Here is a 70,938-nt window from a genome sequence, read left to right as displayed (position 1 = left end):
CCAAAGTAGGGATCAAGGTAGAAAAGCAGTAAGGCAACAGTATAGTGCAGATGTAGAAGTGTAAAATGAAAAAACAACTTAAAACATGAAATGTTAAACAGTCTCACTATGTTTAGTTGCTAAATATAACCAATATAATAAAAACAAGGGCTCCATATAAGTCTGTGCTGTCAGGAATCACTTTTTATGTTGGCCACGGGCAAAATGGCAGGCAAAATCGTATTTGTCTGCGCATTTATGCCCACAGCTGTTGCACTGGAATGGATGTTCATAGCCGTGGCAGCCCATGTGAATAGTGTAGAGGATATTGTCAGAAAAGTGAATATCACAATGTTGGCAATTATACACGACCTGCTGGTCCGGTATAGTCAGGGCAGGGGCGGGTGTGCCCGACTGGCTGTTGCTAACACACGCAGTCAGAGCGTTCATGTTGTTCTCAAAGCCAAGGCTCAGAGCAGGACTACAGTTCTCGTGGCGTGAGGTGGGAGATTCTTTTTTAAGTGATGATATCTGCACTCCATTTGAGCACATTGCAACCTGTTTACTGGAGACATTATGTATTAGGATGGGCTTCTCATCTTTTATTGACTCCCTGTCTGGGGACACGGGAGTCTGAGACTCAGGGTGGAGCTCAGCCAACTGACCGGCTAGTGTAGACACCTGGTCGAGTGGGTTTTTAAAAGTCAAACCATTAGCACTCCTGTTGCGACTTTCCTTCTCATCTACCCTGGGAGCGTTCTTATACTCGCTGCTGTTTAAATGGTGGATTTTGTGAGACAAGTCAGTCAGAAAATCCGATTTTGGCATCATCACAGAGGCCGGGTTGAGATTGATCAGGAGGCGCCGCCCGAACCCCAGCGAAGCTGTCCTCTTCTGCAAAGCGCTCAGCATTCTCTTGTTGGAGAAAGGAGAGCGTGCCACACTGGTGGGGAAAAGCTTGTGGCGGCGTCGCCGATGGTGTGACAGGTTGCTGCGGTCACTGCATCGGAAGGCGCAGAGGTCACACTTGTAGGGCTTCTCTCCTGTGTGTGAGCGCATGTGGGCTTCCAAGTGACGCTCATACGCAGATGCAAATGGGCACAGCTGACAGCGGTGAGGCTTTTCTCCTGGGCAAGGAAATAATTGCAGTTATAACTCTGATATTAACCAGCATATTTTACTGTGATGGTTTGCACAGAGGTAGGGAAGTGTCTATTAGACAAGGTTTAGACAAGGTGAAGCTTTTCAGTATTTCACTTTATCAGCTGTATATTGGGAATATTTACATGGTGGGAACGCTGACCTGTGTGGATGCGGATATGCTCTATTAAGCGAGCCATGCCCTTGTTTGCATAGCTGCAGTAGCTGCATTTATACTTTCCATCGCAGGTCCTCTCCAGGCCATCCATCTGCACATCTGACCCATCCTCCACAGACAGTCTCACCTCCACAGACGGGGGGTCCAGACCATTTTGCTCGCACCTTGGGGCAACTACAAACAAACACAGCATGACTTCAACATATGATTTTTCTTAGAAAACACGTAAATCAGTTGTTTGTATATTAGTGTGCTTCCTTCTCACCGGCTTGAAACGACTCCGCTGTCTCTTTTTCACCACACACGGAGCCTGAAATCATGTTGACATGCTGGGTTTGCTGGGTCAGGTATTCTTGAAATTCCTTTACAAAATCCACGGGCTCGGTCTTTATCTCCTCCATGTTCCTTCTCGTGTGCTGAGCCTGAAGAAAAAGATTCAAATGTGATGGCGATGTACTACAAGTCTGCTTTGGTATTCTGACAGCAGCTAACCTACTGCTGCTAGCGTTCTTAATGACTAGCCTACTGCTTTTAGCAGCAGCGCTAACATTACCTAGATTTAAGCTCTTGTATTTTAAATTTTAACACCCAAATTAAGCACAATCGTTACTGTGGTCCATATTTTGCCGTAACAACTCTAACAAACGCTTTTTCTTCGAGCTAACAGCAGAGTTGGGACAGTTTATCATCTCATGCTGTTACCTGGCGAACATGCGATCGCTTCCGTTTTTTCCTGATATGTTAGCGGCCACCCAAACGCAACTGTTGCCTTCTCTATTATCGGAAAAACATAGCCTATGTTTATTTTCGTATGGGGCTGTCGTTCTCTTTCTCCCTCTCACTCTATCTATAATATATAACTGGTTGTCATTAATATATATTTATATATATATTTATTATATTTTTTAATATGTATAAATCTGACTGCGTGAACCACACGGATCACACACAGAGATCTGAATACGCGCACATGGGTTTCAGTACGCACAAACAGATGGAAACACACGCACATTCTCACAAGTCTTCAACAATGGCCCTATATTTTTGCACAGGACACATATATGACACTGACATAAGTTTGTATATTTCGTTTGATTTCTTAATTTAATAAGTACATACAAAAAGTTAAAAATTCACAACATTAACAGGACAGACAGTGAAGCACTTGCCATTTATGTTTTTTTTCTCCACTCCTGCTCATAACGATAATCCCACAAGGACATGTTAATGATTAATGTATTGCCATTAAAGTCTCCTACATAGTGTAACTTCTCGTGTCTGACTCTTACAGGAGGTCACTGAAGGCAGCAATAGAAATGAGCCCTCTGGTGGACGTACGCTGCTGAACGTTTCATAACAAACATCATGGCTATCCCGTTGGTCAGGATTTTCTCAAAGGTTATACAGAATATTTAGGTCATTATTATTTGCATTTGAAGAGTTTCTGCGCTCATTTGAATATCTTTTCTACGGTATAACCCTTTTTTATCATTGAATTTTGTAACCTCTCTGGCTCTTGCCTACGTGACGTTTTTAGCTAACTGATGCTAATATTTGCTAAAGCTCAAACCTAAGTAGTTTCATCCCAAAATAATTTCAACACTCAATCCTCAAACAGTGGTCAACCGTGCCCGAGATTACTGCGTAATGCTCAGTCACACTGTGTGTTCATTACTAATTATTTTCTAAGCGATGTTACATATTTCTACTGCTGTTTGTTTTTCAGTCTTTCAAACAACTCTCTCGTCCATGGGGGGCATGCCAGGCAGGATGGAGGAGCACTTCCTCCAGATCTGTCCCAGATGTGGCTTCACACCATCCCGCCGAGGTGGTCTCCTCTTTCCCTCCACTTCAGACATACACAGAGGAGGAAGGCATGATGAGGGAAGCAGGTAAGCAGGACCTCTTGTTTCATGTTGTAGTGCACAGCTGGAGACAGGGTTTCTTAAAACGCTAAATATCTGCATTGCTGCTTGACAGTGAAAAAATATGCACAGGAGCGCATCTTCCCACTTGTGTCACAAATGGATGAGAATTCGCAGATGGATAAGGAAGTGATCAAATCCCTCTTTGAACAAGGTGTACGTAACTAATTTAATCGTGAATTAACGTATATGTCATTAAAAGTACGCCAGTGTGTCATTTTTTTCCCTTCTAGTGACTCATTTGATTTTTGCAGCTCATGGGCATTGAGATCGACCCCGAATATGGCGGGACTGGCTCCTCGTTTTTCTCCTCTATTCTGGTCATCGAGGAGCTGGCGAAGGTGGATCCCTCTGTGGCTGTACTATGTGACATCCAGAACACTCTGATCAACACGCTGTTTGTCAAACTCGGTACCCCAGCTCAGAAAGAGAAGTACCTCAATCGACTGTCAACAGACATGGTAAGCAGCTTGATAATCTGGAAGAAATAAAAACAGTGTACATCAATTCAATGTTAATGTTGTCAAGTGCAACTGATTAATGTTTTCTGATCATGCTTTCAATTCTGTTTAGTTTTATTTATTTATTTATTTATTTAGTGCTCACAGCAGCAGTTGAGTAAAGGAGTGGACATGGTCAGCAACAAGACTATTTAATTGAAGTGTTTAAATGATGCTTAATTGCTACTAAGGGGCCTAAAGGGTAATATGAAAATATCTCAGACAGTGATTTTACATTTTAATATTGCCAAGTTTATGTGAGCCCTTATAAATTGTGGTCTCAGTTTTCTGTTCTTAGTTTATACAAGAGAAACCTGGTGTGGTCTTCTGCTGCTCCAGCTCATCTGCTTCAAGAGCACTGAAAGATGCTCTTCTCCAGGACTTGGCCATAACCAATAGTGATTAATTGCCTTTTATCATGAAATAAGCATGGCCTTCCACTGAATAAGACACCTTCGATATGCATTTATGTGTCCCTTTACTGTCACGAATTCTGGCTTTTGAGCTTGTACACTGTTGGTCTTTCTCCTCATTAGTCCAAAGATTTGCTATTTGATTCCAAAAATCATCAAAAAAAAGGAAACATTCTTTGTTTTATCATTCATCATGTGATTTGTGTTCTTTGTACTGGTTTAATCTGCTGTTAAGTCAAAGAGCTTTATTTATATATATACATATATATATGCCGTTCTTTTTTGGAAACCGTATGTGTAATTTCTCTATATTTGTTCCTTGTTTATTTGTATTTTATATTAGTATTTTTGTATTATTTATACCAGATTGGAAGCTTCTGTCTCTCTGAAGCAGAGTCGGGAAGCGATGCTTTTGCTCTGAAGACGCGTGCTGAAAAGCACAAGGACTATTATGTAATCAATGGATCCAAGATGTGGATCAGTAATGCAGAGCATGCTGGTGTTTTCCTGGTAATGGCCAATGTGGATCTCTCTGCTGTGAGTAACTGCTGATGTTTCTATTCTCAGAGTGTGCAGTATTTCTTTTTGAGCCTAGATTTTTAAGGCCCCTCTCAACAGTCGCTTCTGAGCTTATAAGCTAATAACAATATATTGATTGCGTTTTTTTCTTTATCTTGGAAATTACCAAGACATGCTGGATTTTTTTTTATCAAATTCATTTAACAAAAACATCAAGTGAAACTATACTTTATAATACCCACCCTCTATAGGTTCTATTGATGCTTTGTGGTGATTAAATGCGTTCCCCTGTGACAGAAAGGTAAATATAAAGTCATCTTTGTTTGGCAGGGATACAGAGGCATCACCTGCTTCATCGTGGACCGGGACACCGAGGGGCTAGAAATTGGCAAGAAGGAGAACAAGCTTGGACTGCGGGCCTCCTCCACCTGCCCGCTCAACTTTGACAATGTCAAGGTGCGACCATACATCATGTACGTTACCAGAGAAATGCCTGGCAAGTGCGTTAGATAGATTTTTTTTAAACTCTGCTCTCTGTTCTAGGTGCCAGAGAAGAACATTTTAGGAGAGATCGGTCATGGCTATAAGTATGCCATCGGGATGTTGAATGAGGGTAGGATTGGAATAGCAGCACAGGTAAATTAAAACACAAAATCTGCTCTGTTAAAATGTCAAATTCAGCAGGGCGGTGTTCTAACTCTGTGTGTGTTTCAGATGCTTGGATTGGCACAGGGTTGCTTTGATCACACTGTTCCTTACACCAGACAGAGGGTGCAGTTTGGAAAACGTATCTTTGACTTCCAGGTCACGATCCATATTTGGACTTTGGATTTTTTACAACACCTTGTGGTGATAAGGCTTGGTTCAATAAATTCTGATGCTGCTTTTGGTGCTCCTTATATTCCAGGGGATGCAGCACCAAATTGCCCATGTAGCAACACAGATTGAAGCCGCTCGGCTGTTGACGTACAACGCTGCTCGTCTGAAAGAAGCCGGAAGAACTTTCATTAAAGAGGCCTGCATGGCTAAATACTTCAGCGCAGAGGTGAGCTTACTGTTTTTGTGGTAGTACACTGTAGGACAGAATAAGGATATTTTTGGACCTGTTTAGGTATGTTGCCATAACGTTATTTGTGTCATGATTTCATACAACCAATGGTAGAAGAAGTAAAAGTTGTTGCTGAGACTCTCCTGAAGCCATGGCAGTTTTTAGGTTCTGTTACATCCTATCATTTCTGTGATATCTCTGCTGCTGTCTCAGCTAGTAATTATTTTTACAAGTTCAACTCAAAAAGTCTTATTTTCTCTGTCTCTTTTTATAATTTACTTTCTTCAGGTTGCCACCCTTACCACATCAAAGTGCATCGAGTGGATGGGAGGAGTAGGCTTCACTAAAGACTACCCTATTGAAAAATACTACAGAGACTGTAAAATTGGTGAGCCTAACTCGACAAACGTGCTTGGACTCTGGATCACTCTGCAAATATTGGCTTGTGTTTGTATGCTGTTAGTGAGATTGCTGCTTAAATAAGGTGTACTTAGTGTAACTGTGGCTGGAGTCCTACTGTGAAAAGAACGAAACTTGTGAGTGCTACAGGAGGGTCAGGTGTAGATGTTCGTGATTGGAGCAGAGTGGGGCGGAGAGAGAAGGCCCGATAGCAGTGGCTGTAATCGGACTCTGCTGGAATTCTCCAGTCTGACCCCTCAGAGTGCCATTATACCAGCACACAGCCAAGGAAGCTGCCATTTCAAAATGTTACTTTTCCTTTCATCACTGCCACTTTGGCTCCCGAGCTCTCTGGCTGGAGCACCGGCAGACCTAGCTCCACGCTAAGCCTCCTTGTCTCCTGCTAGTGAAAGCGGCGGATGCATGTAGTGTGCAGAGGAGTTTGACAAAATGGACTTTGTTGTGTATGGCAGGAATCTGTGCTAATGCTTTGTTTTCTCTCTTTGTGCAGGTACCATTTATGAGGGCACGACGAATATCCAGCTGTCCACTATGGCCAAGTTCATTGATAAGGAGTACAATGTTTGAAACTCTATGAGCAAAGCCTAAACGATTGTACTCTGCGATGTTACACTCCGCATTTTTCCCCCCAGTGATTATAATGGGATTGATCCAGACCATACTACTATAGATTAGTTCTCGTGCAGCAGCTCATAGTTACTGGTGTTTTGGTTACGTTTCTTCAGGTTTAGAGATAAAGCTGCTCTGGTTTAATGATGTTTATTTTGCTTTTTGTATTCAGTGAGCTTTCCATCGATTCAAATACAATGAGTAACAAACTGTATATCATTTTAAGACCTTTACAACCTTCACCCCACATTTGTTCTAGGATTATTATTAATGTAACAGTAACATAAATGATCCATACATTTGCAATGTGGGAGTTAGTTGTTGAAAGCTGATGATTAGGATTATGTTTTGGTGCCTTCGGAAGATTTGCGATTACTGAGATCAGTGATGTAAAGGTGTGTGTTCTCTCTGTATGATTCTACATCCTTTTAGGAAGTCATCTGTAAAGAATGATCTGTCAGTACTATTAAATGTGAAGTATGCTGTAGTGCAGTGTATGGTTGTTTGTATTTGCTGAGGAGTCCAGGTTAATACCAAGTTCTCTCACTAGATGGCAGCATTTTCCCGAGTGACAGCCGCTCACAGAAGCGGCAGTCAATTATCATGTCTTTTAACAGCTTGTCACCTCTAATGATATTTTATATCAATTTAATTATGCCGGTGCTTCAGATGAAAAGAGCTCGCCTTGCATAATTGACTCATTGATAATTTTGTGGGTGTGACTGATTAAATTTGCACAGGCTACATGTGCTGTGCAAAATAAGGTCTATTGTTTGAACAGCTTTTAAACTTTTAGCCAAGACTTCTTACAAATAATTATGTGGTGATATTTTTTATTACTTTTAAATAATGGAGAGGGAAAAATTAAAACAGACACGGATACTATTTGATGATTTTCATTAGTCACACCGTTTCCTAATACAGAAACTTAATGTTTTTGTAGCAGATAATTTTATATTAAAATTTGCTTTTGCTTCTTATTTCATGTATTTGTATAATACATTTGAAGAGTGAAAGGGACTGAAATGTATTTGCCCTCATAAAAAAATTTAGGATTATGTGTGTGTTTCTAAACGATCAGTATAATTCTTGACACCACCACTGTATCTGTAACAAAAGCTTTGAATTTAAATATGAATTGAGTGTTATTTACTGCTGGGACTTTGCTGATAGAAGTTAGAATCAAACGTGCTAGGCTGCAGTGTAATTGCATACAAACACCTGTTCTTTAAACCTAAATTTCTGTCTTTTTTTAATCACATAAAGATAGAACAGAAAATCAAGCCTGCATTTACATCACTGATTGAGTGTACTTTGTTTGCCCCTCTGATCCACTCTGACTCGTGGACCCTCCCCCCCTCTCTTTAATGAACATAATCTGATGAAAACACAGCTATTTGCTTTTCACTTTGCATCGGCAAAATGCTGCTCAGCTAGCCTCTTTCTCCGCCCCCATCTTTAACACAGCTATGAGACCTCTAATTATGCAAGGATTCAAGTAGCTTTTCACAAAACACAGTGTTGTCCTCTAGAGCTGGAGAGCGCTCCACGAGCTAAAAGGACAGGCTGCATATTTGCAGGTTGAGCAAATTCAATTTGTTTGATTAGTTCTCTGCATTTGCTTCAACTTTGGTTTAAATGGTGCATCTTAAATGTTTTTAGTGTCTCTTTTTTTCTTTGCGTATGCCTATACCAAATAGACACGCAAAATGTTGATATCTCTTCCGTTTTTGGAGATATATGCTCTTAGTCTAAATAGAGATCAGAAAAGCAGTGTACTTATAAATTCATTTTCTTTCCTGGTCTTTCTTTCGTTCATCATACGCACAAATAAAATGTGACCAAACAGCTCTTATACATGTCTCTTCAGGTACACAATTGAAATTTGCTTAATTCAAGTACTAGCACTGTTGTATGTGTGACAGAAACAGGCCTATTGTCATCCTCGCGCATTAAATCACCTGCTGCCCCTGTGGGTTTGTCTGCTTTGGTACTAAGCTGATGTGAAAAGACTTTATCACGATGGTTAAACATTCAATTTGATGTCTGCCTGTAGCGCTTCCTGGCTAATAAAATTACACCGAAGTCAATGCGCTCCGGTGCAGGTGAAACGAACAGCTTTCCTGCCGAACACACGCGCGTCAGGACGCAACAGAATAGTGGCACGCCGAAATCGTGCGTCATAGTGTTCAGCGTCCGCGTTTAATGACAAAAATCATTAAATGACTAAATATTTAACAATTTTCTGAATCTTTTTGTGCGTTAAGAATAATACTTCGCCATTTTGTTATTGTATATCGTAGCTTACATTCGTGCGTAAATCCTATGCGTAATTTGTTTAATAAGGCTAAGTTGCTTGATTTCGCTGGACCATTTAATCAATGGACCATTTATTCAATTTACTGACAGGTAATTGTGGCTCGCGCACACCCCTCATAACCCTGATACATTTTCCTCTTTTATCTAATTGGTTGACAAGTGGGTGCGTACTGCTGAGCCCGAAGCCAAAACTCTCGCGCGGCCTTTTTCTTTGGAGTCCATTCTTGTCAGACCCCCACGCGGTTTCATCTCAAATCCCATTTGCTATTGTACCTGTCCAATAGCAGCGACCGAGCACGCTTTAACTCGGATGGCATTTTTATTTCATCACTACGGTCGGGAGCAAGTCTGACTCAGTGATCTCTGCGCTCTCACGCTGATCATTCTCGTGGGGGGGAAGCTGGGCACAGCTTTACGCGACTTTCTGAGTTTTCCCTCCATCTTATGCGAACTATTTTAGCTCGGACTTTAACGCCAGAGAATCCTTTAGATCTGTTTAATATCTTTTTTCAGCTTTTGATGGTGATCCCTGTCGGACAGTAAACGGTGATGGCAGACTCTGATACTCAAGAGGCTCGCCAACCTGCAAAAGACTCGCCGTTCTCCATAAAGAACCTGCTGAATATTGAAGACAAACCCACGAAGCCAAAAAGCATCCTCAGCTCGCACAAGGGGGTTTTGGAAGGCAGTTTCTTTTCTCGGCTCGGTGATTTGTCTGTTCCTCGATTTGAGCTGCCAGCACAGAGAATTGGACTATCCGCGCAATATCTGGAAAGAGCATCTACCTGGTGGTACCCCTACACGCTTGGAGCACATTTTAGGACTGGAGGTAAATTATTGTTTTGCTTTAGACGAGGGACGTATAGTGTTTTAATATTAATTCACGTTCTTCTATCGGGAAAAGCTGTGGTGTATTCAACATCGTGAATGGATACGTAAATCTTAATAAAAACGTTTTAAATACTTTAAACTCTAAATTAAACTTAATGTATCCCAACAATAAACCAATTACATAAAGGGGAAAATAGAATAGAGGTAGGATAGCTTTCACTGCAGAATTGTTTGTCGTTGAAGAATAGGTTTTAACAAAATAAAATGTTTTTCTCCAGGGTCTGAGAAGGTCAGCTTAAGAGAAGCATCACAGGCACCGGACAGGCGCTCTCCGGATCTCCAGAAAAGTGATCAAGATGCCAAAGATGAAAGCGCCGACGATGACATCGCCCTGGATGAAAGTGACTCGGAGGAGCCAAAGAAAGAAACAGACCAGGAGGACGACTGGAGGAGAAAAAACGACGAGCTGGACTCCGAGAAGAAGCCCTGTCGGAAGAAGAAGACGCGCACCGTGTTTTCCAGAAGTCAGGTCTTTCAGCTGGAGTCCACTTTCGACATTAAGCGCTACCTGAGCAGCTCAGAGAGGGCAGGCCTAGCCGCGTCTCTGCACTTAACCGAGACGCAGGTGAAAATCTGGTTCCAGAACCGGAGGAATAAGTGGAAAAGGCAGCTGGCCGCCGAGCTGGAGGCGGCCAACCTGAGCCATGCGGCGGCACAGAGGATTGTGCGGGTTCCCATACTCTACCACGAGAATGGAGCCCCAGAAACGAGCGGGGGCCCTGCTACAAACTCACCGGGCGGCCAGGCACTCCTGGCTTTCCCCCACCACATGTACTATTCTCACCCAGTCCCACTGCTGAGACCCGTTTAACATTTGTGTCATAAAGCATTGTACATATGTTTTTAAATGAGAGTGATTAACTGAAAAAAAATTGTTTTGTATATTTTGTAGATTGAACGGACACAGTTATTATTATTATTATTATTATTATTATTATTATTATTATTATTATTATTATTATTTGTAATCATGCTTTCTTCTACTAAAGTGTCCTTGAGCAAGACAGGGTCCCTTTTACAGCTCCCACGCGTGTGGGGAACAAAAGTAATGGATTTTCTGGTTATTTTCTTTTTTCTTTTTAATTATTATGATCCATTTTGGGTGCATATATTTGAACGTATTAAGTTGAACAGGGTTGGCTGTCTATATGTAATTTACAGAGATTTGTGTCAGTGTTTGAATGTGGAATTAAATATTTAAATATTTTTCAATATTGTGCAATACTGTTGGCTTTAAATTAGGCTGCCAGCCTTTGTCTCCCATAGGCCTATAGCTCACTTGGTAATAGTCAGGACAATCATGTCATTCTTAAAAGACCCCCCCCCCCCCCCCCCCCCCCCACCACCAAAAAAACAACTGCAGATGATACAGGCATTTGTCTTTTTGACGCAGTGGTTGGCGTAATTTTAAAGCCATGAAAAAGCCAAAAAAGCCTCTGTTTTTTGTGTATGGTTTTCTTCTGATGTTGTTATTGAAATTCTGTATATTATATGGTCTCGCACTCAGTAAAAATTAATTCAAGCAAGAAATGTTTCCTTTTATATAGCCTTGGTGTGTGCAACACGAATGTTTATTCAAGTCATGTCGTTCTTGGTTTCAAACATTTGTGAGGGGTATGTTCGCTTCCTCTAATGCTGATCCGTGTTTTATTTTCGAGCCTATCGAAAATAAAACACGGATCAGCATTAGAGTGGCAACAATATTTATACCGATCACTTAGAAAAATAAACAACTGCATTCTAAATAATAGGAACGTTGGATGAACCAAATGTTGGGTTTCTGTGAAGCATTTAGGCCTCAACGTCAGCTCTTTTCATCATATAATTTTTGCTTTATATAATTAAGAAAAAGTATTGCGGAAAACATGTCCTATAATTAGAAGAAGAAAACTGTCACATATCCACACAAATTAGAATGTACTAGCCTAAATTACAAAATGAATCAGAAAGATTGAGAGCCGGCCTTCTTAATTTTTCATAAAGTCATCACGTTACTATATGCTTTATTTTATTATTCTTTTTTTATTATTTTCCTTATTGAATAGCGCTTGAGAGCAGCTTAAACTAAAATATACCATTACATGTGCCTCAATATGGTTGATTTATGGTGGTTAATTTATGTGGTAAACTCCTAGTCAAACTTCAAAAAGCAAAAGCAAAAAGCCAAAAACAAAAAAATGGACAACAAAAAAAGGCGCATTGTACAGGTGCCTGTTTCAAAATGTGCTCACTTTTCTCTCAGCTTTTCTGCTACCTGTTTATTTAACATATGAGCTATACAACTTCATGATTTTAGAGTAAAACCACAGATAAATGCTTGCATAGATAGATAGATAGATAGATAGATAGATAGATAGATAGATAGATAGATAGATAGATAGATAGATAGATAGATAGATAGATAGATAGATAGATAGATAGATATCAGGCCTATTCATCTTAGAAAGTAGGCTCTAGGAAGAAATACGGCGTAAGACAGAAAAGGGACCCATGTCACGTGTTCTGTATTGAGACAACGGAAATAACCATAGAAATCAGCTCAGCCAATGAAATCGCAGGCGCGAACTTGAACATTTCTTTCAACCAATCAGCGCCTTGTGGACCGTCGGTAGCGAGCTATCCTCACGCAGCCACATTGTGTTCTCGTATATTCATATATTTTTATAGTTAACTAAAAAGGTATAATAATCGCTCTTGGCAAATAAACCAACTGATCACGTCCGAACGACATCTGACTGAAGCGGTAAGTGAAGTGAAACTACTAACATTTGTGCTCGTTGCTTTTGCCCTTTCGAGCTAGCATTAGCTAACACCAGTGGCAAGAGTAGTAGTGGGCTTGGTGTAATTCCTGGATTTAACTGAACAATGAGTCCAGTCAGTGTGGAACAAAAAGTAATGCGGTTATAAAGTCACAAGTAGCGCAGTCATTCAACTGACAGAAAGGCATATAAACATGTATTTTAGTTTATATGGTTGCTAGCTACTATTTGGGGCGGGTATTCTGTCGGTGGGCTGCATTGAAAACAAGCAACAAAGCCTTTAACCAACTGCTGTTAGGCTGTGTTTGCGACCAGGGAATTTATGTAGCTTTATAATGTGTATGAAAACGCATGTTTGGTTTTCACTGAAGCCACTAATAACTTCTAAGTAATAGTAACCCTTTATAAGGGAGTCACTGAAAGACGTGGAAATTCAAAATTTCAAATCTGAAGTGTCATTGGAGCACGTTGTGTTGCAAATCACAATCAGTATAATGACTTCTCCCCATCTTAGGTAAACATGTTTCCAAAAAGTGTGTCTATAAAATAAAGTACTGGAAAAACTTAGAGATTTTAGGGAAACATTTTTATCTTGAATAATACTGGCATTTGTCACAACGATAACAGCAGTCCTGTTCTGTCACAGGCCTTATGATACTTGAAGCTTCTGTAAGGTGACATAATTTCCAATAAGACATTGTAACTAAATATTTATCATTTTCAGCAACAATTTAAGTTTTTTCGCTGCATGTGTATCCACCTGGATCTAGGGTTTATATACGGCATGGTACTTAAAAAAAAGTTCCAACTACACAAATGCAAAATAAAAGAGAGAACATAAATATCCAGCCATCTTTGAAGGTGCGCATTAACAGTGAAGCCTAAAATGAATCTAAAACGGTGATGCAGAAATTGTAAATAAGATAAGATAAGATAGAACTTTATTAATCCCTCGGGTGGGTTCCTCTGGGAAATTCGACTTCCAAAAAAAGCACAGAAAATGTATGTAAAAAGCACATGTATGTATGTATGTATGTATGTAAAAAGCACAAAAAAATGTATAACAAGGAGTAAGAAATGGTATAACTAGTGGTGGTACCACTTATTTTCTCTTACATGTAATTCAGTCCAAAATAAATTAATCGCATATATTGAAATACTAAGTCAATTTTAGCAGTAACAAGACTCACGGTAAAAAATACATGGATGTATGCTTATAAAATGAACTAAATATAGCATCTGTGGTTCTATTTATAGCCTGAAAATGTCAAGTGGAATACATTTGTCACTGAATCACTTTATGTTATTACACAAACTTGTGGCAAGGTTCAATATACAATTGACATCTGCTGTCCTACGTTTATAATAGTTTTTTATTTTGTTTGTTTTTCATAACACAAGTATGGCTTGCTAGATACATCCGGTGTATGTCTAAAATGGACTTGACATCCCTTGTACCAGTTTCAGGTGAACAGGTCATATGATCAAATATGTTGCTACAGTTTTTATGCCACACACGTCTCAAATTTCTAGAAATCCTAAACAAACAACACCTATGTCAACTTCTATCACAACTATACAACTGGAACTATATATATATATATATATATATATATATATATATATATATATATATATGACCTGATCTTTGCTGACTCACTGGGAGGAATCCATGGCTCTACAATTTCAATATGAAGCATTGGGGTGCTAATTTTGGCTATTAAGTTACCAAATATAGCTCCTTGCCCAATAAAGTGTTAAAAATTTCTGTACAGACATTTTTTTCCAAATGAATGAGGAAATGAATAAAATATGTGTTTTGACAGTGTCATAGATGTTCATAGTGGAGCAGTATTTAAAACTGGGCAGTTAGATCGAAATTAACAGCCCAGTTTATAATGTTTGACCTCTGTTGTGTCCTGTTGTGATTCCAGTCTAAATGTCAGTTAGGTTGCATTAAAACACCTTGCAGGGTTGATTACTATTAAAGTTGAAATCGCCTGCTCATTTTTCTCTGCTGCAGATGACAGGCTCAAACGAGTACAAGCTCAATCAGGGACCAGAGGATGGCATCTCTGCTGTCAAGTTCAGTCCCAGCACAGCCCAGTTTCTCCTGGTTTCCTCTTGGGACTGCACTGTCCGTCTCTATGACGTGGGAGGCAACACCATGCGAATGAAGTACCAGCACACGGCTCCAGTTCTGGATTGTGCATTTTATGTAGGTCACATATTTTCTGCTTAGGTTTCTTCTTGTTATGTTATAGCCTTGAAGTCTGGTGTGCTCAAATGATAAACCTTTAACTTTCAGGATCCAACACATTCTTGGAGTGGAGGTTTAGATGCACAGTTAAAAATGCATGATTTGAACACAGACCAAGGTATGTTACTAATCTGGTAGGTGGATTAAAAACTTCCAGTAGTAAAACATATTTGTTGGAATGCTTTCATCTATATTCTGCTGGTTTCTTCTCTTTAAACAGACACAATTGTTGGAACACATGATGCTGCCATTCGTTGTGTAGAGTACTGCCCAGAAGTTAATGTCATGGTAACAGGTAGCTGGGATAGATCAGTTCGACTGTGGGACCCACGAACGCCCTGCAACGCTGGCACCTTTACTCAGCCAGACAAGGTAAAGCAGTAGAGCCACCACTGAGCTTAACCATATTGTTTATAAGATTGTTATATACATGTTTTCAGATCTAAATCACTAGAATTGCTATTAAAGTTTAAAAAAGAAAACATGACATTTTTGGAGATTCATCCTTTTTCAAAGCAACAAAGTATTTTGGATTCTCAGGAGGGCATTACAGGTTTAGCAGTTGTTATTGAGAATGAGTTGATAAGACTATTAATGAAAACAGGAAAATTTTTTGATGGATTTTATTTACATTTTATTTTGGCTTTACTCCTAATACTGGTACACAGTGATGTAGCTATTAATATATTTTCTAGAAAGCTCCCTACATTAGACATTGTAATTGTATTCATTTACTTTCCCATAATGGTTAACAAAGAAAAAGATGTTAAGTTTAATATGTTTGCATGTGGTTAAGTAATGTTGTATGCATATACATTTCATATGATTTTTGGCACTGCTAGTGATGTCGCCATCTTGTCTCATAACTTGTCTTTGTCAAAGGTGTATACCCTCTCTGTGGCTGGAGATAGGCTGATTGTTGGCACAGCAGGACGACGAGTACTGGTGTGGGATTTGAGAAACATGGGATATGTGCAGCAAAGAAGAGAGTCCAGTCTGAAGTATCAGACGCGCTGCATTAGAGCCTTCCCCAACAAACAGGTAGACTATAAAATATGAAGACTGTTAAAACCTGGCTGATAATTTGTTCTTAATAGAACCTGATAATATAGAGTCAAATTTTAACCTCATATTTTCTGTCTTGGCTCCAGGGGTATGTCTTGAGTTCAATTGAGGGACGTGTAGCTGTAGAGTACCTGGACCCAAGCCAGGAAGTTCAGAAGAAGAAATACGCTTTCAAGTGCCACAGGCTGAAGGAAGAAGGAATCGAGCATGTTTATCCTGTCAATGCCATCTCATTTCACAGTGTTCATAACACCTTTGCCACAGGTAAGATTGGCTAGTTAGTACTTGACAAAAGCAGGTATTTGTTTATTCTTAGATCTGTCTTAGCTTATATATGTATATACAAAAAGAGTCAGCTACAGAAAATATCTTAGATTTTTCTCTGACCTTCACCTCTTAACTGCCAAGGTTGCATCCAGAACTCTTGTTAATATAGATCCATATCTCAGCAATAACAAGGCCGAAAACTTTTTGAGGTTGACCTTGAACCTCTCCTTTTACCAGGTGGCTCAGATGGCTTTGTGAACATCTGGGATCCATTCAACAAGAAGCGTTTGTGTCAGTTCCATCGGTATCCAACCAGTATTGCATCACTGGCCTTTAATAATGATGGCACCATGCTTGCAATCGCCGCTTCCTACATGTTTGAGAAAGGAGACATCAGCCACCCAGAGGATGCCATCTTTATCCGCCAGGTCACAGATGCCGAGACAAAGCCCAAGTGAGTCTTCCTCTTGTCTGCTGTGCAAAGTGCTCAGAATGGCAGTTTCATACCGCTGAATCTCTGAGCAGTGCTGTTTACAATGTGCAGGTCGAGCTGCAGCATATGCTGATCTTTATCTCTGTCCATCCACTTTTCAATATCCGATAGTGAAAGATAGATGAGAACTTGAAGTCCTCCTTTCACTTTGTACATCTGTGGCTGTTATAAATATCTACTCAGTGACCAAATAAACATAAACCTTCTATATAGCATGAGGCAGTCCATTAAAGTGGGCCTGTTATAAATACTACCCCTGTTTTGTCAAAGTCAAAAGAATTGAGGTGTTCTTTTGACTTGTTTTTCAATCCAGACCTAAAGTATTTTAAAAGGAATTCTTAATATTTCCCTCTATATCTAATTTGAAATAAATCATAGATTTTATTAGAGTTCATTTTCAGCTTTATTTGAGTAAGCTGAATAGGTACTGGCAGGTAAACATCCATAATAGTCTATAAACATCACAACATACTTTTCAAATACCAGATTGTCTCTTTCACCGTCAGCCATACTTGTCCCTAGAACCTGGTTGCAGAGCTCAACAGTTTCTTGTCATGTGTTTGGTAACCACGACCTGGCATTTTGAGGCTTATCTTTGTGGTGTATATCATAGCCATGACTATACTGGGACTCTGGCCAAAAATCCAAATCTCTTTAAGGTTATCTTTTCCTTCACCTCAGGATGCCTTAAATGTGCTTTTTTTTTTTCATTGGAGCTTTTAGATGTAGAAAGACTGATTGTAATCTCAATAAGCAGATGTTAAAAGTAATTTTAAAGTACCGACTTAATTAAAAGGTGAGTGGCTTTTGTCGAGAACTTCGAAAAGAAGCAATGATACAAAACTGTAGTTACCAAATGGGATATGACTTGTCTCCATGTATCAATTCAGTGATTGCTCAAGTTAATTGAATCTCTTCTTGTGTTTTTTGGTTTACAGGTCAACCTAAGTGCACAGAGGAAGACTTCCCTCTGCCTTTGAAGCCTTTATCACATTGGATTTATCTGCTGGCATCCAGTGTACCATTACTATATCGTTTCCTGTCATTTCTTTCCATTCCCAAACCGCATTTGTAATTTAAGTAACAGTTGTTACATTTTCTGCTCGTTTCTGGTCTGTGTTAAATATTTCATTCTTTTATGTATTTGTCTTGTTCTTTCTCGACTAAAATCATTTTTGTATATACTGTACCTTTTTGACTTTTCTTTCCCCTTGGTCTTTTTGGTATTTTGACATTTTAACAAGGCACAGTTGCAGCTGTTCGTGGATCAGTCTTTCAGTGCTCACAGTTTGATACTTGGAATTTAATAAATGTTCAAATATGACCATCATGAAGTTAATTTATACTTTGTCACATACTACCTGCATGAACAACAGCTGGAGAAATGCTAGGAATGTGTCAAGGCAATAAGGATTGTTCTCTTGATGATGTGTTGAGGGAAAGTGATGATCCACTCATCTTGCTGTGGGCTCCACTTGCCCCCAGACAGTGACCTCTGCTGATAGACATCAGAGGTCTTTGGCCTAAACAAGATCCAGGTTTATTACTGGGGAAAATTGGGAGAAAAAAACAACTAAACTTGATGACCCAGCCTATTTAATCATCCTTTTTTTCATCATCCATTTTTAAGTGTGTGTGTATATACATCTCTCTCCCTCTCTGTCTCTCTCTCTCTCCCCAGATATAGATATATCCCTTAGTAGTGGATTTATGGTAACTTCCAACCTATAAACAATGAGCTAATTCTGCTGTTTTAGCAGATGACAGCAGTGATGTTTCAGAGGGCTAAAACTTTTTAAAAGTGTATTATTATCACTGAATTTATCTATAGACTGTGCCAGTTGTTACACTGATGACAGAATTAGATGCAACACAGGCTTTTGTAATGCAGTATTTGGTAATATACGACTGGCACAGTGCAGCTCTGGAAAAATATAAGCGATGTCTTTTTCCCGCAGATTTTCAATGGCATCTAATGCAGTTTCTGAAACCTTTCAGCCTAAGCATGAGAGAAGATATAGATGTCAGTTATTCTATTTAAGAGATCCTATTTTTTCCCAAATGGTTTTATCTGCTTCTGCAGTATCCTGGAAATGATTAGTCCACTTTGGTGAAATGATGTAACTAATTCCTGTGATTGTCGATAATGAGTCTGTCTTTGACGTTAGATTAGGACTGCAGCTTAATATGAAATGGCATTCATGGAAATAGAGGGAGAATGGGCAGGGGTTTGTTATTATGGGTGTAGTGAATTACCTTGTTTCCTGCCATTTTTGGCTTCTACTAAATTGCGAAATTTAGTGTGTTCATTAAACCCATATTGGATAGGTGTTACACAGGAAAAAGTAATTTAGCAGTCTATTTGAAAGGTGCATTAAGGCGGTTAGTATTTTTCCAACCCTTTTATTAAAAGATGTATTAAGCTCTATAATTTAACAAATTGTTGCAGATAGCTGGATTATCTATCAGCATGTTCTTCCAAATGTCTTTTTTTTTTTAAATTTCCTCTAGCAAATGTTCAGATAACCACATCTGTGGTTGTGTGGCTGGGCTCTGATTTCCAACCACTGAAGTGTTGCAGACACTTTGGCTCTACATGAAACCGTTACATGACAATTAAAATGGGTGATTGTCCTCCAACAGCCTGTCAGGTGCATTTAACCCAACCACAAAGGGCTCTTATGTTCACTCAAGAGGGCGCAGATGACCTTCAGCAGACACCTTATCTCTCAAGACTGGTTTCTAATATTATATCAAGCTGATGATAGCCCTGCGTTGTTCGTGAGCTGGGGAAAAATGGGGAAATCACATGATGCATCAGGAAAATATTGACCACATTCTGGTTTGTCTTACGTTTCATTGTTACTTACTGTAGACCACAAAGACACAAAGTGACACCATGCTATAATGCAGTTTCTTCAAGCTTTTAATTGTGAAATCACAATTTTAAATGATAAAAATTAAACTATGGTAATTTTTAATGAGCATAAATTATATTTCATGCTGGAAGAAAACTGATTACAAGATTTCATAACCATATCAGCACACCTACTATGGTTCAGTGTTCGAGGTTTTACTGACACCCTAACAAAGCCTCCTTTAATACTTTACAGTGCTATGAAAAATGTTTGCCCTCTTCCTGGGCAAACATTTTTTCAGTTATTTTTGCATATTTGTTACACAAATTATCAAACAAATTTTAAAATTACAATAGAGTGATAGTCTGGAGCTGCTTTGATCCTGAAGGAGAATGTCTGGTCATCAGTTTGTGCCCTAAAGCGCAAGCACACCTGGGTTTATGCAGCAGGACAAAGATCCAAAACACACCGGTAAACTCACCTCTGCTCAAAAAACCAAAATGAAGGTTTTGGAGTGGCCTAGTCAAAGTCTAGCCCTAAAACTGAGATGCTTTGGTGTGACCTTAAACAGAAGGTTCACGCTCGAAAACCCTTCAATGGGCTGAATCAAAAAAAAATTGTCAGTAGGTCAGAATTCTTCCACAGTGATGTGAAAGGCTCATTGTCAGTTATCACAAATGCTTGATTGCAGTTTTTGCTGCCAAGAGAGGCACAAGCAGTTATTAGTTTTATGGGGCAATTACTTTTTGGCATGGGTGAGGTAGCTTTGGATAGGTCTTTCCCCTTAATAAATGAAACCATCATTTCAAAATAGCATTTTGCATTCACTCTAGTTATCTTTGTCTAATATTACAATTTATTTGATGATCTCAAACATGTGAAAAACATGCAAAAAAAAAATATGGATGGGGAAAGTACTTTTTCATAGCACTATGCCACCAGCGAGGTTAAAAAGTATTTTATTTTGTAATTTTTCTAAAATATCATTCATACATTTAATTTAATAAAGAAATGTAATCCAATTTTATAATTTTAAAGACCTTATTTTTATAAGGTCTCTAAATATTTTTAAATGATTTAAATAAAGATTTGGACTGCACTGTATTTAACCTAATCTCCAGCGCAAAGCTTATGAGCCAAAATGGAATGTCAAACCAAATATCTGTGACCCCCCCCTTGTCATGCCCAGAGATTTTTAATTTACTATAGTCCAGCTCCCAGAGGAGTGCCCCTGTCCCCTGTCAGCCCTGTAAAAGAGATGGATAGCTGTGAGTGTGACACCTAGCAGTGGGTTACATGGCCTTAAGCTTTATCGCCTAATTACGCTCTAATGTAACTACAATGCTCTTGAGAAGATGTTGTCTCGCCCACCAAAGTTCCTTTAAAAGCCTCCCTGGGGCAGGGGCAGATAGGAGCGAGGCAGGCCACAGCCATGCCCGAGTGAAAGGGTTGGGTTTCGTTCCCCCGAAGTTTGGATGAAGTGGACACAGCATGCTAAATCTGGGGAGGACAAGACCATGATCTTTACTTTGGAGACTGTAGAAACTGAAAGAAATTATACCAGTGTAACAAAATGCTGTTTTAAATTACTGAGCCACTAATGTGTTAATCACACTACCACATCTTATTAGGTTTTACATTTAGACTAACTTCACTATAAAGGGCATCGCATAATAAATGTATTTCTGTGTTTTACACAAACAGCGTAAACAAACTTAAGCATTAATATGTGGAACGTTCGGCTACCAGGTTATCAGTTACACTTGTGTGTATCTTCCATCAATGTAAACTGTCCAAGGCCTCATAAATGGACCATTTGACCACTTATTCTTTAGAAGAGTGGTTAGCAGATGCAGATGGCACATTCAGTGGCAGAAAGTAGCTGTGACTTTTTCATAAAGTAATAAAATGCAGATTTTTTTATAGTTACCTTTGTCAAATATGAACATTTATTTGAAGATTTAAAACATTTAAGTGTGAGAAATATGGAAAAAACTAAGAAATCATGAAAGGGACAAATACTTTATCAAATGTCAAATATAAATCTGGTTTGTCCGGCATCTGGTTTTGAGCAAACACATTTACGTTTGGTGCTAATTAGCAAACGTTAGCATGCAATCAATGTAAATTGGGATACTGTTGTGCATAATAGCATTCCTGGTAATGTTTTATCACTAGCATGGTTTTGTATTTTGTCTGGCGTGTTTTTAGCAATCTATGCCTAAATGAAAGTTCAATCTAAATAATTAAGGTTGGTGATTCAGTGGCAATGCTTTATTGCTCCTGATCATAAAGAACACCTTTTCCATGTACAGGGTGTCATATGTTACCATGACTGGGTTGTTACCCTCCAGGGCGTGAAACCACAAGCACTTAGACATAACTGATCTGTCCTGTAGAGAGACACCCAAGTTCTCTGTCTCACACAACAGACTCCAGAACCTTTTGCATTGTACAGATGATTTGCGGTCAGTTCTGGAGTGACAAGCAGTCTTACTTTAAATACAGGGAGGGCACATCCCCGGGGAACCTTTGAAAAACAGTAAGTAGGTATCCCCATTTAAACTGAAATCAGATTGCAGGTCTTTTCAGGCAAACCTCTTTGTGCACTCTCCATACCTATGAACTCTCTGTGCTGTTTAATGGGTTCATGGCCACAGGGCAGGGGTTACAGTTTGTCCTTCCTGCAATTAGCATTCACGGTTAGCTTAGCAGAACTAATGCACCAAATCTTTGAGGCTCAAGTTTCCTCTGTGCCTCTGGGTGAGTGTGGCCAAGATTTAACTTACTCCTTGTATCCATTTCAACCTGCTTTATTAGAGGTTATTGGCAAAATCCCTTGCAGAATACAATTTCAAGACAGCCATTATCAGACAATTAAGTGTTAGTGTCAAATAGAAGAAGGCACAGCTAAACTTGGGCTTACCATGCAATCATACAGCATAGCTTAAGGTTAAATACTTGCATTTATATTAACACTCAGGTCACAATGGGTGAAAGGAAAAGCCACAGTAGCCAGTGGCCTTCATTTTCAGTTCAAATCAATATAGTCCATTTCCTTTTCACTATCAATCTATATTTGCTTCTTATTTATTTGTCTAAATCCTGCATTATAAGAAAATGAAAACCCTTAGGACTATTATTGCTTTTTGTGTTTGTATATGCCCTGTGACATTTGGGTCAAGACACTGATCACAGGAACATGTATACCAATGCTATTGTCATTGTGGGCCATGAGGATCTCATGGGTCTAGAGTAACATAACTACTTAAATGAAGCTGCTTGGAGCTGTTTTCTGGTATTAGCTTTCTTTGTATTCAATAATATTGACTAGTTTATACAAGGACCTGTGGACGTTTATGTAGGTTGACCATAGTATTGTTTAAAAACTACAAGTTATACTACGATATTTGGCAGTACTGATGCTAAATAATATGCACTCAAATGCCACTTTGTTAGTTACACCTGTTCAATTGTTCAACTGCTCATTATGTCAAAAATCTAATCAGCCAATCCCATGGCAATGACTCAGTGCATTAGGCATGTGAACATGGCCAAACAACCTGCTGAAGTTGAAAACAAGCATCATTAGGGAAAAACTATGATTTAAGAAACTTTGAACATGGCATGGTTGTTGGTGCCAGATGGCCTGGTCTGAGTATTTCAGAAACAGTTGATCTACTGAGATCTTTCCCCTAAACCATCTCCAGGGAATGCCTTGTTGATGCCAGAGGTTAGAGGTATGAAGTATGAAGAAGTATGCAGAAGAGCATCTCTGAACCCAAAGCATGTTATACCTTGAAGCAGCAACCAAATGGAAACCGAGGCTAAAATACACACGGGTTCACCAAATTGGACAACATAACATTCGAAAAAAGTTCTGGTCGAATCATCTCAGAGTTATTTCTTAAACATGAAGAGAGAGCACCGGGATGTGGTGGAACGAAAGATTCGCATCACAGATGTGCAGCCAACAAACCTGCAGCAACTGTTGATGTGATCATACTGCAACATCCCAGATCCCAAGCAGTTCAGTGACAAAAACTGAAGGGAATTTGAACTGTTACTACATCTTTGTTTAAACACAACGACCTATTTTAAACATGTTCTTTGTCCAAAGTTAGCGTCGGTAATTGTTATAGAGAAATACATTTGATTGCCCCTCTGTTTAAGCTCCAACCTGTTACCTAAGCAAGGGGGGAAAAATCGATGTTATTGAATATAAAATACATTTGTCATTTTCTAAGTGCATTTTGTCTGAGTGATTAGTGATTGCGGTGCATTATGCTGCCTAATCAATGAGACAAAAAAGGAGATGCTTTCATAAACAGTTTTTGATTATTGGACATGATAAACTTTTCTGAATTCGGTGAAGTGAAACAGTATGTTGTCCCATCGACTCAAATACAGATTAAGCAAACTAATGTGAACACAGAGATCAATTCATTCATCCAATAATGTTTCTGTGTGTAGAACAGCAATGCACTGAGAAGTCTGGCTCTAATTCATCATTGTCCACACATTATATTATTATTGATGGCTCTTGCCGTGGGCAAGTGCATTTGTTTTTCAGATTTGTGACAGGCGGCAGAATGCTGGATGAAGGTTTATTCTGCAGCTGGGCCAGAAACATCGCACGCGTCTCTCTTATTTCTGTATTGATCGTCATGCCTCCCCATAATCTGGCACCTGACACATTTCACAACATTATGTGGAAGGGGTCAGAGGACAGTGCTAATGAAACTGCATGATGGATGCTGTTATCCGCAGCATTAACCCAGCATTTACTCACACATAACTGTGACTCTGAAGAGCCTGCTGGAATTGTCATAAATAATAAAGAGCTGAGGTGGTCCAGAGGTATGATTGCGACAAAATAAATAAATAAAATAAAGCATATTCAGCATAATAAAGCATATCAGTGTCGAAGTGGTTTACTTGTTTAGGTTACAGTTTTTCAGCAACGTTTAAATGTCCGTGTTTTAATGAAGTAGACTGACTTCCAAGACTAAAATCTCTTTTGTACCCAAATGTTTAAGATAAAAGAGCACAGTGAGCAGATTTGTGTGGAAGTCTTAGGAAGCAGAAAAAAACTTGGAAAAATCACATCGTGTGCGAGCACTGTGAGTGAAATCATAAGAGATCTGTAATACCGGGCGTGAAGTGAGCTGTATGACTGCGAACTCTCTGCTCTGCTCCTCTCCACCACATCCATCCTGCCAGGCTAATGTATCCCTCTCAATAGCCGGGGATAAGGGGAGAAAAGACTGCTTGTGTGAAGCACAAAAAGCCCCACCGTGGCCGCATTCGCAACAGTAATTGGCAAGGAAGCTTTATTTTATTCACTCCTGTATGTCTTTTGTTGTCCTGTAGGTTCGTTCAAGTGTGGTGCTTTTGAAAGTTGTTTCAAAACTGGCTAATTTCTGCAGCCTCCTGTCTCTTCCTGCCTGCATTATTTATTTATTCATAAATACACAACTGTTTGATTATTTCCTCTTTTCTTTTCTTTTTTTTTTCCGGACACTGAAATGTGTTAAAAACTAAACATTAAATTGAACATTTAATAGAATTTCGATGACACTTAATTTCGAACATCCGCAAGAGGCGGGAAAATGTTTAATCTCTTACGAGTCCTGCTGCTTTCACACTCTGAAAGCTTTATTGCTGTTCAGCAAAGTAGTGGTGACAGAATAGGGGTTGGTGGGCATTAGAGGGGCGGCTCGTCTCCTTTTATCATCACATTGTAGTAGTTGTATAAAAGCCTGTAAAATGTAGCTTGCAGTTGTATTTTCACCAAAATTACACTTTATGCTGCAGTAAAATGCATTCAAAGATTTTTCGCTGTGTTACACCAGTACATTATTCTCTTAAGCACTCTTAACCCTCTCATACATCAGTTTTATAAAAATACAGATGCCAAGAAAGTTCTCAGGGGGAATATCTACTATTTGCTTTTGCTGATATTTTTCAGGATTATTCCCAGCTCATGATTTTTTGATTTCCTCATGGATACTGTGCTATACGTGAGTATTTTAAGCATTTACTATTCACACATGCAATAAAATTACATCACAACACTTTAAAGTATAGCAGTGGTTTGCTTGTAAGCCTTTTTCAACCCTCTTGTCACCCACATCTCTGAGCTGTCAGTTCAATCAATGATTCATAACTGATTTACCTCTTTCGATTGTTTCTTTTTTAGTTTTGGGAAGCAGAATTTTGTTCCTTATTCATTTTTCTACATCTTCACAAATCCTGGCCCCATTATTTCTTTAGTATAAAGATTGAAATATGTTTACTGGAGATTAAAATGTGTATCCATTGATTTTTAGCTGCGTGAGTTTATGGATGGATGTAAGCTTTTTGGTCTGTAAGATCCATGACCAAAAAAATCTGGAATAACTGTTGGTACAAAAGTACCAACAGTGCGTTTTTCCTTCCCACTTTCACTTTTAAGTACTTCATCATAGAGCGCTGTCTAATGGTTTCTAATTTTGGAGGGTCTTTCAATGTGCGACTGTTGTCACAACTTGGTGCTACACAAATAAAATTTAATTGAACTAAACTGGTACAAGGTTTTACTTATCTACTATGATATCTTAGTACTAGCACACAGTACTCTGTAATGTTTGTCCATTTCACACATTGGTAATGCTTTTGCAATAATTCGATTAATATTTGTAGGGTTTCTGATCAGTTTTGTTTTTGTGAAATTTCTCAAAATATATGGATTTATTCCCCCACCCCACCCATTGTCATAACACCTTTCCATGAACAGATTGAATTAGCTTTTACACTAATTACACTGAATTTAGCCAAATCCCATGTGGTTGATAACTCAAAAATGGACACATGCCAGATTTAAGTAAGAAAAACAGCATTTTCAAATTTGGGTGACCTGACCTGTTCTGGTGATTGTGTAAGATTTTGCCAGTTTTTTTGAGTTCAGGATACATTAAAGTGTCAAAACCGGGACCAAAATTGCCGCTGTAATTACAGGCAGATAAGAGATGCAGAGTAAAGTCGAGAATTGTTAACTGCTGAATACAAATTCACTGGCAATTTCAGGTATTTTGATGTTCAGAGTGTTTATGTTAGGGCACAACCAGAGCCAGGAGTTATTCCTACCCATTTCCCCACTTACAGTAAACCACAGGGTTATCACGTAGGGTTAGGCTCTGAGTACAACACAATTTCATCTCTAGGGCCCTCTACAGATGAAACAGGCTTGCATCTCAGAAAATATTACAGTTAAAAAGAGTGCATTGACCTGGGTCTGATCAGAACCTTTGAGCTAGTCGAGCTGAAGCAGCAACATCACAGAAGATGTGCCGCTCACATAATGGGGTCAAACTGTTTGTTGGATTTGCGCAGTGCTGACATTCTAGTGGGAAACTGCAGGTGAAAGGGAGTGCAGCAAACATTTTGGAGAGGAAAAACAGTTAAGTCCTCAAGTACTGACTGACCTATGTGAGTACAGTTACTGTGGTGTAGAAACACAATGGTTGTGGCTGAGACAGCGGCTTGTTCGCTGTTATTTGAGAGGGATTAGGCCTTCATCTCTAAGTTGCAAGAGTTCCATGTCTTGTACAAAGAAAATGTCAAACCAGCTACCTGACCTAGCCACCCTTGGGACCATATTGAATGACGAGAGGTCAAAGTTGGACACCTGTAGGTTCAAACGATAGGTTCAATTCATGAATGTTCTGGTTCAATGAGATGTTCAGAACACCCATCCGCAGGTTACCAGACATATTCGTACAGCTACAGCAAGGGACAGCTGTAAATTTACAGCTGATTATGTACTTCCAGATTCACCTAAACTCGATATCCTGGAGAATTTCCATTTTAACAGAACCCTCATTGATTCAGTTTTTTAGAGGAATTACAGCCTGGATCAGTTTACCTTGTTACATTGTCACACTATGTTCTGGTCTGATCTCCATGTCCATTTCCGCTCAGCCTCCCCTCCCAGTCACCACAGCGCTGTCCAACAGACTTTTCTTTGTCCCTGTGGCCAGCCATCCATTCCTAATCTCCAGTCTTTTACTGTGCTGGAGACATGCTGCATGCTTTCAAAGAGCAGGGTAAGCTGTTGATGGATGCCCTCCATCTCACTAATAAGGCTTTGAAGAAACCTTGTGGCCCAGTAGTGACAAATGACTTTGTATATGGGGTTCACTATTACAGATACCTTATAGCTTTAGGGAAGCAATTAGGTACAATATTAAATATAAGTAAAAACATCTACCTAAAAACCCTACTTTTTTTCCAAGTCTTTCAGCAAACCTCACTTTTACTTCTTAAATATTCTAAAAACAGTTTCAAATTATTTATGTCACGACTCCGTCATAGCAAAGTAACAACAGTGGTGACCAACAATCATGAAATAGAGACACTAATATACATTTGTTACGTTTGGATGATTAAGAACATTACGATAGTTTGGACTCTAAAACACCAGAATTTAAACCAAAATGCTGCAGCATAACATCTAAGAACTACAGAGATAGAGCTGCATCGGCTGATTCCAAACCATTCCTGTTATTCTGCTGTATCCTAAGATGATTCAATAACGACACTACAGAAATAAAACAAACAAACAACAACAAAAATAGGACTGAGATGGTTGAGGCCACTTCAGTCCAAAATGGTAAAAATAACTAACTGAACCAACCAATAATCACATCTCTTTATTACAACAACACGTGGTACAAACATTTGATAACACTTGATAACTCAATGACCTAAAAACCCCACACACCAATGAATCAAGCAAGCATGCCTGAATAAATCAACTGAGAAGCATGGTTCAATGTATAATGAAATTACAGTAAAACGTGCATGCACCCACCACTTATCAGATATTTCCTTGAAGTCCTTCCCATACCAGACCATCTGATATTGCAAATATTGTTTGTCAAGTGCTTTGGAGAAAACAGTTCCTGAGGACTATGTAGGTTTAAATATGTATAGGCAATAAATTCATGAAAACACCTATAATTTCAAGCAATGTTGACTCAAACCACAAAACAACCAGTCTCAAAAATGTGCAGCAACCAATGTAAACAACTGAGTGATGGCTTTAAAACTACAGATGATCTACCCCTCAGGTAAACCAGTAAACAGACATTTGAAAAAGCAAGTAGCTTGAGTACAGTGTAATGATGTTTCAGGTAGACATGCCATACAGAAAGATACCATCAACAGAGAGAGCTGTTAGCTAAAGGCACTGATATCCTGTTGGGAATAACTTCATTATGACCACTGCCAGGCCCAGTAAATGCAATTGCTAGCTGTTAGCGCAGCTGTGGAAGCCTGGGCAACTGATGGAAAGTGACTCAGACACAGTTATGAATGGTGCTGGTTGCTGTGCCTGTGTGCTCTTGAATAGTTATCATCTCCTCCGTGCGGTGGAGCATATTAATAAAGCACCTTACAGTTCCACTGTCTAAACAGACCGTAAATAACTTCCGATTAAACCCACAGAGGCAGTTACATCCTCGGCCCTCGACGTGCCAGAGGCCACCGGTTTTTAACCGCCACAATTAACACATTAAACACTTCAGTCCTAAATCGGTGTGACACAATCAGCTTGCATAATGATTAATTAATGGCTAGTGTAAAGTGTGGGCCAGCTCTAGAAATTCAAAACAAGAGAAAGCTAATCGTGCTAATTGTCTGAAACCATCTATATTAACATAATATTGTCACTAAGGAGAATCAGGGAAATTGGCAAATGGGACCTTTTTTCTTTTTCCTTTTTTCCCCGATAAATGCGCACATAAAAACATCTGGAAGTCCTACAATATTGCAAAGTACAATCACTGCATGTTAAAATGCACTCAGTTTTTAAAAAATGCTACACACAAGTAAGCAATTTTTCTTCCCCTTGCTTCTTCAGTGCCATGTTGCGATGGCGATCCTGTTTGTATTATCTCCACACAGTCATATGCTGAGCGTGATGCTGTGAATGGCGTTTGCTGGGATTTTAGCATCTGATTCTTCGCCGCTGATCCTGAAGATCACAGAGGTGTTGGAGGGGATGGTGGTGGTGGCATTCAGGGACTTCCCCAGCCAGCTGTTAGATCCACGCTTATACATTTTAACGGTTACCTGCAAAGTGCCAAAGAGAGAAATAATTAGAAATTTTGTTGGATATTTCTTGGTTTTAGGACCGTGTATACAACCTACGTGGTGGTGGTGGGGTGGGGGGGAGAAAGTCATTCTGCCCGGTGGAAAAAAAGACTTATTTTATTGGTGTAGAAAGTAAACATCTTTGTTTACCTTGAGGTCAACTTTCCCCAGAAGTCTAGATTTGGCAATCTATTATACTTCGTTGGTATTCTAAGGAATAATAGGATAAAAATAAACTATACTTGGGAGGTTTTTTTTAGACATCAAGATGATCTACATGATAACTATATGAATTTGTATAGAGCCGAATCATAAAGTCACTTCCAGATTAATTTAATTTCCAATACCATCTACAACATATAACTCAGAAAGAAAGTCTGTTCCACTGTTGGATTTTAAGTTACTGATGCAGTGAATTGCATTTTGAATGAGGTTTTTCAGCTGTTGTCTTTTAAGCTCTCTATAAAACTGAAGTAGAAGGTACTGGTATATATTTAGATGCATCACACCTGCAACGTACTAAAGTAGTACTTCAGGTAATGATGTTTTTCATGGCTGGAAAATCTACAGTTTCTTTTGTTATCACTGTATCAGTTTATAACAATGTTGAATGAAGGTACTTTCACCTGCTCCTTGTTACAATGGGTGTCTCTGCATATGAGTTTTAACGGCAGATGCCACGACCCAAAAAGGGATTTATGTCTTGCGCTAGAATAAAACCAGCGACTTGGCAATTGAATGTGTAAACCACAACACTATAGAATCAATTTATAATATGTAAACCTTACTAAAATAATTGTAGCGTATGCATATATATCTGTATGCACCCCATCTCCTCCCATCCTTAACTGCTGGGCCAATCTTGAATGAAACCTTGCGCCAACACTGACACGCATACAGCGATTATTACCATCTATGTTTTGTTTTTTTAAAGATGTATTATAATACCGAAATCTGTATCTGACTTACCTCTAAATATGGAATGTGGAATTAGAAATAAAGTTCTTGGATATCACAGACATATAGCTCAACAGATGATGATTAATTATGGTAAAGTAGAAGGCGTTCCTGACGACCACCAAGACTGCATGACCCCATGTAAATTTTAAAATGTTATAAATTGTAAAACTGTATTTTTAATTTGACATTTTTTGTAGTTGTTAATTTTTCATGTATTATATACAGAACAGATTTAAATATAGACGTTCAGTTATTTACTATGAAGTCAGCAGTTTGAGGTTAACTGATCAGTGGGCAGGTACATTTCAGGTAAGATGTGTACAATGTGTATTACAACTGGGATCTTAAATTATTGACCAAACAAAATAATACATGCACTATATTACTATCTTTTTTTAAATTACAGGGTAAAGGCACATGTTTTTCTTTTTTTAGATTATCACAGACAACACCAACATTAAGGCATTTACTTAAACATCAAACTCAAGGTTTACAGGTTGGGTTTTGTGTGTCTTATAACTGAATATATAAATAATACATAATATCAAAGAAATTATAAATTATATAAGAAAAGGTAAAACTAGTAAAATATTTGCCAGTCTGCTAGTTTTGTTCATCAATATAATGCCCGTCTGCATGGCCTAGTCTAGTCTGAATTAGGTCAACTGTTTTACACAGTAAAACAAACCAGATTCTGCTTCTATTGGATGCTAATCCTTCAATACTCCTTAAAACATAGAAACGTTCTTTTCAAGCTTGTTCGAATATTGAGCTCGAACTCTGTTAGAACAGTGATCCAAATGGTAGCCCGAAACAGACTAAATAATAAATTAACCTCGGTCTCACTGTGAATTTTAATTCCCTCCGCATCTTGAATGGAGTCATACCTCTCTTGATTCTATGTAGGTTGTAGGGCATAATACGCTTTAACACTACAAAAACTGCCTGTTATGTTTCGAGCCCGACAATGGAAGCCTTAACTAGATTTAGACATGCAGGTAATTGAACCACATCCATTTCAAAAAGAATGCCTTGCTGCATCTCTTGTTTGGCTGCATTTACCGGGGATAACAGAATATTACAGTGCCTTTTCACAGTTCCATTTTCTTTCACTTTAGCATTAGGCAATTTTTCAATTATTATTTTTTTTTCCATGTACTTTCATCCCCGGCTCTCCATAATGTCTGGGCCTTTTAGTTAATGGTAGCGACAGTCAGAGCCCAGTATATCGGCCCTTGTCCATTTTGCAGGTCATTGTGAAAGCCCAATAGGCCTTTTATTACGCCGACATCAAAAGGCAGATAAGCATTAGAGGTGGGGAAAATACCCTGCACTAGATATGTTCCCTCTTTCCTTTGTCTGCTATTGAAAGTGATCATTTTAATAGTGAAGAGGTTGGTGAGCTTTGGGGCTGATGGAAAGTGCGACACCCCTGACAGCCTACGAATATGAGCAAGTCGATAACACAACATGAGCACACAGTACACCCTCAACACCTGCACACTCTTGCTGCTAACCTAATTATCTACAACAAAGGCCACTGCGATTTCAGACACACATCTTTCCAGCATTTACTTACTTATTACTGTGCATTAAAACAGGGATAAAGATGAAAAAAAGCTAAACAATTGCATCTTATATTGCAGCCTTGGCCAAATGCCATGTGGCTTCTGCTACAATAGCATCAGACACTTCAGAGTGAGTGAGTGTCTATTAATTTGGGATACATGAAAAAATAGCTTAATGACAGCTGGTGGCAGAGAGGCACACAAACCGAGACAAAGACATCAGAAAGGAATTATTCTAACAAATCACAGCGCAGCGCAATAGTTCATAATCAGCAATTAGCTGATTTAATGGAGCCAAAGTTGAGTACTTCCATACTTGTAGTGCACAAGAGGCAGACAATATAAAACCCACACTGAAGCAGGGAAGCTATAAAACCCGCCGCAGAACAATCCTGCAAATTATATTAAGAAACATATTTACAGTAACAACCATGCTAATTTGCTGCCCGTGGTTGCTTTGGAGTATACATAAATCCTGTCTGAGAATGTTAGCGTAGAGATGAATTGTGTCAAATTTAATTTACAGCCATTTAAATTCATCATCGTCCATTTCTGCGGCATCATCCGCCAAACAATAGTTACCAAGTAGGTAAGCTACAGATTTCAAATACAAAAGAGCAAAACAAGTTTCTGTGTGGTCTAGACAAGCTGCCTGCCAGATGTTGCTCAGCACGGACCACGTGCCAGGTACAGGAACTGTCACTGCATGTTATCCCTCAAGTGAATGGGAGGGTGTGTTAAAGAGTAAAAGATCATGCTGTATCTGACTTGCAGCAGAAGGAAAAAAAAGTAAAGTAGCTGCTGATAGAAACCAAAATGTCATTTAAAGTGCAATCTCTATCCGACACTTAAGATGTATTGCAACGTGTCACGGCGACACACTCTCCAATAAGCCAAAACGAACACTTTAAAGTCACTAAAATTAGGTATTGGGTTTTTCTGTGATTTGTTCACAATTGTAAGGGAACCATCGCTACTTCAAGCACCAGCAGGCCAAAATGGTGCATTTCATGGAAAGAACAAGACCCTTGGGGCTAAGGCTGGGTGTCACACAAAGGGCTGAGAGCTCACCTAACGGTGTCTACCCTGATCTCCCTCTCACTTTCAGTGTCGCAGAAGCCATGTGAATGACATCACTCCTCACATTTCAACAAGACAAACTCATTCTTCTTATTTACCGTCTGCTACTAGTCATAAATCCTATGTCTGGTTCACTGTTCACCTTTTAACCTCTTATACTCAACAAGACAACTCATTCTCTGAAAACTTCTCCATGCAAATTGCTGATAGACATCTCCAGTGGTTTCCTTATCTCCCATCTGCAGGGATCTCCACGGTACAGATTCAGAGCTAGTTCTTTTAAAGACCGTTCAGGCATCCTAAATCACTTCTGCTAATAAAACCAACACGAATCAATGATGTTTAATTGTGACTACAGAATTATTTCTGTATAAATGTATTTACTGGTCATTAAGGTCTGACAGGTATGACAAATCCGAGGAACTGTGTAATTGGGTAGGGACATGTCACCACCTGCATGTATTGCCATTCACAAAGTTCAGATTCTTCCCCTGATAAAGTCAAAGAATCCCAGCGGTGTATCAGTCAGCAGAGGCTGTTACCTGGAGCCATGGTGCAGTGTTTCAGGTGAACTCAGAGTGAGCGTAAAGCCACACCAGCTTCAGACGACGGGCTCTTTGTTCCACTTCGTGTCTCACTAGACACGGACAGGGGGGGGGGGAGGACACTGAGTAACACACCTTTGGTGCACCAAACCTCTTTGTCGATGGGCCAAATGTCATGGAAATGGACCAAAAATGGTTTGCAAGGCAATTAGGTAAGCACTGTGTGGTTTGGCTCAGAAGGTGAATATATTAACAATCTGTTGAGTGAGTGACTACCAGCGGTAATTTGATTCAACTCAAGTCATGATCTTGATGATCTGACTCAATGATTTTCCATTAAGACACAAAACAGAATCTGATTAACAATCAGCCAAAAGTGTCGTCCCCCCCCCATAGAAGCGGCTAAATTAAATAAGCCAGCTTTATTCTAATTTAATACATAATAGATTTTGTTTTTACCTGCTAATTTTTTGAGGTTACAAGATATTAAAAAAAAGAAAAAAGAAAAGAAATGTAAACAGCATCCCATATTCTGAGTCCAATCTCTATCTCTACAATACATTCACCCACTGAGTTAAATTCACCTGTTAAACTGCTTATTAATGCAAACAGCTAATCAGCCAGTCACACTACAGCAATGCATTTAAGCGTGTAGACATGGTCAAGATGACCTGCAAATGGTCAAAACGGGCATCAGGAATGGCTGTGTTGATACCAGACATCAGGGGAGAATGGCCAGACTGCCATATAACCACTTGTTACAATCAAAGCACATAGAAGAACATCTCTGATGACACAACATTTAAAACCTCAAAGCTAATGGGTAAGAGTAGCAGAAGACCACAACCTGGTGTCACTCCTATCAGTTAAGGACAGGAAACTGAGGCTACCGTTTGCACAGGCTCACCAAAACTGGGCAGTAGAAGATTGGAAAAATGTTAGTGATGAATGAGTGAACGAAGACGTCAAGAAACGATGGGAAGTGGCAATCACGGACAAGATGCGAGAGTCGAGGCTCCGATGGTACGGCCACGTAGTCCCTAGCGATGAGAACTCCATCGCTAAAACAGCCCAACGATTAGACCGGTAACAGGCCAAGAGGAAGACCAAAAAAAAAGCTCTGGATGGACCGAATCAAAAATGATATGAAGGCTGCGAATGTCACACCAGAAGACGCTCTGGATAGGAAGAAGTGGAGGAAGGCGTGCAAAACACCAGATCCTTCATGAGCGGGACATGAACCGCTAGGAAAGAGAGCTTTGAATAGAGGGCTAGAATTTGGCAAAATGAAAGCATTAGTCCATCTACAATTCAGGCTGACAGTGGCAGTATAATGGGTTGGGGGATATTCTTTTGAGAATACCTTTTTGAGCCCATAGTATCAACTGAGCATCATTTAAATGTCACATCTTACTCGAGTACTGTTGCTGACCCATCTTCTGATGGTTACTTCTTCCATAATGATGATGCACCATGTCACAAACCTCTCCCAAACTAGTTTCTTGAACATTACAGTGAGTTCACTGAAGGGCCTGCACAGTCACCAGACCTTTGTCCAATAGAGCACCTTTGGGATATGGTGGAACAGAAGATTTGCATCATAGTTGTGCAAGCAGAAAAATCTGCAGCTACTGTGTGCTGCTATCATTTCAATATGGATCAAAACATCTGAGGAATGTTTCCAGCACCTTGTTGAATCTATACCATGAAACGTATCAGAGCAAATCAGAGAGCTAGAGACATAAAGTGAATATCAATTAATTTAAACATTTAAATTCTGTATTTTGTTGTTTTTTTTCCTTTCATTTATATGAATCTTGGAATGGCTGTACTGTGATACCAATGTTATCTTGGGTAACGTACTGAATCATATCACGAGTTTCTATTTGACTCCCAACCCTATCCATTAAGATAGAGGTGGTGACATTACTGTCCATGTTAATCACTGTGCTCGTCTGAGGCCACAAAAAGAAATAAATAAATTATATATATTTTTAAAAAATGCCCGGTTAAGTTCCGATTAGATATGACTCCCCTTCCAACCTGCCTCAGCTAACAGGAAGCCATTAGGCTGGGCAATAACCATTTGCATGCAGTCACCCAGCTCTGACTGTATTTCCATCCACATAAGTGCATTTTCTGCGAGAGGTTAAAATATGAATCCCCCTCCTTTTTCTCCTCAATAGGTCTGGTTGTCTGGCTGACTTGAGAGGGCACAATCTATGACTGATTTAATTTGCTCTTTACGAACATCTCTAACAGCATTACCCCCAGAGCATACACTGACTGCCCCCATCTGACTCCATTAACTCCCAAATCAGGTTTAAAGACCATATTGATGCCGTCCGTTATTAAGGGTGATTATCAAAACAACAGACAATGGGCCAAAGTGTCTGTTAACTAGTTTATCCATAATTTCACATAACTGTAACAGATGGCAGGGCTGTCAATTATATACTGTATCTGCAGTGCACAGCAGTCACACACTGTCTGGATATGCAGCATATTAGCATTTACATTAAAAGAATGAGAGTCTGCTCACAAATGGTCAAAGAAAGCCTGAGAACAAAAATAAACTAAATATAAAATACAAATGTATCTATTTGAAAACAAAGGTGAGAACTTGGATCCATCTGGCTTTCAGGTAGAGGCTTGCTGTAATTTAAAAAAAGAAAAGTGACAAAAATTTTTTTTTTAATAATTTAAAAAAATTACAGTTTTTGCCGTTTAAGCCACTTCAGCACCTTTATTCTCCTCAATTAACGAGAATGGCTTTCGAAGCTGTAATTAAGTGCCTCTGCTCCACTCGGCCTCTTCATTATTCATGAATCCCTATTGATCATATCTTAGCACCTATGCTGCGGGGATCACTCTAATATCCTGAATCCATAAAACAAATAACTGAGCCTACAGGGATAAAAATGAACATGTTGGCCAATGACCGCAGAAAAGTTTCTTTTAAATACTAAAACCAGCATTTAATGCCAAATTAGATAATGTCACAGAACTGGGGGAAAAAAAGATATCTATGAAGCTTACATGGTCTTATTAAATGTGCTATGACAAAGGATTGTGCAACAATTCAATAATGGTTTCACAGGTGATCACAGAATCATATAGTAAGGGACATAGCTAATGATTTTCATTTCAAAATACTTTATTTTTGTTGTTGTTTAATTGTAAAACTGCACAAAAAAGGGAAAAAAATTCATTCTAATTCTTTATTTATCTTGCAAAAGAATCAAAGACAGAGTTTCGATCTTCTAATTTTTTAAAATGTACCTATGCAATATTTATTATGCTTTCAATTCAACATTTGAATGTTGAAAATGTTCAAGTGAACATTTTACATAGCTGAACATTCGGATATTTGAACTGAGTGAAGAATCGCCCTGAAATACAGTTCACTGCATGGAACTTCATATTAATGGTGCTAACATATTTAAAAAGAAAATCCTGTTACTGCAACCATATTACAAAACCCTATTAATGCACGCGCTGTATTTTCTAGACAAAGTATACAAATTAACAATATTCTATATATATGCATGCAGTAGAGCAGATATTATTACCCACAGTGCCCTGCAAACCCGGGCTCATTCCACATTCACGGAAATTATTTGCTAATGAATAATAATGGCTTGGAGCTTAATCTTAAACATGTATTCAAATTTAGTGAAACTCAAACTCCACCTGTGTTAAGTAGGAATGTGTAAAACATGAACTCTAACGTTTCATGTTTAACTAAATTAACAAAAGAGCACTTGAAGAGCCCTCTAAAATGACTGGAACTGCATGCTGGGTGATGAATTTGGAGGAAACACATTGAGTCATCTTCAAATTGACAGATGCAGAATCTCTCCACGGGACTCTTCACTGCGGTTCAGTGCTCGAGTGAAAAAATAGATTTTTTTTTCTTTTTTTTTACTAAGTTTAATCACATGCTATTACAAGGCAGCTTTTATCATTGCCTTCCACTGTATAAGTGCCGGTGTCTTCACTAGTTCGTTACAGACACTTGTGATTCTGCAGCACTCTTCTCATGCGTAATTGCATGGTTATTTTTCCTCCGTAGCTTCCTACACGCTCTTTGGCGCGAATTATTTCCAATTCCAGTTTCCTTTCGAGAGCGATCCTCCAATTACAGAAATCTGAACATCATGGTAGTGTCCACATAATTTTCATCTCTGCTGGGGAAATGCAATGCAACCAATAGATCTTTCTTTCTAGAAAAAAAATCAATCTAAAAACTTTTCTTTGAAAACTTTTCCACAATGGAGATATCATCCTACGCACTGCGTCCCTACAGGCTTGTTGGGTACGCAATGAAATAAGTGAGCTATGAATCTGAAATTAGCGCCTAAATTGTAGTCTCAGTGACACAACTTTAAAGTGTGCTTTGTTTAATTTTGCATAACTGAAAAAAAAACTACAGTTGTCTTCTTTCTTCTTTTTTCTTTTAGTGAAACAGATCCTTTGATAAGTGGAGTTATAGCCATGCTCACACAGAACACATAGAATATGGTTTCTAATGATTATCATAAATATTTGAAAGTAAGAGTAATGGGGAAGGCATATATTTACCTCAAAGGGGTGAATGCTGTTTTTTTCACTACAGTAAAAGAAACCCCAAAAGACACAGTGGCTGACAATATTATCTATTTAGACAGCAGAATTTGCAGGCTTTGTAAATGGCCTGCTCCTGGCCTTTTGTGTGCCTCCATTCATTATCACACAAAGCAGTTGATGTCTACCCTCTCTGCCTTTTCTGTGCTAAGCACCAAGTGCACCAGCTGTCCATTACAGGCCCGTGACGCGTGCAGCCTGGGAGATGGCCAAATGGAGAGGAATGTCATGGTGGAGTTAAATTAACAAGCTACATTTGTGTGGAATCTGTAGCTCGTCAGGGAGACGAGATGTATCTCCGGCAACCGAGATCTGATTATTTGTACCATTCTCCGTTAGCCAAGATGTTGTCTGTGAATTTGCAGATTTTCACCTACCGGCTTTGCCTCTATTAATCAGCTAGGAGGGGCTGTGTAGTCAAGTTACGCTCAAAAGAACTTAATTGTTGCTTCACAGCTCTGCAATTAATAGATGCTCTGTATAGGCTGACTGCAAGTCAGAAACTTTTTTTTTTTTTTTTTAAATCAGGGTCTTCTCTTGAATAAACTGCATTATATGAACTGGCCTTATTAGAAGAGGGGACAATATGAAGATGAATATCACAAGTAACCTGCACTTTAAATTATGACATGAATAGATCTTCAGCTCTTTCTTTCTCCTTAACACACACAGACACACACACACACACACACCGTAATTACCCCTCAATCCATACAAATTGAATGAAGCCAGAACCGTGGTCTAAGAATATAGACCATAATTAATAAATTACAGCCACTCCACTCAATCATTCTCCACTTTGGTGCATGTAGACATCCCATTCTCTGCAGAGTAATTGCCTGCGCTCACAGAATACACACCTACTGCCTCCATGGCAGCTTTCTGAATGCATCTGGTGCCACTTCATGCAACCTAACAGATGCCCGAGAGAAATCGTAGGTCATGTTGGAGATCTTCTAGCCTGTGTTTACAAGTTAAAAAAAAAAAAAATCAAAAGCATGCATTATTTGTAGGCTCTGAAAATGGGGGTAGCTATCAGGTTTCTTTGCTGCCCCCCCAAACTTCCCCTGGCAGCTGCTGCACATGAGCAGAGAGCATTTTTTTCTCTCCTAAAGACAAAGTAGGTGACACAGTGAATTAAAAAGGCAAAACCTCCAAATATTAAAGTCGATTTCCCCCGGTGCGGACTGCATCAACACACCTAGAAACCGATCAGAGAAATAAAACCAATTTCACAAAAGCATATTAACCATCTATTCTCCAATTTCCTTTTTTTTGTTTTTAATATGAGGATGAGGTTTGCATCACTGTGCCTCCATTTGCAAATATCTCTTTGAAAATAATATATTTTCTTGTCATGTTTTGTGTCCCCCTGGGCAAGAAAAGAGCCCACTGGAGACTGTCTAATGACTGCTGGGTCATGTATCAAATACACAGCAGCTGGAGGCGAGGGGGGAGAGTACATACAGTCTGGGGTGCTGGGTGGTGGTGGGGGCAAACTAATGCCTGAGCAGGCTTGCATGGACATCGCAGGCTGAGTGTCTGGGTGTTCGAGGGTGGGTGTGAATCTGTAATGGATGCTGAGCTGGGTCGCACTCGCTGGTCTTTAAAGAGGTAACATTTAGTTAACTGACAAGCAGAAAAGAGGCACCACTGCCAAGTGAAAATAATTAAAGGTTCGATCCTGCTTTTTGGAAGAAAAGAAAATGTAACGAAATGACATTTTTTGTGTGTGAATCTAACGTTCTATCATCATTGCAATTTAACTTCTATATAAACCACCTTTTTCGGTCATTGCTCTAGTGACTGCTAAGATTTGCCAATCGCATCCCGAGAGGCAACATTTACCGAGTCTGAATGAAATCTGCTTATTAACCCAAAACATAAAATCAATTTTAATCAGCTCAAATTACTGTGATGCAAACAAAATACCTGCCCTAACGCTTCAATAACACCCAGGGTGTCCATTAAAATGATCTGAGAGAGAAAGAGTGTAGGTGGTCGAACTGGTTTAAAAAAAAAAAAAAAAGAACCAAATTTACATTTTGTGAAAAAAGCATTTGTTTGGAAAATTGGTCAGTACAATTTAAATTAATTTATATCTAAATGCTGAACACTGTACTCAGTTAGACCGCTCTCTGTGGTGTGGTGAAAAAAAACAAAAAAAAAAAACGGTTCACTTTCTTATCTTAATTGCTAAACTGTATCACTTCATCTGTGTTTATACAGTAATTTTCTCATACTTCTAAACAGAAATGATCCTAATTGCATTCAAATAACTGTGAAATTGGTGTCATGTTTTGGGGGTCTTCAGCACAAATCAAACCTGTTTTTCCAGTTACCAGAACAACAGAGGATAATTGATGGAGGCAGTCATAAAGTGCTACTGCCACCTGCTGGTTCATGATGAGCGTGATGCTTCACATTATCATTTGGACAAAGCATTCGATCCCAAGTTACAAATGGCGTTTATGTTTGTGACTGGTTCATCAGAACCACAGTAGTGGACTGACCTGAGGAACGTGTCCCAGCAGGGCCCAAAGCGAGTCAGCAGAAAGGGTCTTGACACTGGAAAACTCGAGGGTGTCCGTCTCCTGGCGGTTGAGAGCGATATACGGGCAGCTCTGGAAGTCTCCTTTTAGCTGCTCGCCACAGTGCAGCCGCACCAAATCCCACGTTCCCACCCTCCTCAGGACGTCTCGCACTGATTCCATCTGCCTGTACGACAGATGACCTGCAGGTCAAGAAAAACACAAGTTTAACTGGCTTTTTATGAGCCTTTGCCAATTTAGTCATAATTATTGCTAAATTTAAGTCAGAAGTTTACAAAACCCCATGAATGTCATGGTAATTTGGGTCGTAAATGATTTCTTTGAACTGTTCTGTTTACAGGTTGGAATAATTGCACAGCATAGATCTTCATAAAACAAGGGGTTCACAATTGTGAATTGATTTTGGATTGCCTCTAATCCACACACGGTCAAAAGTATAAATAAAGGCTAAAATCTATACATACATTTACTTCAACATTTTAATAAGTAGTGCTAAAAATTATACGATGTCTTTTAACTTGACAAGGCCAAGGCCAACTAAGTTTCTCTTTCTCATAAAAAGGATATGTTTGACAGCTCTCGTTGGATTGATCAACACGTAGAACAATGGAGAAGGAACTCAGTGAAGATCTAAGGAGCACTATAAAGTTACAGAAGTTGAGATGGTCTCTTGGAGGGATTGGTAAACTGCAGATTCCAAGACCATCAGCTCAAACAACTGTATGAAAGTACAAGTTATTCAAATGTATGACATCTTTGCCAAATGAGAAGAAAATGGTTACCATGCTCAGGACCAACTCAGGAACCACCAAGCCTGCCATGAATTAGAAATTGCTAGAATGCTAGCATCACTATCCTGTTGGTGGTAGCATCACTCTCTAGGGCTGTTTTGCTGCCAGTGGTAGTCGTGTATTGCACAAAGTGGATGATAGGGCTGTTCGATATAACGATATATATCGGATGACGATATAAAAACGTCTATCTTTAATTTTACGCTATCATTTGTTTCGTGGTGTCTCAAAATAAACTGTTTACGGCAATATTTTTTCTCCGTTTTGATGGTCACTGTAGTGGCTATATTAATTTCTTAAAGTTCTCTCTTTCTCTTATATTTAATATAACCACACTAAGGACGGATTGCGTGTCTGCTTGTTTATGTTCCACATAAACCTTTCACAATAAAGCTCAAGATCCTGTTGAGACTTTTCAAAATAAACTGAATCACGTGAAAGAGCAGATTATTTAGGGATGAGAAGCAAAAAAGAGCCGCCAGGTGCTAAAAAATAAACCTTAGACTCAAACGTAAGAACAGGCTTTTCCCCGCAGCGCGCCGTGTAATAAATACTCACAAAGAAAACGGCGGCCGTTACAACTTATGTCCAAAAATGTATCGTTTCATGCATCGGTTAAAACACTCGACTCCAGGTACCTGACGGGCAGCTGGAAACACTTCCCGCAAGTCGAGCTGCCCGAGATTCACAGAATTTACAGAAAATGTTTTTGTGATTTATATCGTTATCGGGACGATAGAATTTAAACATATATCCAGGCAGAATTATGCAAGACACTTGTTGATGGCAATCAAAGGTGTGGAACTTACTAAGGAACAGTTAACCAAATATTAGTGGGGGTATATGTTTATATTAGGCCTGTATTGATACTTTGGCCATGTATGGATTAGAGAAAATCCTAAATAAATTAAAAATTGATAAATGTATGCTGTACAAATTACCAAGACATTCATGCCCATGATGAGTGTCTGTAAATTTTCGATTGATTCCACCAGAACTTTAGGCAGCAGTGGATATTTTCACAAGTTTTAGGACATAATAACAGACATATATCATGTTATTATAGATCAGTTCTTTTTGCAATGTGTTGGAACACTGAGCGAAGTGTTAATGCATATTCACCAGAGATCCAGGAAGGCGTCACCGCATCTGATATCCAGGCAATATAGCCCTCCTTGAAAGATTTGAGGAAGTCCTCTATTTGGCTGTGGGAGACCAGCTCCCTCTTCTTCCTCAGCTCCTTATCCAGTTCACAATCTGGTGAGAGGAAGATGATTCTGGGGAAGAAGAGACTTTGGCGCACAGACACTCCACTCCTCTTCAAATGACTGCATAAGTTTGCTGTTTTAGTCTAAGAGACAGACATTAGGTAGATACTTATTATTTCATTTTCTTTATTAGTATCTAAGTAATAAAAACCTTTTCAGACGCCTGGATCGTTTTGGTTAAAAAGATGATTTGTTTCATCCAACACTGATATCCACTTTGCATAAAACACCTGGAGAAAAGTAGCAAAATGTTCAGCAGTTATCGAATTTAAAGGCCAGCCGATTAACTTATTAAATGTTCCAGTATTTACGTGAACAATGCTGAGACTCATCAAGTTTAGCATGCGCTCACATTCACAGGATGTCTCAACATTCCTCCTGCAATGACCTGAATCACACACTGTACTTTTAAATTTCAAAGAGGGCCCATTTAGAGAAATTATGTAACCTCAAATTTGTCGTGTTTTGTGTAGATTAATGAAGTTAATAGATCCAATTCACGCAGAACACGTTTCAATATTGCAGTGTGTGTTTGCCATTGAACTGTTCTGTCAAGCTTCAAGTCCAATTTGAGCATCTATAGAAATGGAAATGAATGACTCCTAACAGACCCAGCCACATAAGGTGACAGCTGTGTTTAGGCACCTGCCTGCTTTCATTCCCACCCCCCACCCCCACCCTCCTCAAACCGTGAATACAATTATGGCCTTTCAAATGAAGAGTGCCCACTTAGGAAGTTTAGGAAGCACTTCTGTATTTAAAATTTCCATATAAATTGTTATAGTGACTCAGAATCTCTTAACCCGACCACAGTTTGGATGAAAACAGTGTATTGGACAATTGGTTGGACCTTGGACTCAAGTGTGCCAGACAGTTTGACATTTAGGTTTTCATGGAGCCATTGCAACATTTCAGATAAAACTTGTCTTTTTTAAAAAAATTTTTTACCATGATAGCTTTGAGTGGATCTTCAATCTGCTCAATGCACGTATTGGTAAAGTTCTGGTCCTCTTCTTTCACTTGCACATGCCAGTTTTGGTTGTGAGCAGACACTGTGCCTCTCCAGGGTTTAACATCTATGCAGAAGATCCCATGACCTTAGCAAAGAGATCAAGAAACATTAATCCTTGTCACTAGTCTTATAATATTAGTGTTATTGTTAGAATATAACTTATCCTTCCTAAAGCCATTTAATTCGTAGCATGCAGCAAAATAGACGATTACAAAAACTGTTGTCCGCTTAAATAATCTTAAACATTTAGATGGAGATGCTAAATCTTACATCCCTATGTCATATGCATATTATTTTCATATATTATTCCATGCATTTCTTCAGCAGATACCCACCTGAAAGGATAACAAGGTTGATGTCATCTTTGGTTGTCTGAAGCTGGTCGGGGATACGCAGATTACAGAAAACATATTCCTTTTTCAGCCCGGTGAGTTTCCTACAGAGGAAGTAAATGGTAAAAATATATATTTTTGTTATTCCACTTGAGCACAGTGGTACAAGCTGCAAGCAGAATTATCATTTTGCCTTTAAACTCCACCAATGCTACCCCCATAGAGGTTATATTAGATCACCATAAGCTGCTCCATCTCCACTATTATGCTGTTGGGTGCTGTCACAGGTTGTGGACACCAGTGTTAGGGTTGCAGGTTGTAGGCGATGGACAAGAACAATGAGGTGAAAGACACTGCAATGCTCAGAGTGAAGTGCATGGGCAGAGGATGGATTTCAGTGATGGGTAGGGGAACAGTAATTACAGGCAAAGATTGTTATAAGGGACAACTCTACCCAACTTAACCAAAAAAACAAAACAAAGATTATGGGCTTTATTGCCCACAATACTGCTAGCTGGGGGTTTGGTTGATGCATTACCTGTAATGGTAGGCAGGACCACAGCCACTTTTTCTCAGATGTTACAGAATTATTCTGTCTCTTAAATTTAAAGTATCTTATTTTATTTTATTTCATTTCATTGTTTTATGAACACAAATCTTCTATATTGCTACAAAAAAAGGGAAGCTGTACAAAATAAAATTCCTTTACAGTTTTTAGAATTTCTGATTTGGACTGTATTGCAACTCACTTCACTTTACTGCCTCAATAAAGCACTCTGTGCTGAAATAAAGTAGAAAAGCACCTCTCCACCACACTCTTACCTAATGGGACCAAGATCTAGTTTAAGGGTAGACTCTTCCGCTGCTCCTTAGAGTACAGGTGCTACACCTTTAATATGATGCATCAAGAAAAAGACAGATCTGGACTTCAATCATTTCTAAGCCCCATTTAGGGCCCAGTGACCCCCCCCCCCCAAATAAACTGTGCCCCTGGGGGTTTACCACTGCCAGTGTATCCCTGTACTTTACTTGACACACACTAACTGTACGACTAAGGTTAGTGCAGGTTTAAGTTGACCTAATACTTACATCACGCTTTGTAAAAAGTCAGGTACTGTCGGTGTCTGCTTTGGGATTTGGCCATGGGCAGCTTCTGACGCTTTGGAGGTTAGATGGAGCTGACTCAGCAGACTTCCAAGCTGAAACATTCTAGTCTTCATTATAAGCACATAAACAAAATGAGAATAAAGAAAAGCATAAGCATTCCAGTTGTTGGGGTATTTTTTACAGAAACAACGCCATTGTAAGGAAATGTAAATGATTTGTCTATATGTAACGGGAGATGTTTCCCTTAACTCGTAAACTGGAGACCGAAACCCTTGTTGTCGTAAAAACAGCATGTTTGTGTACACTTTTGTCCCCCTTTCTTTTCTCTTTTTTCAGTCCAATCAAACTTTTATCACTCCAGCATTTGCACTGTTTGCGTTTAACGGCGTGCTCACAGCTACACTCGGTTTAACCGCATTGTTGACGGTCTTTGGACGCTTGAACTTTAACGAACCTCAGAGAGGAGAACAAAGAGCGAGAGCAAAGCGGCATGCTGACGCCAAACAAATACGTACAGTTCAGGTATCGCGCTGTTTACGGAGCCTCTGAAGATGGAAACATCAGAGAATTCAGTTCGACATTTTCCCGACGTTAACGTCAGCCTGCGCGTCTTTTCCCCCCTCTCCACGGTAACCCTATCCAGGACAGCTGTTTCAAAATTTTGCCGACTCCCCCTCCTCCCCCTGTCTGGCTGCACTTCCACTGTTCCTGGAAGAAGTAAACAACAGACCACGTGCAAGACCTGCAGCATCAGATTTCTCCCACGGAGGAGTGACGTCACTCAGCCATCACTGCAGCGTTTGCATGATGATGCATTCAGGGAACCATTACTGTTGCTTTCATCCGCTGTGTAAATCGCAATAACACTGTGCAAAAGTACAAAGTCGGTACATGAAAAAGCCACACAATGATATGTGTGTGTAAATGTAAACAAGTGTAGGTGCATTTGGAGACTGACGTAGTGAAAAATGAACATTAGCAGAGTCTAGGAGAGGAAAAATATTAGACCAAGCTCCATCTGCTTCACACACACGGGCAAAACAGCCCCCCACCCCTCCACGTGACCTAAAGGAGGAACAAATACCCCCCCCCCCCCAAAACCAACAAGAGGTAACATTATGCAAGAATCTCGAGGCTGCAGTGACCATACAGCTTATTCCAGAACTACAGAGGGGGAAGGGGGTCAACTGCCCACCCTGCTGTAGAGCCTTATTTATCCCTCCTTCCCCTATTTTAAGCTTAAGCTCTCCTAAAAGAAATAGATGACATTTGATTTAGATAAAACAGTAATTTAAGCTCTTTTCCTGCATTTGTTGTCTTTTTTATTCCTTTAATGCTGTATTTGTTTTGTATTTATTTGGGGGAAATGTTTTTGTTTTATTTATACCTAAAATATTCGTTTTCTAAGAAGAGATCATGATACAATGAATCGTTTTAAGGTGTTTTTGTGTATATATTGTTGATTCCATTTACACATAAGGGATTTTGACATACTTTAATGAAGAGGTATCTGCCACCCTGTGTATACCTCTTCACACTCGTTTGCCCCCCATGTAAAACTTTCTAGATCCACCTGTGACAGTTCTGCAATATCAGACAACTGGCAAGATGTAGATTAAGGTTGATGTAGTATTATTTTCTTTCTAATCAGAAACCATGTTTCTATTTCACTGTTCATGTGCAGCTTTAAATTTTACATCACGATCATTCTGTTTTCTTTCATAAAATTTCAAAAGGAATAGATAATAGAAATAAATAGTGTTGGGAGGAAAAATATCACTCCATTCCCATGGTATGAAAAACAGCTCGATAACTGGTACCAATTGGACATTCATTGGTCTTCTTTGGCTCTTGTCTGCCTTTGTTCTGGTATCTGTTGAGGTCCGGGTTCTGATGAGGCCAATCCATGACTGAAACTGCTGTCAGGCATTTTGTAGACGGCATTGCATGATGGATCAAAATCTAATCATACTTTTACTTTTCTGCATTCATAATTCCATCAAATGATGAAATGCAGGTCCAAACCATGAAAGAACCTCCACCTACAGCCACCTTTACAAATGGCTTACACCGACATGAATTTTAAATTTAGATTCATCGCTTCATAACACCCGCTGCCACTGATTTTCAGTCCAGTTTTTGTATAATTTGGCACATCTCATCCACTTCCCTTCTTTAAGAATGGCTTCTTGACAGCCATCCTTCCACTAAGACCATTTCTGATGAGGCTTCAGTGAACAGTAAATGGAGCAACTGAAGGGAATGACTAAAGACTGAAAATGTGTGAAAAAGCAGCAACCCCCCTGCAGAACTATTGCTCAAAACCATGTTAAAAAATACAAGAAAGTCTGGCTCCTTGGAGGCAAAACATGAAATGTGCGTCAAAACTTTTGCATACACGAATAACCTTGATTTGTCCAGGTAGTAGTGGGCTTTTTTTTTTTTTTACATTACACTGTATCTGAGGTCACTGGAACATCTTGGACATGCTGATGAATATGAATGTGCTTTTGGGTTAATGGGTTAATATTCACGCTACCAAGTCCAGACTTCAAAATAACATAGTGAAGCTGCCTAAAATAGTGTGACTTAACATTTTCAAAGCATACACAGATGACAAATATATGTTCCACGCTGTTTTTTCTTCCTGAATTCATAGATCGTCAGCGAGGATTTGCTGGCACATCCAACAGGATTCTCACATCCTGCATGAGCCTACAGAGAGGATATTACAAAAGTGATGAAGAATATTTAATTCAGCAGTAAATACACAGTGAATATCTCAATGCGGTGATAAACAATATCCGGATAGCACAAAATACTATGAAAGAGCAGATAGCCAAATCAGCTCATATGGGCTCAATGGAAGCCAATAAACAGAGGCACTCTGCCTCTCCTGACCTTCACTTCTGGTTTAGATCGGGGCGATAAAGCAGGCGCAACCTCAATAAAACCCGTACAGTGGAGTAAAATAAATAGATATTAAATTAAAGCAGAGGCGATACTGGCTGAACCGCCGCAGGAATTTGAGAACAAAAGCTCCTTTGTGAAGTTTAATATTGTCTACAATCACCACCTTATGCAGAGCCCTTATGATACATTTGCAATCAATTTCATCTCTTGCCTTGATGTATCAACACATATAATCATCTTGTATTGGAACTTGCAAATGACTTGTGTGTGCGAGAGGAGCCACGTTTAGATATTAAATGTGCTCCGTGCTCCCAGTTTGGCCTTTTCGGTCGGCATTAATATCAAATTCATAATCTCTGAGTCTCATCGGTGACTGGCCAAGGGAGGAGTTTATGGTGTCAAATATTGACATGAGTGTGTGTTTGTCTGGCACAAACTTTACACTGATTCATTCGATGCTCTTTTAGGCTCATCAAATTTTCAAAAAGAAGTATTTTGCAGATAAATTTGAAACTGTTTACAGATACTGCTGCTGCAGAACCTGCACTGTTATCTTCTGCCTTTTGTCCTGGACTAAAATATGGGTGCTCTTCAAGTCTATTGCATCCTTGAAGTGGATCCTGAAGCCACCATTGTTAGCGTCAATATAATTTTCACCTAATGCACCTGAAGAGCTCCACAGCGTGCACGTGAGGAGTTTCGGGTCCCCTTGTGAGGGTAATTAGGCTCAGAGTTCACACTTGGGGGCTTAGCTACTATTGTGTAAAGGGCTTGGTGGCAGTAGTAGAAGGAAACACCATAATCTAAAAAATGCTAGTAGTATGGATTTCATGCATTTACATTGCTAGTATTGTGCTGCAGTGTACATGAGGTGTCTTGCTCTGCAAAAGGAGGTCATTTTTCACACTGATGACATTTCCATTTTAAATCCTTCATATTAAATACCTCATTTGCAGAAGTAATGACTGCGCAACATCACTGATGCTCTGCTCACTAATTTTTACTCATTTCCTGTGAATTATTTATATGAGAGATTCTCCATATGCTCTCTGAGGATTCATGTCCATTCGTTTCACAGAGAATTAGCATTTTACAGTGAAGAGTATAAAGAGCTTAACTGCCCCAATCAAATAGGGTGATTTAAATCCTGTCTAATCAAGATGTTTAATAGGGGGGGTTGCAGCTGGATGTCTCAAATAAATGGTCTGAAAATATCCTAGGTCCCTGAAACAGACTGGATGCTTGAAAAAAAGTTGTTTTGGGGGTGCACTGCATAAAAAGGAAACTCAAAATGGACAAATAAAAATGTATTTGATACAATAAATACAGTTAAGCCTGATCTAATAATGAAAATCTGAACATCAGCCCCAGGACTGACCCTGGATAAGCTTCTTTGTGACTGGCCTGTTATAATTAGTTGTGCTTTATGAAGAGGTAATTTGTCTGCTAAAGTTTAATTGTTCAATTATCACTGGATGTGAGAGGATGCCTTGATGCCATTTCATCAGGTTTGAAAATAGTGTTGAACCCCTCATGCCACGTATTGTAATAGTTGGCAATTACGAAGAGAGCCCTCTACCTAAGTTGAGTGATGCATGCTGGCCCTGCTGAAAAGCCTTTGCTACCTGCCTGCTGCAGTTGTTGGCAGTGAAGAGTGGGTCCATTCAGGCTCCAGAGCTGAACCAGACAGGCTCTCAGTGCAGAAAAGGACCTCAACCAGCTCCTGATAGACAGCATAAATACCAACTATATAAGCACTGCTGAGGACTACATGTCAAAACAACATTATCGCAGAGTAAACAAGAGAGGACAAATTGAGCTTTCAGTCTTTTCATAAAAGAAACGCTTGTTCCTTTTCGTTTTGAAAAGAGGGCGAAATCAGTATGAGCTGAAATAAACTGCCTCGTCCTCAACGTCACGTTTCAACCTGTGAAACACGGCACTGAAACACTGAAACTTCTGAATGCGTTTGTTGTTGAGCGCAACTCACCTGCTGATGAAGTACTTTCCAGTTGTTTTCTCGATTTCTCTGGAGAAACAGCAATATAAGAAAATGTACAAATGCATTATTATTCTATTTCAAACAAATTTTTCCTCAATGCCCTTATTGTCAGATTCATTATGTTCTATAAGAAAACATTTCATAAAAACTAAAAAAGACTAAGTAAATTAGGAGGCAATCCCTATTTAAGAAATCCACAGTATCCATAGTATACAGTCTGAAGAAAACAACAAAAATACTAAATCTGTGTGTTTTTAGGTATCGTTAACAAAGACATTTATCATGTAATTACAGCAATATCGTCAGTTTCAAATGACCTGGGTTGTTGACCAGTGATTATGGTCTTTTCAGGGGCCCAGATGGAAATCCAGGAGCTCACCCAGCAGCTTTTCAGTATTCTCATTAGTGCTTTAAATTACCATGTGTTACCAATGTGTGATTAGTCCCTATAGCACCAGGGATGACACGGCAGAGAAAAGGTCTACTCTATTAAAGGTGACAACACAAGGTGTCTGTGATCAGTTTTTGGGGTTGTGACTAATCCTATTTGTAGTCAGGGAACCACTAACGTCCAAAATGTTAACACAGTAAAGCTATTTTTCTATAAGGATGTCAGCAGCAGAAATGTTTGCCCTCTCTAACGTATACATAAACTAAATGACGCGTGTTTGGTTTCATACTTGACCCTGTGACTCAGAAAAATTAGGAACTATTTTTCTGTCCACATTTGCCAATGCAAATAATCACTTTGCATTATCACTGGAACTCTGCTAAGGGGGGAATACATTTAGTTTTCTGTCAGGCTGTCACTACCATTTAGGAAGGTAGTTGGATGCTTTCATCTGTTAACTAACAAGGTGAGTAAAAAAAAAAGGAAAGCTAAAGCAAATTTTTTTTTACCAAAACAACGACCACAGGGAAGACATAAATTTGTTCTTTGTTTGAAAAATGCTTTTTACTCATTATTGCATCAGACTCTATTAATGTCTGATACAACATTAGTTTTTGTTCTGAAGAAACACTGTTGTATGTGTTTATTGCCTGTTTACAGGAGTTATAATTTAATATTTTTTAATATTACCCACAGAGCCACAGCAACCCCACTCTGGATCTGCAGAAGGACCAGGGAACCTCCTAATCAGAAGGTTGGTGGTTCGATACCTGTCCGCTGCAGTCTGTGTGCCAAATATTCTTGGGGAAGATGGGCAAGAATGTTAGACAGAAAGCACTTGTGGGTTTTTTTTGTATTTTTTTTAAGTGATTGTATGAATGAGGCAAGTTGTATAAACTGTGTTATGTACACAGAGTAGAAAATTGTGGTAGTAACATTGAAAGTCCCTTTAATGAGTGATTTGTTAGACCAGGTACAACAGCAGATATTTTCAGCTCTATCCAAACAGTAAATATCCCTTTCATGTTCCTCCAACATGGCATTCACAATCTGAAACAAGGGTACAATTGTGGTTGTCACCAAACAATGACATTTTTTTCTTTCTTTTACTCCCTAAATTCCCCATATCATCTCTACACTGATGCGCAATTTGTCTGTCATGAAGTCCGGGTCATCGGCCCACTCTGGGCCTATTTCCACTGACAACACTGTTATTAGTGGTAAGCTGAGCCAGTGGCCAATGAATCTGCTTACTGTTCACAAGGCCGGGGCTCTTTTCAGCGATTAATTTGATAAATGTATTAATTATGAATCTGGATGACAGTACAATCAGATTGTCAGGCTTCCAGACTTGGCCTTTGTGATAATTTGGCTTTGAGATTGGGGCTCCTCGGGTTTCAGGAGCTATCATCCCCAGAGCTCAGCCTCTTATCAGCGCCTGACCCATTCACTCAGTAATTTCCTGTGTGTTGTAATTAAATGGGGGCTTTCTGATTGCAAGTGACTCTCTTTAAGAGGTCCTTCTTGGGTTTCAGGTGGATGGGATGTTCAGTGGACTGGCTGTCTCCTTCGCCCTCTGCAGGACTCAGTAGGCACTAAAATTGCCCAAAGTATACAGACGTGTGTACACTTGTTGGCTGTTGTATAAGACACTGTTTGTCTAGCTGGTTATATATAGAGTATATAAACTGCTTCGTAACATCACAGTCTAAATACCACAAACTCCAACCACTACTCTCATATTGACTTTACTTTGTGAAACCTGACTTATGGTATAGTTACTGGTGTGCTGGGATCTTATGTCTACTGCTACAAAGTTTAGGAAGTCCTCTGCTGGTTGATGACAGTAGACCACGGAGGTCCAAGTGGAGATAGATTCTACCAGTCTGTCTCCAGTTGGATACTGTTACAGAACTGGATGATCAGCATCCTGAGCTAAGGCGGGGCCTGAAGCAGCAGCCTGTCAGTCTAGCCTGAGTTTTTTCAGTGAAACACTTCTTCCTGCTGTATAATTTCTATACTTGTAATTAAAATAATAATAAGATAAATGGGATGATAAATGCCATTTTAACATTTATGTTTTAAAGTCAAAGCCTAATAATGTATATGACAAATACTTTTGCCCATAAACTGTGGCAAAAGGGCTATTTTTGCCCATATCCGAGTTGAATTTGGCTTGTAAAAATTGAACTTCATCAGTGGCGGGGAACACTAACTAGAGAAAGAAGACCAACAACACCACCCAGGGATTTGTACTCTACAAAATATGAATATAATAAACCTTAATTAAATTACCAGTTGGTAGTAAAAGCACACAGATTCAGCATGGCAGATTCTTTCCTTCAACAAAAGAAGGAAACTTAAAATTCCCTAAAACAATAGAAATAGATCAAATGTAAAAATAAGATTAAAATATTACCCTGAATATCATTTTTTCAAGAACTTGAGTCTGTGGAAATATCCACATTGTTTATGTTTGAAAGTCTCGCGATACACATTAAATTTTAATAACGAGCCATCTTGAGTCCCCTGTAGTAAAACACCTCCTTCTTTTGGTGACAGAAGGTCTCCCTGCTTCCCCCTTTTCACATTTTCCTTTTTGTTTCACCGAGGCTTACAGCTAAAAATCTTTTTCTTCTTTTTTTCTTTTTTCATGTGACCAGGGAGCATCATTAATATAGAGAATGGAGCCATTATGGAGGTTGTGGCTCCCTGGGTAGCACTGGGGAAGAGGTGGGACAATGGCTCCTCAGCATTAATGGCTCCTGTGTGCGCCTGCTATTAATCTCAACAAGGACTGAAGTGGCGTTACAGCAGCTGCAGAAGCAGGACAAACCAGTGCTGAGATTAAATGGAGTTAGTCTTGGGTCCTTTACTCTGACCTCTGACATCACCATAGCCGCAATTTACATTTGCTTAACATTACTTTGTGAATAAAATCAAGAATATTGCTATGCCTGAAATCCAGTTTTAGCACAAGCATCTTGGCATTTTGGACTGCCTCAAAAAATATGCTTTGGCTGGAAGCCATTTTTATGGGACGCATCCTGTTTAGCTTCAGAGATGTCAAATAATTCATGTAACCATGACAAGCTGGGCAAGCAATTTAGAGATTATGTTCAAGGAGTCAGGTACTTTAGCAGAAGGAATATGACAAAGTGGGTAAAAACAGCACTGACCTTGCTTTGCCACAAGGAGGACCCACTGATTAAATTTTGCTGCAGTCTCATTCATTCCAACAGTTCAAAAAACCCTTGGAGACTGCTTGTAATACTGCAGAGTTTCACTAGATGGCAGGAATACATGAGCTAACGAGCGAGATCCTGGCAATTAACTTCCAAGGCAATCTCTTTCAGAAGCAAACCACCTGAACAAACAGGACAGGCACACCTTTTGCTTTGTAGTTTAACAGCAGTGATCACTGAGCTATGAAGAAGGTTTCTCTGTAGCATTTTAATTAAATGATAATTAAATGGTCCGGTGCTAAATCCAAGCTACCAGGCTACATCACATTCCTTCATAAACTTAATTAAGCTTGTCCTTCAGAAATCTGATCAGGTTTCCATCTGCACAGCAGCATATGTGTTAAAGAAAGGCTGGTAAGTTAATGAGACATTAATGGTTATATCACTGTATGAGCTGCATGCTTTAAAGGAGACACCAGAAGTTAATTGAAGTCTCGTCAAGCTTGATAAGGTGCCTCAATGCAAACGGAGGGTGGTGGGTATAGACACACATTCATGTAAACATGCTTATATGAGATTGTTTTTTTAGCTGATATCTGCTGTCATCCCCTTGTTCTCATGTATTCATGTGCTGGCTAGCTTAAGCTGGAAATAAAAGAATAATTATGCATTAGCGTTTCTAATTAGGGCTTCTCTCAACGGTGAATGGACCACTGATGAAATTTTGGGGGGACTTATTAAATTACTGTGAAATCAAATTAGAAAGGCAAATTAATCCTTGCAATGAATTAGATCAGTGAATGAGAAAATTGACTTTTCAACACAAAGCAGGGATGAGAAGGTGGGATTGGTATAAAGCACAAGAAGGACTGCAAGCAGCCGAGTTCAGATTACTATCGAGGAGGCATGGCAACAGCTCTTATTTCACTGACCACGCAAGTACCTTATTTACATTTAGGTGGGAGCAGAGAATCCACAACAAATCCAGGGGAACGAGAAACTGATTCGTCTTTTAATCTGGGGCTACTCCAGAGCACTTCGATTTATTCTCTCACACATAAGTGCATATGTGACATTGACTCTAGACATGCTCTTGCATACCATCACTTTGCTGGTATTTTCACAGTGACCTCAGAGTAAACCTCATCCAGGTAATATATTATTTTTGACTTATAGAACTGTTGTTTTAGTATGTTAAATATGAGGATGTATATACTTAATATACACTCACCAGCTACTTTGTTAAATGCACCTTTTTAATTGCTTGTTAACTCACATATCTAATCAACCAATCACATGGCAGAAACTCAAGTCAGCAACTCATTCTGCACATAGATATAGTCAAGACAACTTGATGTTCCATCTGAAGAATGAAGAAGAAAAGTGATTTAGAAAATGTTGAACATTGCATGGATGTTGGTGCCAGATGGGTTGGTCAGAGTATTTCAGAAGCTGCTGACCAATTAGGAGTCTCCTGAACAGCCATCTCTAGGGTTTAAGAGGAGAGTGAAAAAAGAGAAAATATCCAGTGAAGAGTAGTTCTCTGGGGAAAATGCCTTGTTGATGGTAAAGCACAGAAGAAAATGCCAGGCTGCTTGGAGTAGACAAAAGGTGACTCAAATAACCGCTCGTTACACCAAGGTATGCAGAACAATGGACAGCATGTTGAACCTTCAAGCAGATGTTAAATCCTGAATTCAACTCTTCTCCTTGCATACAAGGCCCACTAAGCCCAGTCTTATCTTAAAGACCTGTCCTGTCTTCCCCCCATTACCTCCAACTGGTTGTGACAGATGACTGCCCCTTTCTTGAGCCTGGCTCTGCCAAAGGTTGCCAAGCGTTTGCTCATAGGGGCTTGTCTCGCTGTTGTAGGGTTTTACCGAACAATAAAAAATGTCTTGAGGTGACTTTCGTTGTGATTTGGGGCTATATAAATAAAACTGAAGCAGATGAGGTCCAGCAGCAGAAGACCACACCAGGCGCAACTTAACTTTCCAGCAGCATGTTGAATAAGAGCAGTTCTGAAGTAAAAAATTCAGCCAAATTCTAAAAAGATGTAAATAACAAAGTGACTGGAAATCTCTGAATTCAAGGACAGATTTTGCTACCTTTGAACACAACTGTTTCTCAGTTTCTTCAGTCTTTATGCTAAGATGGACTGACAGCCTTCAAGGTCCAGTTTCGTACAGACAGACTTTCTTACAACACATTTACAAAAAAATATTCAACTTTTCCTTTAAGTGTCATCTGGTGTTTTAACATGATCTGTCAAATTCAACTTTTTCAGGGAGCATAGAAAGGTTGAGGGAAAGGCTGCGTAATCATTATTTGCTGTGTTATCACAAATAGTATCAATAAATTATCTCTAAATTATCTTCTTTATCTTTTTCTTTCATTTTTCCTGTCTTGGTTATCATTGTTATTTTTGTTACATCTCAGAGTTTTTCAACATTTTGTTTTTCGACTTCAGTAATTAACAGAACCAAATGGCTCCTGGATCATTGTCATCACAGGAGTAGATTATTTGTACTTTTTATGGCTGCCTTTACTGTCAGTGAAGCAGGTTTCACCTACAGTTTGATGGTGGGATAACACCCGCACTTAAAATAACAAATCTGGCACACTGCGTTAACTGTTGCTATTAACAGCATAAATTTCATGATTTGATATCAAAGGAAGATAAATATACAGCAGAGGTATTAGATTCAGGTTTTATTTGGGTCACAAGGTTCAGCCTCTGTCTCGATGGCTCATAGGGAGAACTGATTACCTGTCAGACATGCTCTGTAATTCTTAAGCCCTGCATTAAGGTGACTGACTCTTATCAAATTGTTGGTAGTAATAGACTATCTGGGTCCACAGGAAAAAGAGGATTGCTTTCTATTTTATGTATCTGAATGAAAAACTGATTTAAATGCTGTCAAGGGGAAAGGGTTCAGATCACAGTCCAACATGGGGGAGGAATCTAATCAAGTCCAAGTGAACTGCATTATGAAAAAATACAGGCCGCTAAAGTGCACCACAATAAAAGCTCTCATGCTCCAGAAACACTAGACAAAACATATTTCTCCCATCAGTGCTCATCTAGATACTTCCAGATAAAAAAAAACAAACTCTGCATCTTGGCATCACATCCTGACACTTCGTGTTCTGCCAGAGAATTGCTAATAACGAGATCAATACACCGCAAATTGTGTTTGCTTTCTCTCTTTGATGTACCACAGGCTTCGAGGAACGGCTGACAGTGTCGCTGTGAACTCGTCTGTGAAATCAAGAGATGAAAGACGGATGTATTTGACTTGATAAATGATCTAAATTTACAAGAGTGAAAGTGTCTTTTATTCTTATTTATTCTTAAGCCTATCCAGCTGATTTAAAGCTCCCTTGGATTTTTTTTTCTTTCTCCTTTGTCAACACTGGAAAAAATACAGCTCATTCCAGCTCCGTCCTGTAAGGTTCAACAGTTTTAGATAATTATGCTATAAAACTGACACCATCCTACAAAATCTGGGCAGCAAATGTTTGCATAAAACTGTCCCGCTAAAGATAATTATTGCACTCCATTGTTTTAGAGTACAAATATCAAGCAGGAGGCTGAAAGCAATTTGTCGGCACCTATAATAAAACACTGTCAAGCTGGAATGCTTTGTGCTTGTGTCTGTAGGAGTTGGCCAGCCTTGAACACACACAGCCAGCGCCTTCCAGGATCCATAATGAAAACAAGCTTGTACTAGCGTCTGTATTAACTGTGCACTGATTATACATTTCTGGTGGTGAGATCAGAATGGGTGCTGGGTTTTCTCTGCCTTGCCATATGTGGAAAGACAAGTCTCAGATACTACAGGAGGATCGGTATGGTGAGCAGCTCAGCAGGGCATACAGATGGAGGACATGAACAAAAGCTTCTTATGAGGGAGGCTTTTTTAAATTCATATGCAGCACTCAGTATTTTCTGTGATTACATTATTCTATTATTGTGCCCACAAGCATCAGTCGCATTTAATGTAGCTGATCGAGTTGGAATTCATTTCAAGTACTTCTGGATGTTGGTGCATCAATAATAAAATTAGAATTCGATATCTTTTAAAAGTCTTTGAATGCAGTTCAGTGGAGTACAACATTTTCAGGAAACCGATGACAGGAAAAGAACTGAAAGATTGTCCAAAATTTATGTAATTATGTAGTAGAAATGCAGCTGCTGATTGGTTCATGTTTTAAAAAATGTAAGGTGTCCAGTATATAAGTGAAAAACTACCTCAATACATTTAAATAAGATCAAGAGCCTATTTAGAACTTTTACTGTACTGTGGGCCATATTGTGATACAGAGAATGGTCTCAAAGAGAGAAAATATACATTGAGCAGCAGTTCTCCAGGCAAAAATGTCTTACTGATGTCAAAGGTCAGAGGAGAAAGGCCAGACTTCTTCAAGCTCATTATGCAGAAGAGCATCTTTGAATGCTGAATATGTTGAACTTTGAAGCAGATGGACTACAGCAGCAGAAGACCACACCAGGTGCAACTTTTATCAGCTAAGAGCAAGAAACTGAAGTTTGGAAAAACATTGCCTGGGCTTATGAGTGTTTGATTTGTCACAAACAACATGAAAGCATCGAGTCTCAGTTGTTCAGGCTTGTGGGAAAACTTTCCTAGCACAGTTTGGCTCCTTAGAAAAACTCGATAATAACACAAAGAATGTCCTAAAGCTCAGATCATTTCAAGAAATTTTCTTGAACATGACTCATTAAATAGTTTCCACACTCACCAATTTCAATCCAGTAAAGCACCTTTGGGATGGATGGGCAGCAAATCTGCAGCAACTGTGTGATGCTATGTCAATATGGACCAAAGTCTCTGAGGAGTGTTTCCAGTACATTGGATAATCAATGCCATACTTGTATATTTCTATTTCTAATCAGTACTCACTTTATGGTTACTAGACAACGACTCTGGTACTCACCTGACTCTCCATACATCATCATGAAGTACAATGGGGCCAAGTTATGAAAACAAATTTACCTTTTATTGGTGTAAATGTCCTTTACCTGTGTAAATGCACTTTTTACTTTTTTATACGCCAGAATTTAGTCATTTGCAACAAATTATTATGTGGAGCTCTCGCCTACAGTATGTGTTGCACATCTCTGGGGGTTTTGGGACTCCACTTTGAGAACCAGTAATATCTGCTTCAAGGTAGTAATGCCAGTAATAGGTTTCAGAAACTCTACCAGCTTCACTCAGTAATTCTCTGCTGCTTCAGGTAACTGCTTTGTGTTTTAACATATGTACAAGCTTTATTAGATATCAGAGTGGTTGCATTGGTGATGACTAAGTCAGAAGTGACAGGAAACTGGCCTCTCTCAGCGTTATAGCTAGCTGTGTAAACACCTTCCTTTTCTCCTTACTTGCAAAGTGGCACTTCACGATGTTTATATAAAGCTTCTTGTATGAGTGAGCATCCCTACCGTCTTCACCGTGAGACCTTTATGAGCCATAAGGCTGCTGTTCTACAGCTTGCATGTACTCTTCTGAGTTACATAACTCAAGTCTTACTTTTACAAGTTTTCCAGTTGTCATATTTGCAGCACAACTTCTTCTCGGCTCAGAAATCCTGCATTATTTTTCTTGGGAAGGTTGGAAATATAAGTGACATGTCTATATTCACATGAGTCAGGAAAACCAAGAAGCTAAAGCACAGCCTATATCAACTGTGGGTTTTAAATATATACCAGCCTGCCAATCAGAGGGAAGTCAAGGGTGGAATTGGAACTGGCAGCAAATTCAAATTCACACTGTCACAGCATAAAGGAGGAGTGCCGCAGGCTCTCTCTCAACCTACTGTCTCTCACAGTCAAGTCCTGCACTTGTTAAATCTTTTGACAAGAGGTATTATCTTCAAAGTGAAGATCTGCAGACTTGAGATTTTTTCTCAGCCACAGTAAACCCGAAGGATTCCCTTACAAAACAGAGATTTTAAGTAATAAAACCCCTAAGTTACACACTATGGGGCACTGTGATAGATTAGTAATTACAAAAGCTGTAATATTAAAAAAAATTAAGAACATATCAATATTCTCAATAATAATAATAATTCATATAATGCAGTGTGTGTCCCCAAACCTCCTCCTGACATTTCAGCTGACTCTAGGTGCCTTATCACTGTCTATTAAGTGTAATTGTTCCTTTTTGTGCCTTTCTGTAAAGTGATGGATATACACTCTCTCCATCTCCTGACAAAATGTTCGTGAAATTCATTTAACAGAAAAAAGGATGAATGACCTGAAGATGAATCCTATTTGTTCTTGTTCCAGTCGGTAATAGAAATAAATAATATAGTTGGTTGGTTTGGTCCAGGTCTTGTGCCACCAAGCAAAGACTCACTTACTGGGAGAAATACACTGGCTGGCCAATTTGTTAGGTACACCTGCTCACTTGCTCAAATTAGTAGCAAATTAGTGCATTTAGGTATGTAGAAAGAAATGTTATAGATGAATTTGATTGTTTAATTATCTGTAGAGATCATGATAGTGTTTATTCTTGATTGTTGTTTTTGTTCAAATGATCTTAGACTGTATCAGAAACCTTCCAGGTCTTAAAAGTGAAGTCTGTTTGGAAATGTCTTAGAGCTGCACTCTTTGCAATACTCAGCAGGGGGTAAATTCTCCTAGATGCAGCTGGATAGAAGCCTCTTATTGACGCCTGATCCATGCCTTCAGTAAAAAGTTTCCTAATGAAGCCTTAATTGCTAATTTCAAGTTTTACTTAGTAAAGCACGTATTTTATTTTGGAACTTATGGTCCCTATCAATGTCCCGAAGAATGAGTGGGGTATGTTGACAAAGAGCGTTTATACACTCAGTTAGCACTTTATTAGGGATACCGTGCTAAAACTGTTTTGAGCCTACTTTTGCCTTCAGAACTGCTTCAATTGTTTGTGGCTTTGATTCAACAGTTAGGTGCCAAGAAAATATCTCCCACACCATTACACCACAACCAGCCTTTACCTGAATAAAATGTCACTGCATAAATCAAAACACCTCATTGGGTCATGATTTTGAAATCATCTGTTGTTCAGTTTTGGTGAGTGTGAGTTGTAGCCTGTTCTTAGCTGACAGAATTGGCACATGCTATATTCTTCTGTTGCTCTAGCCAATCTGGTTCAAGGTTCAATGTGTTCATTTTATGTGAGATGGTTTTGCATTAAGATCCCAGTAGATGAACAGTTTCTCAAATACTCCACCAATACTAACAACCATGCCACACTGAAAGAGTCTTAAAACACCTTTCTTCCTCATTCTAATGCTTGACTTGAACTTGGACAGCAGGTCATCTTGACCGTATCTACATGCCTGAATACATTAAGTTGCTGCCATGTGACTGGCTGATTAAATATTTGCATTAACAAGGAGTTGAAGAAGGTGTACCCAATGAAGTGACCAGTCAATGTGTACATCTTGAAGCCCTAAACCTAAATTTTATTATTAATCAAGTTAGGGTATTAGTCAACAAAAATGAGAACTTATCCCAAAGGAAATAAGTCCAATTAAGCCCAGAAATCAAGACCCATCAATGTTTGTGTAAAGATGTGTAGATTTGGTGTTTTTGCACATGGGACTGGACCATTTTGAATGATCAGTACTTTTTGTTGCATTACACAAATATAATGTTGGTTGTGGGTAGACACAAACTTGAGACAACATATTGAATTATGTGTCATTCTTTAGCATTGTTTGATGAGTCAGTAAATGACCTCCATAATGTTAGTTTGTGTAATTCTTAATAAACCACAGTCGATAAGATTTGTGGGAACTAGGCATTATTTAATTGACACAACAGGAGCTGTGTACAGTGTTTTTATTCTGGGTAATCTCACGGGATGCCAGGAGGTATCAGAACCCATGTTTCCTTGAACCAGGCCATATTTGGATCTGTAAAGACACAGTGCTCTCTGAAAACAAGCCTTCTGTAAGGTGGTATTAAAATTAAAAGGTTTTCCTTGGCATATTTGTCTAATGTGGTGTAGTGCTGTGGAGAAATGTGAATGTTCTAAATAGTAAATCCTAATAAAAAAAATCTGCATTTTAAAGAATAGTATCCCCTTGTCTGTGGATATTATTCATCCATGTCCCTCTGTCCCTTCTAAGCCATATTTTTAGAGCACTTTCCTTAGAGACATTATTGTCTCTGGACCTGACATTTAATTATGAAAAGAATAATTAAAATGATGCATACAAAAAGCTGCACTTGTGCCTGAGATCAACTGGTGGCTCTGTGCTGATAAGTCCCTTTAAGTGACGAGATAAAAGCCGCAGAAGCAGTTGCTTGACAGTATGCAAGTGTCCGCTCCTGCAAAAGCTGATTGTCCCATCACATGTACAACATGCTGATAATGCATCCATCACAGCCAAAGCCTCATGGGGTCCAAGATGGAGCTCCATTTCTGCCTAATCATACACAGCAGCTGCCAGGGTTGTCCACCCCTGCAGCCACCTTCTCTTTGCATCAAGAACAAACACCACCCCTATACTCCACTACCTCATAGTATACGACTTTAATGAGGCTCACTTTCAACACAAATCCTCCTCTTTTCCTCCTGTTTCTGTTCACGTTTAGCCAAAGAAAGAGGACACGGTAGACTGCATTTATTACATCCTCACACTCAAATATCACGTATGTGTGTGTGCACGGTAACAATAACTCCTTCCACCCACACACTACCCCCTCCCGTCCCCCTCCCCTTCTGAAAACCACAACCACCACCTCACACACACTGCTCCAGCGCCTTCAGTGGCTCACGTGCCACAGCACACTCCGCTGAATCCCACGCTTCAGAGGAAAAATTCTCCCCACACTGAAGTCCAGAGGGGCAGCAGAGTGTGGGGGTGTTATCCAGCTTTCAGGGAAATAGAGGATTTTGCTCTTTATCAATGTGATGATGCAGACTTAATTAGTAAAGATGAAGAAGCAGTACTGCTGGCAATCGTGATTTGGAAGAATGAGATCAGAATCAGGCACGAGAACTCATGTTAATCTCTGTTTTATTAATGAGTTTGACAGGTTTAAGGATTTTAGGTGATTTGGTGAAAAGTCAGATTCGTGCCTCTTAATTGTGTACCTTATATGCTCTTTAGTGTAGTATTTATATTCTTCTTTCACCTTGATTATGCTGTCTATCTTGTATTTATTGTCAAGATAATTCCAACTCCCTTTTTACAAAAGTCCTGAAGGAGAGTTTAAAATGGAAAAAAGCCGTTTTGCGAGTTTAACATTTACAATAGTCCAAAATAATAATATTTTTTTAATTTTGAAAAAAACAAACAAACAAAACAAGCACGCTTATTTTGACCATATCTGCCATTTTCCGTTAAATGAGCTTAATAATTTCTCATTTTAGCTGTAACTAATGCTCTTTTTTTCCTCTTACTTTTACCCAGAAGAGGAGAGAGGAGAGAGATCAAGTAGCCCACACACTGTGCAATGTGTGCGGAGGGGTGATGCCTCGGGAGCGCATCACAGGACACAAAACCCCACTGCAAGACGCAGTGCCAGAAGAGAGCAGCTTTGGCAAGAGAGCTTGTTTTCTGTAGATTAGAGTGGGGAGAAAGAAGGAAGTTAGTCCGTTAAAAAACTAACAAACATAGGTTTTCTATCATGTCGGAATCCTCCTGAATATCTTTGCCGAAGAAGAAACAATGTAGTTGAAAGAAAAGGGAATCTCCACCGGTGAAGAGATCCGGGGATGCATGGACACGGTTACGGGTGATTAGTGTAATTTTGCAGCTGCAAAATAAAGACTGGATATGCGCAGAAAAACTGGAGAGAAGTGAGTTTCGGGTGTCCACAGGATGGACACTGCGGAGGTAATTCTCTCGGTGCTGGTGGTTGTGATTATTATAGTGTCGCTGCTGTCCAACGTCCTGGTGCTGATTTGCTTTTTGTATAACCCGGAGATCCGCAAGCAAGTCCCCGGTCTGTTCAACCTCAACCTCACCTTCTGCAACTTGTTGCTCACCGTCTCCAACATGCCGCTCACTTTGGTAGGACTTGTCAGTAAAGCTCAACCGGGGGGAGATGGCTTCTGCCAGATCGTGGGCTTCTTGGAGACTTTCCTGTCCACGAACTCGATGCTGAGCATGGCAGCTCTGAGCATCGACAGGTGGATCGCGGTGGTGTTCCCCCTGAGGTACCACTCCAAAATGCGCCACAAAGACGCGGCTTTTGTGCTCGCGTACACGTGGGCGCACTCCATGTCCTTCTCCACGGTGGCCGCCTGTCTCTCCTGGGTTGGATACCACCGGCTTTACGCATCCTGCACCCTGTCCAACCCCAGAGCGAGCAATCGGACACAGTTTGTCGTCTTCACCATCTTTTTCCACTGTTTCACCTTTCTTCTATCTTTCATAGTATTATGTGTCACATACCTCAAAGTACTTAAAGTAGCAAGGTTTCACTGTAAGAGGATCGACGTTATTACAATGCAAACTTTGGTGCTTCTAGTGGATATACACCCCAGGTGAGCTACTTTAAGTTATCAATCCTGCAACTATAACGTTATATGGTATAGCAATCTGGTACCTTTATATTTGTAGAGCTTGAAAAGTATTTAAAAATTAGTTAAAAGGAAGGGTTTAGCCTCTTTTATTCTCCTATCTAAAACAGCGAATCTTACATGTGAATTGAGTCCTCGCTCAAAATCTAATATAACTGAAATGTCATCTGGGGTGATTGCTTTATTCTGTCTCTGTGCAGAATAGCTCCCATGGAAATACTATACAATCTCTGAGTGTGTGTGTGTGTGTGTGGTTGAATAGCCTACTGCAGATTATAAATCCTGTTATTACTCACACAGATGACCTCTATTTCATAAAAAAAAAAAATCTCCAAAGCAATGTGTCACCATGGCATCACAGCTGTGGTGCACTCAGGTATCACACAAAACCATACAGGCACAGAGAAAATGATTAAACTGGAATTCTTAAAAGGGAGATCCCCACTTTGAGCCTTTAATTTGACCCAGTTGATTTACCTGAACTCACCCTATACTGGATCTCCCCATGCTTTACCCCTACATGACACCCACTCCCTGTTGTCTCATATTAACCCACTTTGTGGGCATCCCTCTTTATGTGTTTGTGCTTGTAGTGTCCGTCAGCGTTGTCTGGAGGAGCAGAAGAGGCGACGACAGAGAGCGACAAGGAAGATCAGCACCTTTATCGGCACCTTCATGCTCTGCTTCGCTCCCTATGTGATCACGAGGTGAGTAGTAGAGAGACTGGGTGACCAGAGGGAATCCATGCTGGACCACCATGCAGAGTATGCAACCCTTGGATACCTCCTTGCACTCCAGTCACAGATACCCATATCCCTCCCCTCCTGCTTCCTTTCTCTCTCCCCTCCGCTTCCTCCTCACACTGGCCAGAGCTGGAAGATGAGATTGGCTGACCTTGTGATAAGTAATATGCCTCTGCTCTGCTGTTGCTGCTGCTGCATTAGCACTTTTTCTCTTCGAGTTCGCGGGGTGCATATCAGTTTGTCAGGTAGAATCCACTCACATCAATCACTAAACAAAGACAGGATACCAAATAAGGCCTGTAGTGAGTGAGACACATAAGTCATCGGGTTGCTGTCATGTGAGACATTTACTTTAATACAGTCAGACCCACAAGCATTTGGACAATGAGAACCCACCACCACAACAGAATTTAAATCAAACAATCAAGATTGTTGTGATTGAAGTGCAGAATTTCAGCTTTAGATTAAGAGATTTGACAAAAGAATCTTTATGCATAGACCTGCTGCACTGTAAAGGGGTTGCTGTAAAATCTACAGCAACTACATGGCAGCTGGATGCCAGTAACTTACTGTAAATAAAACTCACAGTAGAAAAAAATTGAAGTAGACGTGATCTGAGTTAAATACAGTAGGCTTTGGCAGTAACCTGTTCTTCTATGTGGACAACAAGTGCTCCCAATTTATTGTGTTTTCAGTGGATAACAAAGCTTAGCTGCAAAAGTAGGTATGACCTCAAATTACTTTGTCATATCACCTAAGCCATAAGTTCTGGAGAATTTCCTTTCTCCTGGAAAAGCAGTTTTGCCCTCCTAACAATTTAACTGTAAATATAATTACAGTAGCCTATGTAATGTTACATTATGAGATAATATGTGCTGAAAGCTCTTGTGCTAACTGTGTATCTGTGTACGATAAACAAAGATTTTGAAAAATGGACTCTGCTTAAAATTGCTTTGGACCACTGCCTACCATTTCCCTAACGTCTTTACTTCTACATAATGGGATGAAACCTACTAGCTGCATCTTCAACCAGTTTCCAAGAGGTTCGGTTTGGGGTATTCATTTCATGTTAAATTTTCCGATTTCCCCTGATCCTCTGCTTTGTGGAGTTCTAGCTTCTTCTGTGTTAACTCGTGTGAGAAAACACCTTTGCATTTGTGTGGCGCTGTGACCAACATTCACTCGTTCTGTGGAGTGTGTGTGAACAAATGACAGGGATGGCTAGTAGCCCATGTAAGGCCTGTGGTAATACGCTGACAGAGCTCTATTTTGGATGGCCTAATCATACAGAGTGCAAGTGTAGACAATCAGCGGTTTTATACAGCTTTATGATGGTTTAATAACTTACACTTCACACAAATGTGTCTAAAAGCAAAAACAAGTTGGGAGTGCCACGAACTGCTTTGAGATGCAGACCTCACAAGACTGTAAAGCTTATTAAGAGCTGCTTTAAATTAAATATTTATATTATATTATACACTAATGAGATGGTGTTTTTTTGTTTTTTACCAGACTGGAAGAATTCACTGTCTGACATTTTCTGCTCAGTCTTCAGTCTAATGTGGTTGTCAGTTACAATCAAACTTTGTTCACAGACACTCATTACTGCTTATCTGTTTTACTCTTCTTTTGTCTTTTCTGGCTTTAAATATTGCTGACTGCAAATTAGAAATGAAATCTAATATAGCCCCACACTGTAAATCCACATTCACGACAGAAAGGCGGGGAAATCTTGTACTGTCCTTTGACAGCTACCTACTTTTTTTCTTGTGGGTAGATGAGAAAAATAACTTTATACAAATATGTGTTTAATGGGATTCCTGTATTTATAAAGAAGCAGAACATTTTCGTAAGTAACTCCCTGCTTACTATGGGGGAAAAATAGAACACTGTGTTGCAAATGTATTTCAGTTTCTGCTCAATAAGCTTAAGGCATGCATGTCTTTTCCAGCATGTTGACTTGCCTTTCTACCACGCTCTCTCTCACCACCCTCTGTTTATGCTTCCCTGCAGGATCGTGGAGTTATTTCCAGCGGTGCCTATCAACCCTCACTGGGGAATTGTCTCCAAGTGCTTAGCTTACAGCAAGGCAGCTTGCGACCCATTTGTGTACTCCCTCCTCCGACACCAGTACAAGAAGACATGCACTGACATCATCAACAAGCTGCTGAAGCGCAGCTCCTTGAACGCGTCCGGACGCCAGCACGAGAGCCAGGTGAACAGCATACCCACCGTGGAGTGACCGGCATTGCCCCGATGGGAAGGTTAACCCGACAACTGTCAGGGAAAAAAGAACCTAGTTTAGTGTCGATGAAGAAGTGGAATAAATTTTGGTAGTTCCTGTCCATGTCTGCTTGAATTTGGTCTACAAAAAAAGGAAAGAAAACAGAACAGACAAGGTCAACTCCCTGTACAGGAATACCACTGCGCTTTCATACCGAGTGCCCAGAACAGCAAATCAGTGCAGTGAACTTGCTGTGAGGACAACAAAGAGCAGCAGATTCCATGTCCACCTGGAGAGACAGATGTGCTTACCCAGGATGAATGGCCACCTAAAAGTTTTATTATTTTAGGGTAGCTTACAGTCAGATATGAGATACAGTTTATTATATACAGATTTTGCAGTGTGTCTGTTTGTTTTGACATAACTGTAATATTCATTTTATCTTACAAAAAAGGGGGGAGGGTGGGCTGTATGTCTGTTTTAGTCTGTGCAAAGTGTTTGCAGTAATTTATACATTAATTCTGTATGTAGCACTGAAGACTAGTCTAACCAAAACTTGACAAAGTAGAAGAACAAGTTCCCAAATTGTATTGTAGATGAAAACATACAGCAGACTGTGCACACTGCACAGGATGGCTCAGGTATAGCCCAGTCCGAATTAAGCAAATTCTTTGGGTATTTTTTATTTTTCAATACATTATCTGGCTGTATTAGCACCGGATGTAAATATATTTTGTTTTATGTGTACTGGCATCGTTCATGCTTTAGCACCCATTTTAAGGACTTACTGATCTGTCCAAGCAGAGTTTTAGCAGAAAGAAAAAACCTTCAAACCGACTGCCTTTGCTGTCATGACTGACATGTGGCCCTCAGGTTGTTAAGTCAAGTGAAGCATGATCAACTGTATTTGCCTGGGTTTGTACTCACAGTCACAAGTGACCCGTAGAGACTGCTCGATGCTTTTTCACACACACAGGAAGGAAAATGCACGGGACATGTCTTTTGGCAAAAAGATGAGATGATTTAATAGAGATGACAGCCACGGACACGAGAAAATAGTAGAGCAAAGCACCTCTGGATGCAGAAATAATCAGTTTGAATGGGTGAAGTAAAAAAAGAAATATCTCTGAACAGCTAAGGCCAACTAAATGTGCAATGGTAATAGTTGAGAGCACTTTTACCACATAATATTATTAAAATCAGTCTGAATTACTGAATATGCTCAAAACAAGGGATGATAATCCTAGCTAAACTAAGATAGGATTAATAACTTGGACCGCAAAACTAAATGATCCTAGTCTGTGATTCCTATTAGTCTTTTTTTTTTCTCAGATAACCAGCAGCAGGTTTTCCAACTACTTTGCCAGGAAGTCAGCGACAGGAAAGAGCTAGTAGTGATAATAGATAAGTGGGCAGCTAAGCTACTAACACAGATATTAGATATTGATACTAATGCAAGGACTAATAGAAGGACTCAATTGTATTTATAAATATAACATATTGTTGTCTTTGCTGATAAAAAGGTTTTTCTTTTAAATAATCACCTGAAAGCAGTAGAAGGCAGATGAAAATCATCCAGTGCCACTTATATTTGTAAAGCTTTGGCAAATGATGGTGGAAGGCACCAAGTAGAAATAATTATGACCTTATAAACTTTATTTAAAGGAGACGTGCAACAAACAAGTCTCTAACAACACCAGGCTACCAGTTGGACCCTAACTTTAACCCACCTGTCCCACTAACCCTAAGTTATTTCATTTTTTTTCTTGGTAAAGAGATAAAAAAAAAATAGTTTTAAGCAATTTAGAATTATTTTGTTGGTTTGGTCCATTAAATCGAAACAAAAACATCCAAAGATACTGTATTTGATTTTATAGAAGACTTTGATAGAAGACAATAGAAAACCAGTTATATTTACTTGTTTACAGTACATTTTAATTTTTTTTTGTCATGTGGAAACAAAATGCATTAAACAGTACATCTGACAGTGAGATGGGGAGTGAAAATGCAGTGCCAAAATTACTGATGATGCCCAGTGAGCTAAATATAAGCAGATGTAATTAATTTTCTAAAAGCAGAAAAGAAAACAAAAGAAGTGAAGGCTATTTATGTAGGGTGTAAGGATTCATAATTTTACAAAGGAGAAACAGTTGTCTTGACTATATCATGCATTGTACGACGCTCCAAGACAGCTGATGCCTTAAATTCTATAATATGTTAGTTTTAAGTTTTTCAGACATATAGATATCTAGAACTATATTACTGGAATCAATAATTGCCTTATTCACTTCTGTTCATCAACGTTACTCGAAATCTGCTTCCTTTTTGTTATCCTCTAATTCTGATTTCCTGAAGTTCTCACTTGCCCACATTAAATGTTTCTCATAAATGATGACTAAAACGAAACCTAAACCTAAAACATGTCGACATATTTAGATGAAAGGCAATGTGAAAAGTATTTTTGAGTCTTTTGATATATGTAAATGTAATTTATTGGGATAATTTATTGTATGTCTGAGTTTTACAGAATGTGCTGCTACAAATGCAAATGAAGTTTATCCTGTTGTGGATCGGTGGCAATGAGTGGAGTGTAATATACCTCATTTTGTTTATCAGTGACTGACCTGACTGCCTAAAGTGTTTTGTTATGTACCTCCTGATTTATAAAACCATGGCTCGATGCTGCTGCTGCTGCTAAAGATGGCTAAGATGACAAACCCACGATGTTGGCGGTGATGGGATGAATGCTTTTTCCATAATATTTTTTTTTAATGGAGATTGTAATTGTTATGTTGGTAAAAATGACAAAGATGACTGTTTTAGATTTTAACCATGATGATTAAACTGATGACAACTGTTATTGATGCAACAACAAAGAAACACTTACTCTCACACTCACACCATCGTAACACAGCTCACACTTGCACATATAACTTTAGTTCTATTTGACATAATGGATAAGATGAATCCATAAGAGGTCTTCATGAAGCTTCTCAGCCTCTCGTAATGGAGTCTTTGTGTTTTTGTTCACAGACATAAACACTAGTGCATCTTAAACAATTGAATATTGTGAAAAAGTCAAAATTTTCTGTGATTTAATTCAAAAAGGTAAAATTCACACAGTGAAATAATTCACGCCTTTTTGTTTTAATGTAGCTTTTTATGGTTTATAACTCACGACAATCAGAAACCCTGTATCTGAAATTACTAGAACATTTCATTTAGTGTTTTGAGTATATTGCTTTTCAGACAGTGTCTTATTCGCTACATGCAACCACAATCACAGGAAAGACTGCAGACTTTGCAGTTGTT

The 70,938-nt window shown here is 39.3% G+C and overlaps 6 protein-coding genes across 10 annotated transcripts in view; 4 read left to right on the top strand and 2 right to left on the bottom strand.

Moving 5' to 3' along the window:
* LOC309713273 (zinc finger protein Pegasus-like) overlaps positions 1-2,057 on the bottom strand; it is a 3,216-nt gene extending 1,159 nt beyond the window's left edge. Inside the window, exons 1-4 of the mRNA XM_082544790.1 lie at positions 1,851-2,057; positions 1,563-1,719; positions 1,283-1,471; positions 1-1,106 (exon numbers count right to left, since the gene is read on the bottom strand). The exon at positions 1-1,106 is cut by the window's left edge and continues 1,159 nt beyond it. Of these exons, the coding sequence (XP_082400916.1) occupies positions 178-1,106; positions 1,283-1,471; positions 1,563-1,698 (1,254 nt within the window). The 5' untranslated portion in view covers positions 1,699-1,719; positions 1,851-2,057 and the 3' untranslated portion in view covers positions 1-177. The remainder of the gene's footprint in view (positions 1,107-1,282; positions 1,472-1,562; positions 1,720-1,850) is intronic.
* acadsb (acyl-CoA dehydrogenase short/branched chain) lies at positions 444-7,218 on the top strand. Of its 3 annotated transcripts, none has more exons than XM_082544788.1 (12): positions 444-481; positions 2,589-2,695; positions 3,024-3,189; positions 3,278-3,378; positions 3,477-3,683; positions 4,502-4,672; positions 4,985-5,110; positions 5,198-5,290; positions 5,369-5,458; positions 5,562-5,699; positions 5,991-6,090; positions 6,613-7,218. In XM_082544788.1, the coding sequence occupies exons 2-12, from the start codon at positions 2,663-2,665 to the stop codon at positions 6,687-6,689; spliced, it is 1,302 nt and encodes a 433-aa protein (XP_082400914.1). In that variant the 5' UTR covers positions 444-481; positions 2,589-2,662; the 3' UTR covers positions 6,690-7,218. The 3 variants fall into 3 exon arrangements, with proteins under 3 accessions (XP_082400914.1, XP_082400913.1, XP_082400915.1); XM_082544787.1 differs by lacking the exon at positions 444-481 and adding an exon at positions 1,555-1,644; XM_082544789.1 differs by lacking the exon at positions 444-481 and having other exon boundaries at positions 2,661-2,769.
* Positions 7,219-9,294: 2,076 nt separating this feature from the next.
* Positions 9,295-10,835, top strand: hmx3b (H6 family homeobox 3b). The gene is made up of 2 exons (XM_082545090.1): positions 9,295-9,879; positions 10,160-10,835. The coding sequence occupies exons 1-2, from the start codon at positions 9,600-9,602 to the stop codon at positions 10,750-10,752; spliced, it is 873 nt and encodes a 290-aa protein (XP_082401216.1). The 5' UTR covers positions 9,295-9,599; the 3' UTR covers positions 10,753-10,835.
* A 1,665-nt stretch (positions 10,836-12,500) lies between these two features.
* On the top strand, positions 12,501-18,109 carry bub3 (BUB3 mitotic checkpoint protein; the record flags this gene model as incomplete). 2 transcript variants are annotated; one of them, XM_082543075.1, is made up of 8 exons in its annotated part: positions 12,501-12,684; positions 14,724-14,918; positions 15,009-15,078; positions 15,181-15,332; positions 15,843-16,001; positions 16,112-16,289; positions 16,530-16,746; positions 17,724-18,109. In XM_082543075.1, the coding sequence occupies exons 2-8, from the start codon at positions 14,724-14,726 to the stop codon at positions 17,731-17,733; spliced, it is 981 nt and encodes a 326-aa protein (XP_082399201.1). In that variant the 5' UTR covers positions 12,501-12,684. The 2 variants fall into 2 exon arrangements, with proteins under 2 accessions (XP_082399201.1, XP_082399202.1); XM_082543076.1 differs by lacking the exon at positions 17,724-18,109 and having other exon boundaries at positions 16,530-16,750.
* A 10,214-nt stretch (positions 18,110-28,323) lies between these two features.
* On the bottom strand, positions 28,324-46,398 carry LOC309713205 (uncharacterized protein). Of its 2 annotated transcripts, none has more exons than XM_082544610.1 (7): positions 46,137-46,398; positions 45,604-45,723; positions 44,518-44,618; positions 44,119-44,267; positions 43,025-43,253; positions 41,073-41,293; positions 28,324-29,759 (listed from the first exon to the last, which is right to left on the bottom strand). In XM_082544610.1, the coding sequence occupies exons 1-7, from the start codon at positions 46,370-46,372 to the stop codon at positions 29,592-29,594; spliced, it is 1,224 nt and encodes a 407-aa protein (XP_082400736.1). In that variant the 5' UTR covers positions 46,373-46,398; the 3' UTR covers positions 28,324-29,591. The 2 variants fall into 2 exon arrangements, with proteins under 2 accessions (XP_082400736.1, XP_082400737.1); XM_082544611.1 differs by having other exon boundaries at positions 45,604-45,728; positions 46,137-46,240.
* Positions 46,399-63,521: 17,123 nt separating this feature from the next.
* Positions 63,522-70,459, top strand: LOC309713639 (G-protein coupled receptor 26-like). Its single transcript, XM_082545435.1, has 3 exons — positions 63,522-64,623; positions 65,253-65,366; positions 67,416-70,459. Exons 1-3 carry the CDS (start codon positions 63,956-63,958, stop codon positions 67,642-67,644), a joined length of 1,011 nt encoding a protein of 336 aa, XP_082401561.1. The 5' UTR covers positions 63,522-63,955; the 3' UTR covers positions 67,645-70,459.
* Positions 70,460-70,938: the final 479 nt, after the last annotated feature.

Source organism: Aulonocara stuartgranti, assembly GCF_965226115.1.
Source record: "Aulonocara stuartgranti genome assembly, chromosome: 8".
NCBI classification, from domain to species: domain Eukaryota; kingdom Metazoa; phylum Chordata; class Actinopteri; order Cichliformes; family Cichlidae; genus Aulonocara; species Aulonocara stuartgranti.
This window is presented reverse-complemented; position numbering and strand designations above follow the sequence as displayed.

Excerpts from the sequence above, each read along its gene's own strand:
- acadsb (XM_082544788.1), top strand. The coding sequence starts at position 2,663 with ATGGCTATCCCGTTGGTCAGGATTTTCTCAAAG. Across the intron at positions 2,696-3,023 it reads TGGTCAGGATTTTCTCAAAG|TCTTTCAAACAACTCTCTCG; the intron begins GTTATACAGAAT and ends TTTGTTTTTCAG. Across the intron at positions 5,291-5,368 it reads GGATTGGAATAGCAGCACAG|ATGCTTGGATTGGCACAGGG; the intron begins GTAAATTAAAAC and ends TGTGTGTTTCAG.
- hmx3b (XM_082545090.1), top strand. The coding sequence starts at position 9,600 with ATGGCAGACTCTGATACTCAAGAGGCTCGCCAACCTGCAAAAGACTCG. Across the intron at positions 9,880-10,159 it reads AGCACATTTTAGGACTGGAG|GGTCTGAGAAGGTCAGCTTA; the intron begins GTAAATTATTGT and ends GTTTTTCTCCAG.
- LOC309713205 (XM_082544610.1), bottom strand. The coding sequence starts at position 46,372 with ATGCTGCAGGTCTTGCACGTGGTCTGTTGTTTACTTCTTCCAGGAACA. Across the intron at positions 44,268-44,517 it reads CAACCTTGTTATCCTTTCAG|GTCATGGGATCTTCTGCATA; the intron begins GTGGGTATCTGC and ends CTCTTTGCTAAG. Across the intron at positions 43,254-44,118 it reads ATCCACTCAAAGCTATCATG|ACTAAAACAGCAAACTTATG; the intron begins GTAAAAAATTTT and ends TCTGTCTCTTAG.
- LOC309713639 (XM_082545435.1), top strand. The coding sequence starts at position 63,956 with ATGGACACTGCGGAGGTAATTCTCTCGGTGCTGGTGGTTGTGATTATT. Across the intron at positions 64,624-65,252 it reads CTAGTGGATATACACCCCAG|TGTCCGTCAGCGTTGTCTGG; the intron begins GTGAGCTACTTT and ends TTGTGCTTGTAG. Across the intron at positions 65,367-67,415 it reads GCTCCCTATGTGATCACGAG|GATCGTGGAGTTATTTCCAG; the intron begins GTGAGTAGTAGA and ends GCTTCCCTGCAG.